Source organism: Thamnophis elegans, chromosome 3, assembly GCF_009769535.1.
Source record: "Thamnophis elegans isolate rThaEle1 chromosome 3, rThaEle1.pri, whole genome shotgun sequence".
Taxonomy (NCBI): domain Eukaryota; kingdom Metazoa; phylum Chordata; class Lepidosauria; order Squamata; family Colubridae; genus Thamnophis; species Thamnophis elegans.
This window is the reverse complement of record NC_045543.1, coordinates 148,187,193-148,259,281: the sequence shown is the minus strand read 5'-3', so window position 1 is coordinate 148,259,281 and position 72,089 is coordinate 148,187,193. Positions and strand designations below refer to the sequence as shown.

Here is a 72,089-nt window from a genome sequence, read left to right as displayed (position 1 = left end):
TTTTCTAAATAGGCGCAATTCCCTTACCGGATCCCTCGCTCACTCAAACACACACACACACACACACACACACACACACACTCATGCACACACTCACGCATGCACAAAACCATTTTTCTCCATTCCAATTCGGATCCTACAAATCAATTGCTCTGTGAAACATCTGTGAAAAAAAATTCAGGTGCTCAGGCATGAAAATGTGCCGCTCAAACACTATACTTTTCCGCACACACTGAAAAAAAACATTAGAGGGAAGATTGGTTATGGGTACTCTAACACTTGAAGTTTTCAATGATAGCTTTCAACCATTTGACCTGGATGGTATGCGGTCTCCTGCTTTCACAGGGGTTGGACTAGAAGATCCCTAAGTCCCTTTCTCTTCTCTTCTCTTCTCTTCTCTTCTCTTCTCTTCTCTTCTCTTCTCTTCTCTTCTCTTCTCTTCTCTTCTCTTCTCTTCTTTCTAATTATCTTCTCTTCTACTCTACTCTACTCTACTCTACTCTACTCTACTCTACTCTTCTATTCTATTCTATTCTATTCTATTCTATTCTATTCTATTCTATTCTATTCTATTCTATTCTATTCTATTCTATTCTATTCTATTCTATTCTTTTTATTGTTTTTTTTGGTGTTCAAAAAGTTTTATTTCTTTTAAGACAAACATTTCATCATTCCTCAATCAGTGAGACATCGAAGTACAATTTTTTGTATGTCAAAATAATTCTAGTTTACCACCAAATTCTTGTCTAGCCTAATATGCATTAAGCTTTGATCTCTTATTTGTTTAAACAGATTATCCTCAACTTGAATAAAACCATTTTTTAAAAATCTATTTTCCACCTAGCCTGTAATTGCCCATACTGGAACCATGTTTGAACTACCTTCTCCTCTTTTAATACCTCTAAAGATTTTAATTGTAGTACCCCCCTTTCCAAGATAAGAAGCTGTCTGTAGGTAATTCTATCCTGTTTTTGTGCTATATTCATATTTTCAATTGCGTGTCTAGGAATTGCCCACATGGGTATCTTATCATTTAATTTATATTGGTATTTTTTCCAGACCCGCAGTAAAGCATTTCTTAAAATATGACTTTTAAAATTCTTGTCCAGTTTTTTGTTGAATAACAGGTAAGCATGCCAACCATATACCAGATCGTGTCCCTCAATATTCAATATTCTATCATTAGTTAAATGAGTCCAATCACTAATTACAGATAGTGCCACTGCATCATAATATAGTTTTAAGTTTCAAAACTATTCTATTCTCCTATTCTTTTCTCGTCTTTCTAATTCTACTCTTCTCTTCTCTTCTTCTTATGCTCATTCTCAACAGTTCAAGATCTAAAATAATTAACCTATGCCAAACCCTAATGATGTTAGTAGCAGACACACAACAGTCAGAATTTGCTTAAAGTTATTCTTGCTAATTGCTTTGGTGGCTTAGCGTGTGTGTGACCTCACCCGGCTTGCTTTATTGAGTTGTCAAGGTCTAACGCAAATCCAGAAAATGGATTAATTCAGCAAACATGTTCAGGAGTTGTGCAAACACTCCTCTGGAGAACTTACTCTTTGAACACAACCGTCCTTCGGGTTCCCTTCTTGGGAGAATTCCAGGCGCTCAAAGTAAGACGTGGAAGCCTAGATGGGTTTTGTTCTCCTTTCCCAGGTGTGCTTGTGTTACCCTTTCCTGGAACACCTCAATCCGTTGATCTCCAGCAGAATAATACAACAATAGAGTTGGAAGAGACCTTGGAGGTCTTCTAGTCCAGCTCAAGCAGGAAACCCTCTACCATTTCTGACAAATGGATGTCCAATCTCTTCTTGAAAACCTCCAGTGATGGAGCACCCACAACTTCTGGAGGCAAGTCGTTCCACTGGTTAATTGTTACTATCAGAAAACTTCTATTTAGTTTTAGGTGACATCTCGAATAGTTTCCAACGTGGCTCCATGCTATTCAACCCACAGAACCTTCAGCTGTGGTAGCTATGGGCTACTATAGAACATAGAATCAGAGGCTTAGAAGGGACCTTGGAGGTCTTCTAGTCCAAGTTTTTATTAGAAAATTTATATGTCTGCTTAACTGCATTCAGTTTTGGTGGCCACGAGGCTAAAACATATGAAGAACAGTTGCAGGAACCGGGTATGTCTAGTATGATGAAAAGAAGGACCAGGGGAGACATGATAGCAGTCTTCCGATATGTCAGGGATTGCCACAAAGAAGAGGGAGTCAAGTTATTCTCCAAAGCATCTGAGGGCAGGACAAGAATCAATGGATGGAAACTAATCAAGGAGAGAAGCAACTTAGAACTGAGGAAAAATTTCCTGATAATTACAACACTTAACCAGTGGAACAACTTGCCTCCAGAAGTTGTGAATGCTCCCACACTGGAAGTTTTTAAGATGATGTTGGATAACTATTTGTCTGAAGTGGTGTAGGATTTCCTGCCTGAGCAGGGGGTTGGGCTAGAAGACCTCCAAGGTCCCTTCCAAATCTGTTATTCTATTCTGTTCTGTTCTGTTCTGTTCTGTTATACTCTACTCCATTCCATTCCATTATCTTCCATTCCATTCCATTCAATCTTATTATTCTATTCTATTCTATTCTATTCTATTTTACTCTACTCTACTCTACTCTACTCTACTCTACTCTACTCTACTCTACTCTACTCTATTCCTGTTCCATTCCTGTTCCATTCCTATTCTATTCTATTCTATTCTATTCTATTCTATTCTATTCTATTCTATTTCTTTCCTTTCCTTTCCTTTCCTTTCCTTTCCTTTCCATTCCATTCCATTCCCTTCCATTCCATCTCACTCAAGGTGACTCCGGATGGCTTACAGCAATAAAAAGTCAATAAATTGATCAATAAACTCCATTCCTCTGGTGACAACCATCAAACCAACCCCTGGATGTGCTCCATCTGGGATCTCCAGGCCTCCTATAACTTCAGGGGCTTTTAGTGAATTAGGGGAGAGGGGTCAGTCATAGATATGCAGGGATGATATTCCACAGGGAGGGAGCTACTACGGAGAAATCCCTTCTTCTTGGTCCCACTTCCTTAAGAGAGGAGATCGGGAGTGAGGAGGAGCCACGTCATGATGTCACAATGTGCGGTCTCAATACTCCGAGACTGCCGTTGATACTTTTGCCCCTGGATGGTCCATTGAGACCTAAACCATCCCGTAGAGATGGTGATCAGGAAGACAAAGACTTGCTCGTCTCAGGGACACCACAAAGTCCCTGATCGACCCAAGGGAAGTGCTTCAAGCTGGCAGTAAACAGGCAGCCCCCAGGCTGATGAAATTGGAATGCTCTGGCAGGAAGGAAGTGAAAAGAGAAAGTGAGTCCATCTGGTGAAGTATTTTTTCTATTTTGCTAAAGACTGCCCAAATTTTTTTTCTTTAAAGCCAAATTAGATCCTTAAGCAAAAGAACTAAGCGGTGAAAATAACCCTAATTGGATTGCTGTGGAAAGTTTTTTTTCTTTACAACTATTCTTTGTGGATTGAAGTGCTCGCAATGTTTTTCATTTCTCCTCTTAAAGTGAACGGATTGATTTTTTCTAACGCTTTTTGTTGCTTTATTTTTAGACTTCTGGATTATAACCTTCCTTCTTATTTTAATAATTCTTCCTATTACTTATTATCTCACTAAAAGAAACCTAAAGAACTTTGTTTCCTATAAGCCAGAGATAAATATTAGAAGGTGAAAAGTTAGCACACTGCCACTTGGAGGTCAGAGGCTGGGGTTTTTGAAACAATGTATCTCTTTCCTTTTCTTATTTGACTTCACTAACTTTGTAGCTGAAGGGTTTGCAACTTGTTTACAGAAACTGATAAAGAGCCAAGGGCACAAATTGTTTTCACAGGTGCCTCTGAGAACTATTTTGGCAGGAGAAAAAAAAGGGGGGGGAACAGAACCCTTCTCCTTTGAAGAGCATAAAAGAACTTGTGTTCAAATCAATCTAAAATAAAAAATAAAAGAAGGCTGGAAGGCTAGAGTGGCACTGGCTGTTAGTTTTTTTTCCTTTTTTTTCTTCTGTTTTGGAAACATGGATCAATATTCAGATGAGGAAACCTTAAACTTCCAAAATATCTTGGCTGGAATTCAAAATCTATTGGAAGGATATGGGAGAATTGAGAAGAAGTTGGAAAGACTAGTCTTCCTCACAGCAAAAGATGACGGGGTTGGAGCCCCAAAAATTAAAGGGGAGAATGAAGATATAGAAGATAAAGATAAGACAATAGATGAATTTATTAATGGAGCAAATGTGGGTGAAAGTGGAAAGAAGGGAATATGGAAAAGGGAATTCGACGAATTGGAGCTCTACCCCAGATTCCAGGACACAGAAGAAAAAAATACTAATGATGATAGACATAAGAATAATTTTTTTCAGAAACAAGATTGACAACCAAAGACAAGCTAATTTTAGTAGCAACTGGTGGGCAACAAGATTATCTGAGAGACCCTTCAAGCAACAAAGTGTGGAGAGAAGTCTATAAAAACCTTATAAAGGAGATAAAAAGAAGACTGACACCACAATTGGCAAGAGAGATAAGATTGTTTTGTTACTGGAAAGATACAGGTTGACAATGAAAGTTGATAATAAAAAAATAATTGATTTTGGTGATCAATAAGTAGGAATTTTGTAACTCTTGGATTGTTTAAGATTGTTATCAAATGTTTATTTGCTAACAATTAATTAACCATAATAATAATAATAATGAAACAATAATGGATACAGTGTAATGTTATATACATGTATTGGCAATCTAGTAAAAGAAATTTGGATATAAATTGTAAACTGTGACTTGGGAAAAAGACCTATACATTTTATTAACAAATTTTTATTTAGATCTTGTTATAAAGGTGTAAGGTTTTTTGGGGGGGGGCTCTGATGAGAGGAGATGGGGCATAAGTGGTAAATGATTTTTAGCCAATTATAATAACCACAAGGAAATGTCAATGGACATTGTTTAACAATATATACATGCTATGGTATTGGCAAAAGTAACTAAACAGTGAGTTCAAAGTGCGAAGAGAAGTCTATAAAAACCTTATAAAGGAGATAAAAAGAAGACTGACACCACAATTGGCAAGAGAGATAAGATTGTTTTGTTACTGGAAAGATACAGGTTGACAATGAAAGTTGATAATAAAAAAATAATTGATTTTGGTGATCAATAAGTAGGAATTTTGTAACTCTTGGATTGTTTAAGATTGTTATCAAATGTTTATTTGCTAACAATTAATTAACCATAATAATAATAATAATGAAACAATAATGGATACAGTGTAATGTTATATACATGTATTGGCAATCTAGTAAAAGAAATTTGGATATAAATTGTAAACTGTGACTTGGGAAAAAGACCTATACATTTTATTAACAAATTTTTATTTAGATCTTGTTATAAAGGTGTAAGGTTTTTTTGGGGGGGGGCTCTGATGAGAGGAGATGGGGCATAAGTGGTAAATGATTTTTAGCCAATTATAATAACCACAAGGAAATGTCAATGGACATTGTTTAACAATATATACATGCTATGGTATTGGCAAAAGTAACTAAACAGTGAGTTCAAAGTGCGAAGAGAAGTCTATAAAAACCTTATAAAGGAGATAAAAGGAAGATTGAGATCACAATTGGCAAGAGAGATAAGACTGTTTTGTTACTGGAAAAATACAGGTTGACAATGAAAGTTGATAATAAAAAATTAGTTGATTTTGGTGATTAATAAGTAGGAATTTTGTAACTCTTAGATTGTTTTAGATTGTTAGCAAATGTTTATTCGCTAACAATTAATTAAACATAATGACAATAAAGAAATGATAATGGATACAACTTAATGATATATACATGTATGGTAATCTAGTAAAAGAAATTTGGATATAAATTGCAAATTGTGACTTGGGAAAAAGACCTATAAAATTTTATTAACAATTTTTTATTTAGATCTTGTTATGAAGGTGTAAGGTTTTTTCTTTTTTGTGGGGGTCTGACAAGAGGAGATGGGACATAAATAGTAAATGATTTTTAGCCAATTATAATAATAACAAGGAAATGTTAATGGTCATTATTTAAAAATATATACATGCTATGGTATTGGCAAAAGTAACTTGGATATAAATTCTAAACAGTGAGTTGGGAAAAAAAGAGGGGGGAAAGGTTTAGAAACTTTACTAAATGACTCTTATTTAAAAGATGTCATAAAGGTGTAATGTTATTGGAGGATTTTTTGAAATAGATAATGAATGCCACCATGTGGTTGTGTCTTTAAGTATGAATGATTTGAGGTAAAAGCGTTTTCAAATAATTGTAGTCAAATGACAATTGTGGTACATTAATAGTAAGATATACAAAGATTTTTGATTTAAAGTGTATAATCTAATATGAACTATAAGTAATGACTGTGGAAGAAAGGCACAAAAGTTATCTGTAGCCAATCGACACGCTTTCTACAAAATGTAATGAAGGATGATTCTTTTTATTTTATTTAAAATAAAATAAAAAATTCAAAAAAAAAGAAGATCCATAACATCGGCTGCCCCTTCTCTCCCCGGTTCCACCACAAAACCGTGTTCGACTAAAGCGCGCTCGACGAAACCGCGTAGCTGATGTCATCACAGGGCGACAACAGTGCGGAGACAGAAGCACGCTGTAAACGCTAAACCTAAAATTAACCCCTAAACCTAAACCTAACCCCCCTAAATGTAATCCTAAACCTAACCCTAAACCTAACCCTAACCCTAACGCTTAACCTAACCCTAACCCTAAACCTAACCCTTAACCTAACCCTTACCTTAAGTTGAATCGGCTTGCTTTCAAAGCGCTATTTAAAGCGCCCTTCTTTCTCCGCGCTCGCTGTTGTCGCCCTGTTGATGACGTCAGTGACGCGGTTTAATCGGGCGCACTTTAGTCGAGCGCGGTTTTGTCGTGCCACGTCTCAAACGCGTTCAACTAAAGCGCGCTTGACGAAACCGCGTAGCTGATGTCATCACAGGGCGACAACAGCGCAGAGACCTTGGTTGCCATCTATAAGTCATCTTCTTACTTTTGCAGAGAAGGTCTGTGACTGTAAATCCTCCCTCGAAGGACTTTGCTGGAGGTGAAGGAGCAGAATTCACAGTCAATTAATAAAAGAGGGTTTTGTCGGGACCAGGAGTTTGCTTCATCCTCTTGGGAAGCTTCGGTCAGCACAATAACCTCTTGTGGGAGGGAGTTCCACAGACAGCATTCCTGCTCTATAGGTAGTCCTCAACTTAAAGTTGAGCCCCAAATTCCTGTCGCTAAGTGGGTTAAGTGAATTTCACAACCTGTCTTTCCACAGTGGTTCAGTGAGTCACAGCAGTTCTTAAGGTAGTCACACAGTCATTAAGCGAATCCAGCTTCCCCGTTGATTTTGCTTGTCCGAAGGTCGTAAAAGGGGATCGCAGGACTCTGGGACACTGCAACCGTCATAAATATGAGTCGTTTGCCAAGCCTCTGAATTTTAATTACGTAACCTTGGGAATGAGACAACGGTTGTAAGTGTGGAAAACGGTCATAAGTCACTTTTTGCAGTGCGGTCATAGCTTTGAATGATCACCAAGCAAATTGTTGCAGGCCAAGGACTCCCTCTATTTTCTCCTGGCTTTGGAGATGGACGAATTTGGAAAGGACCCAGGTTATTATTATTTTTGATTCTCTGGCTTCTCCAGTTTTGGGAACACAACTCACTCTCTCTCTCCCTCTCCCTCCCCCACTCTCTCTGTTTCTCTCTCTCTCTGTTTATCTCTCTGTTTATCTCTCTATTTTCCTCTCTCTCTCTATTTCTCTCTCTCTCTCTCTCTCTATTTCTCTCTCTCTCTCTCTATTTCTCTCTCTCTATTTCTTTCTATTTCTCTCTCTCTCTCTCTGTTTCTCTCTCTCTATTTCTCTCTTTCTCTCTGTTTCTCTCTCTCTGTTTTTCTCTCTCTATTTCTCCCTCTCTCTGTTTCTCCCTCTCTGTTTCTCTCTCTCTCTGTGTGTTTCTCTCTCTCTATTTCTCTCTCTCTCTGTTTCTCTCTGTTTATCTCTCTATTTTCCTTTCTCTCTATTTCTCCCTCTCTCTGTTTCTCTCTTTCTATTTCTCTCTCTCTTTGTTTATCTCTCTATTTCCCCCCTCTCTCTATTTCTCTCTCTCTGTTTCTCTCTCTCTATTTCTCTCTTTCTCTCTGTTTCTCTCCCTCTCTATTTCTCCCTCTCTCTGTTTCTCCCTCTCTATTTCCCCCCCTCTCTATTTCTCTCTCTCTGTGTTTCTCTCTCTCTGTTTTTTTTTCTCTCCCTCTATTTCTCTCTCTCTCTCTCTCTCTCTCTCTGTTTCTCCCTCTCCATCTCTCCCCCCCTTTCTCTCATTCTTTACTTTTCACTCCAGGGCTGTTCCCATGATAAATTCTTTGTCAATTCTTCCGGCAAGATAAGATTTGTGAGTTTATGGTGCTTTAATTTCCCTTTTTGCAAATGACGAGAGTCAGATCTCTTGAGATTCAAAGCACAGGATGGGAGTTACTTATGGACGTGGGTGCCAGGGAAATCTGGGTACCAAGCCAAGATTGGCAGAGTCTAGGGAGGAAAGCCAAATGCTTGAGGTATGGATGGGTTCCTGCACACCAAAACGGAGACGTTGTCTCGACTTATGACCAACAACGGAGCCCCAAAGTGAGACCTTTGTTAAGTGAATTTTGCTCCATTTTATGACCTTTCTCGACGCAGTGAATCACTGCAGTTAAGTTCATCACACGGTTGTTATGTGAATCCAGTTTCCCTGCTGAAGGTCGTAAAAGGGGATCACATGACCCCGGGATATTGCAACTGTCATAAATACGAGTCACTGGCCAACCCGACCTCGGAAAGATGGAAGGCTGAGTTCAGCTTGAAGCAGTCAGGATCGGACTGCTGGCAGTTAGCAGAATTAGCCTGCAATACTGCATTCTAACCACTGCACCACCATGAGTCAGAGATAGATAGATAGATAGATAGATAGATAGATAGATAGATAGATAGATAGATAGATGATAAATGATAGATGAGATAGATGATAGATGATAGATGAGATAGATAGATGATAGATGATAGATTAGATGAGATAGATGATAGATGATAGATGAGATAAATAGATGATAGATGAGATAGATAGATAGATAGATAGATAGATAGATAGATAGATAGATAGATAGATAGATAGATAGATGATAGATAGAATGATAGATAAATGGATGGAGGGATGATACACAGACTGAACTTAACAGTAGTCCTTAGACATACATACCACTTTACAGTGCTTTATGGAACCTCTCTAAGCAGTTTACAGAGTCAAGCCTTTTGCCCCAACAATCTGGGCCCTCATTTTAGATAGATAGATAGATAGATAGATAGATAGATAGATAGATAGATAGATAGATAGATAGATAAGGTAGGTAGGTAGGTAGGTAGGTAGGTAGATAGATAGATAGATAGATAGATAGATAGATAGATAGATAGATAGATAGATAGATAGAGATAGATAGATGATAGATAGATGATAGATAGATAGATAGATGATAAATAATAGATGATAGATAGAGATAGATGATAGATAGATAGATGATAGATAGATAGATAGATAGATAGATAGATGATAGATAGATAGATAGATAGATAGATAGATAGATAGATAGATAGATAGATAGAGATAGATAGATGATAGATAGATGATAGATAGATAGATAGATAGATAGATAGATAGATGATAAATAATAGATGAGAGATAGATGATAGATGATAGATAGATAGATGATAGATAGATAGATAGATAGATAGATGATAGATAGATAGATAGATAGAGATAGATAGATGATAGATAGATGATAGATAGATAGATAGATAGATAGATAGATAGATAGATAGATGATAAATAATAGATGAGAGATAGATGATAGATAGATAGATAGATAGATGATAGATAGATAGATAGATAGATAGATAGATAGATAGATAGATAGATAGATAGATAGAGTCAACCTTGAGCCTGGTAAGATTCGAACCGCGAAATTGCAGGCAGCCAGCAGTCAGTGGAAATAGCCTGCAGTACTTCATTTTAACCACTGTCCGCTGTGTGAAAACTAGTCCTAACTCACTTTTTTTCAGTGCTGTTGTAACTTTGAACATTTATTAAAAGAATAGCTGAGGACTAGCGGTAAACCGCTTTGAATTGACAGTGATGGGGAGCAGTTTAAGAGACAAAGTCAAAGAATACTGTATATATTGGGAAACTGCAAAATTGCGAAATCGAATTCTGATTTTTCTTTTATTTTGTTTACGGAACTTGTCTGAGGGAAGACTCGGAAGATGATGTGCTGCCACCATCTGCTGGAAGAATGTGGAAAGTCTTGGCAGAAAGTGGATAATGAAAACGAAACCCAGGCCCAGCCGGTAGTCCTCAACTTACAACAGTTCATTTAGTAAATGTGGCACTAAAAATGTCCAGCAAGTGAAGGGCAGCTCAAATCTCTGGAGGAACCGCAGATGCCTTGGATCTGAGTGGAGAATTCCACTCAGTTCAAAGTTTATTCTGATTAAGACAATAGCTGTGACTCATGATAACAGCAGATAATTGTGTTCAGCGAGAGCATTGAAGATATCCATTTTTAATAGGGTATTTCTCTAACAAAAGCTGGGACTCTGAATGTAACAGCATCTCATATTGTTGTTTAACATATTATCTTTTATTTCGTGCATGAAGTCTTTCCCAGTAATGAAACTGTTTTTGTCCAATCCAGGAAACGTCCAGCAAGTGAAGGGCAGCTCAAATCTCTGGAGAAACCGCAGATGCCTTGATATGCCCTGTAACCCCGTAAGAAAGAAGGAATTGTTAGGTGCAGAACTGATTCCAGGGAGATCTGAAGCCACAAAGGTCGTTCAAAGCGGAAGAGGACAAGAAACTCCGAAATGGAAAAGCTGCTGGTGTCTAAAGCCACTGAAGCAAACTCCGCTCATCATGCACCATGTAAGAATAAAGTGGATCAGCCATAATCCTGGTTGGGGTCTTTGGAGATCCAGCAGGTGAAGAGCCTCCCTCCCTCCCTCCCATTGGGTCATTCCGTAGGAGACCCCTGGCTTTGCTCCCCATGATATGGCCAATGTGATCAAGGGGACCCTCCATATCCCACCCCCGTCACCTGGGGGAGTGGGAGGCCCCTGGGGTCATGGCCTCAGCTGTCCCCACGAGGACATAAAGGATGCTGTGATGTCATGGCCCCTGAGGGCAGACCAAAGAGGCCCAAGGGAGGAGAGGAGAGTGGTGGAGCCTTGAGTTAAGCAGCTCTGCTTTCTCTCTGCTGCCTGTCGCTCGCTCTCCGTCTTCTCTCTCTAGAGGAATTTTAGTTTGGTTGAGGTGCCAAACCAGACAGTTGTAGAGGTACAAAGGACAAGAATTCCTCTGTAGAATCCGTGACCCGTCAAAACCGCGGTCCACAAAAGTGCGATCGACGAAAGCGCGCATTTGACGTCATCACAGCGCGACGAAAAAATTAAAAATTGAAATAACAATAAAATTAAAGCAAGCCGATTCACATAAAGGTAAGGGTTAGGTTTAGGGTTAGGTTAAGGGTTAGGGTTAGGTTTAGAGCGTTAGGGTTACGTTAAATTTTACGTTAAAGGTTAGCGTTAGGTTTAGCGTTAGGTTAAGGGTTAGGTTTAGGGTTAGATTTAGGCTTAGGTTAAGGGTTAGGTTTAGGGTTAGGTTTGGGGGGGTTAGGGTAAGGTTTTCGCTTTATTTTTACATTTTTCCATCACAGCGCAATGTTTTCGTCGCGCTGTGATGATGTCAAATGCGCGATTTCGTCGATTTTGTCGTCCGCGGTTTTGTGGTGGAACCGTAGAATCAGCAGCTCCTTGGGCAGCCTGAGCGTTCTGAGTTGACCCAGGAAGAACATGGGATAGGTAGATAGGTAGATAGGTAGATAGGTAGATAGGTAGGTAGGTAGGTAGGTAGGTAAGTAGGTAGGTAGGTAGGTAGGTAGATAGATAGATAGATAGATAGATAGATAGATAGATAGATAGATAGATAGATAGAGACAGACAGACAGACAGACAGACAGACAGACAGACAGACAGACAGACAGAGGTAGATAGATGATAAATGATAGATAGATAGATAGATAGATAGATAGATAGATAGATAGATGGATGGATGGATGGATGGATGGATGGATGGATGGATGGATGGATGGATGGATGGATGAATGGATGGATGGATGGATAGATAGATAGATATAGACAGACAGACAGATAGATAGAGGTAGATAGATGATAAATGATAGATAGATAGATAGATAGATAGATAGATAGATGGATGGATGGATGGATGGATGAATGGATGGATGGATGGATAGATAGATAGATATAGACAGACAGACAGATAGATAGAGGTAGATAGATGATAAATGATAGATGATGATAGATAGATATAGACAGACAGAGATAGATAAATAGACAGACAGACAGACAGACAGACAGACAGACAGACAGATAGATAGAGGTAGATAGATGATAAATGATAGATGATAGATGATGATAGATAGATGGGTAGATGGATAGATGGGTAGATGGATGATGGATGATAGATAATAGATGATAGACAGACAGACAGACAGGACCACCAATGACCCCTCTGGAGTAACAAACCTTCTCCTTTGTTGATAGGATCTGCTTCCAGGTCTAGCAGCCGTTCTTCACGGCAGGATGTCTCACATGCTGAAAAAGTTGCCCTTCCTGAAGGACAGCCAGGAAGCCCATCCACAGATGACTAACAATGACCTGCAGCGGTGGGACAACCAGGAAGCCCAATTCTCCGGCTCCCACCCATCCACTTCCTCAGCTGCTCAGCGAGCCATGCAAGTCCTGCCTCTGCTGGTGAAGTCTTCTCCAGCTCCCATGGAGTTCAGGAGGAAGAGTCAGCTTCCGGTGCTAGGGCTGCCCGATTTGGCCCAGAGAGGAACTGTCAAGCCCCCTCTGAGGGCTGCTCAGATGGAGATGAAACATGGCCAGAAGGAGCCTCCTCCCCTGCCAAGGGGGCCCGAGAGGGAAAAGAGGGGCAGCCTCGACCAGGGGAGAAAACGCTCCCAAGATGCCATCCTATCTTTATATCCAGGTATCTATGCTGCAGGGCTGGGCTACCTCTGGAACCAGCCATTCTCCTATCACATCAGCCCATCCCACCCTATCAATCAATCCATCTATCAGAACAGAGCCAGGAGGGACCTTGAAGGTCTTCTAGTCCAACCTCCTGCTCAAGCGGGAGTCCCTATACCATATCAGATTTCTGGTGGCAAGCTGTTCCAATGGTTGGTTGTCCTCACTGTTAGGAAGTTTCTCCTTAATTCCAGGTTCCTTCTCTCCCTTGATTAGTTTCCATCCATTGCTCCTTCTTCTGCCTTCAGGTGCTTTGGAAAATATGTGGACTCCCTCCTCTTTGTGCCAGCCCCTCAAATACTGGAAGACTCGTCTCATGTCTCACACACACAGACACACAGACACACAGACACACAGACACACAGACACACAGACACACAGACACACAGACACACAGACACACAGACACACAGACACACACACACACACACACACACACACACTGCCCTTCTTTTCTCTAAACGAGCGAAACCCAAATCCTGCCACTGTCCTTCATCAGGCAGGATCTCGAGGCTTGTGACACGTTTGACTCCTCCCTCAGGGCTCAGCCTGGCTCTCCCCTACACACCCCTTTCCCCTCTTCCCTTCGAGAAGGCTCCTCCCGCCCAATTGCCCCTCGATCTCATCCTGTCTCTTCTTCCCAGAACTCTCGGATGAACACTTCCGGTACTTGTGGGAGAGCAAGAGGTCGCTCAAAGGCAAATCGGTAAAAGAAATCTTGGACTCGATGGAGGACACAGAAATATTGGATACCATCTTGGAACATCTTCATCCTCCCCAGGTAAGCAGCTGGGTTTGTGTCGCTGCGGGCCCGGAGGTCCTTCGTGGAGAGGTTGCGGAAGCCACTGCTGTCACGATGGAGATAATTGACCCCCAAAGTAGACAAAGGTGGTTCTGGAGAAGTGGCTGGACGATGGGGCCCTTGGTGGGAGGAGCATGGAAGGACCATGGAATGATCGCCTGAACCATTTAGGACTCCGCCTGAACATCAGGACAATGTGGTCCTTAGAATCTGTCACCAGCCCTGGAATGCTTCCAATCCATGGAGAAAACCCCAAAAAGGTGGAGATTTGGGGGTATCTGGGATCCCACCTCCAAGGCAAAGGTCTTCTGACCCAGGCTTCCTTAAAAAGCAGGAAGCAAAATCTGGGTCCCAGCAAAACCTCTTTTACTGACACGACTGTGAATTCCTTTCATTCAAGGTCAGCCAGGCTTGGCAAACAAATTTTCAGAGGAATATTTATCTACACGAACCTTATCTCGCTCGGAGAACTGCCAGATAATTAGTTTCCAAACACAGGGCAAGGCAACACTTGGCACAGCGTCTCTCTCTTTTTATTCATTTTTTTATTTTTTAGACATAAAAGACAACATAAAAAATTCCCATCCATTACATACAGCATGTCGTTTGGTTACAAGCGTTTGTGCATCCATATTTTCAATTACGTATACAATCACAAAATTTCCGTCTCATATAACTGGGTACCTCACTTTCATTGTACATCATATATTCAATTACCATTAATATTTCTTTCTTTTCAGCGAACCTAATTCCCTTGCATTCTTGATTGTCTATTTAATAACAATATGCCTTTATGTAATCACTTATCTCATTCTGATTATTTTTACAGTGTAAAAGAATTTACCAACTGTTTATGTTTATACATCACTACTTTCAATTATGCATAATCCCGCCAATCATCCATCGAGTATGCTTATGTTCATTGTTGTCCTTGTACATCATACATTCAAGCAAAAACGTTATTCCTTCATTTTAAACAAAGTATTCTAAATACTCACTTCATACATATGCCAATCTTTCATTACTTCCTTATTAAACTATTTATCAACAACAAGATATCTTTAGAATATACACCATTACGTAGAGTTATGCAGATGACCAATCATCTATCAAATGTACATAGATTCATTATTATCCTTATCCTTCATTTTAAAATCAAATATTCTAAATTATTCAATTCATATATAGGTCAGTCTTTCATTGTATCGTTATTAATCTATTTAACAACATAATTGTATTATCACTTATCTCCTTCAATTAAAACATATATAAAACATTTTTCATTTCTAGGTTTTTTTTGTCCAGCCACTGATAAAACAAATCCCATATCCTATAAAATTGCTCATCTCCTTGTTCTCTAAATTCAAATGTCAATTTGAAATTCAGCACACTCCATTATCTTTCGAATAACTTCCTCCTGTTTTGGTATTGTTTCATTTTTCCATTTTTTAGCAAATATGATTCTAGCTGCTGTTAAAACATTTACAATCAGCTATTTCAAGTCTTTATTGTAAATTTCTGGTATGATTCCGAATAAAATAATCCCTGGTTTAAGGTCTATATGTTTGTGTATCATTTTCTCCAACCACATGTGAATTTTAGTCCAGTATCTTTTGGCTTCAATGCAAGTCTACCACATGTGGTAATATGAGCCCGGATTACATTTCCAACACTTTTCTGACTTATTCTTGGACATTCTTGCAATTCTCGTTGAGGGTAGATGACACCTGTAAAAAATCTTATACAAATTTTCTCTATATGCAGTTGACATTGTCATTTTATAATTTTGAGACCACAATTTCTGCCATTTCTCTAAATCAATCCCATGTCCAAATCCCCCCCCCAAGCTATCATAGTTTCCTTAACTTGTTCCTCTTGTAGTTTGACCTCTAATAAATTTCCATATCGTTTTTAATTACTTTTTCATCAGTACCTGTTAAAATTTGGTCTTTTCTATTTTCTTTAAAGAGAAAGGCCAGTTCTTTTTCCATTTTCTATACAAAGTCTTTTACTTTCAATATGATATTATTTAGTCTCCATCTATTCCATCTTGTCCTTTGGCCTTTTCATTTGATTGTAATTAGATTATGGTCCACCCAAGTGCTTGTTTCAATCTCAATTTCTTGTACATTACAAATCAGTTCCGTTGAGGCCCATATCACATCAATTCTGGAAAATGATGAATGTCTATTTGAATAAAAAGTACATTGTTCTTTTGTAGGATTTTGTTTCTCCAAAGATCTTTTAGATTTGTTTCACCTATCATCCCGAAAAAGGATTTTGGAAGCAATTTTCTATTTAACTTTGTTGTTTTGTGTGTTTTGTAGTCCATGTTCTGGTTTACAATGCCATTAAAATCTCTCATCATACAAATATCAACATAGTCCAAATCAGAATTTTTTTTTGTGGAGTTTTTTGTAAAATTCATTTTGTTTTTCATTAGGTGCATAAATTGCGATTAAGAGTATTTTTTTTAATATTATCCATAATTTCCACCATCAAGATTCTTCCCCCTTCCATCTGCATAGATTAATTTCGCTGGAATATTATCTTTAATATAGAAGATCACTCCTCTTTTCTTACAATTCGCCAGTGTAGTAAACATTTTTCCAACCTTTGGTTGTGCTAGTAGGTATTCATGTCTCTTTTGAATATGAACTTCTTGTAGGCAGATTATGTCAAGTTTTAGCTTTTCTAATTTGTGAAATATCTTCCTTCTTTTTTTTTTTAAACTTGAATCAAAGATTCTTTTATTACATTTTCATTTTCATTTTAAAAATCTCGGGCTTCGCAAACAGAATTGAGACGATATTTTTGGTTCTCAAATGTGACCGTGATACCAGATGGCACTTCCCATTTATATTGTATCTGAGAATCTCTGAGTTTTTCAGTTAAGAAAGTGTAGTCTCTCCTTGCTCTTAATATTTGAGATGGTATTTCTTTAAAAACAATCATGTCCTGTCCATCGATTCGCAGCCTGTTATTGTAGAACTTCTGTATTATCGCATTTCTGGATTCTCTTGTGGTGAAATATATAATTATGTCCCTCGGAAGCTGTCGTTGTTTTGCTACACACGAGTTCTGGCGATAAATTTTTTGAATCTGCCAATCAAAGTTAAATCCCGGACTTCCCACCGAACGTCTGAAAGCTTCAAAAAAGGTCTGTTTCAAATTCTCCTGTTCCTTTTCACGCAATCCTCTGACTCTTATTGCAAACGCAGTCTTATTGTAATTTATCATAACGAGTTGTTTTTGAGCATTTTCAACTTCCTGTTGTAACGTTTGAATTTTAGATGTCAAATTAGAATTAGTTTTTTCCAAAATATCTTCCTTCTTTTAATTGCTGAGTTAAGCCCGTTTATATTGATTGTGACCATTTTCCCCCTCCATGTTTATACTTTATATACAGGATTTATGGCTCTAGTTGATCTGGGTTCTTGTTGTTCTCTCGCCACCCACCATGCCTTCTTCTTTATCAATTCCACCTACAGCACCTTCTATTTTTTCAATCTCACTTATGGGTGCCTCCAGTAATTGTACGATTAGTTCTTCTTTTCCAGTTTTCTCAGCCATTTCTCTGAAGGGTTCTACATTGAAGGCTTCTGCCTTATCGATTGTATTTATTCTGTATCTTTGTCCATGCCATGCAAATAATGGACCTTCTGTTATAAGCCATCTATAATTAACACCTTTTTAAATCAGAACCTTAGTCAAAAATTGATATTCTCTTCTCTTCTCTCTCACTGGAATTTATTTCAGAACTGCAATCTCCTTGCATTTATATTCTAATTTCCTATGTCTCATTTTCTGTAATATTTGTAGATTAGTTGCTTTCTTAGTAAATCTTACGTGGACCTCCCTTGGGAGGGCATTTCTCATTGCATATCTTGTATGTACTTGGAATTCTTCATCTATGCCATCTATCATCTTCTCTGGGGATATCTCTAATAGATTTGTCAATATCTCAGATATTATCTGTACTAGGTTCTCTCTTTTTCTTCTATGTTTTGAAATCTTAGGAAAAATTCAGACCTATCCATCTCCCATCCTAATATTCCACTGCTCTCCCTTTCCACATCACTCAATTTGCACACATTTCATGACCCAACTACATTATCAGTGCTGGTGAGTGTGATGTTTGCTCTCTGCTTATTTGGGACAAGCTCCTGTGTATAAACAGAGAGCAAACTTCACTCCCTTCTAGCACTGATGATGTTCCCTAGTTGGACCATGAAATGTCTGCAAGAAAACAACCAAGGTCAGAGAGCATCAAGGACCACATAGTCCTCATCATCATCCCCCTACCCTCTTCTTTCCTCTCCCTCCCTCCCTCCTTGCTCCTCCCCTCTCTTTCTTCTCCTCCACTCTGAAAACCTTTCATTTCCCCCCTTTATCCACCAGAGTGAGGGTGGGGCTTTGCTAGCAGTGGTAGCCCTTCCTTCCCCAAGGAACGGCCCATAGATTTCCACTGCTCTCCTCTCCTCTGCCTTCTGGGCATCCACACGTCAGGCACTGTGCCCATCTGTTCCTCCTCTTCCTCATTAGCTGCCTCCAGATCTGGGGGTTATTGACCCTCCATCTGAAGGCTGATGGATGGCCCAGGCTCCATCTTTTTCTTTTTCTCTCTCTCTGCCAGCTCCATTCCCTCTTTCCTTCAGAGCTCCCAGGTTGCCTTGATGCTGACCCTGACTCCCATACCACCATCTCCTCCTCCTCCTCCTCCTCCTCCTCCTCCTCCTCCTCCTCCTCCTCCTCCTCCTCCTCTTCCCCCTCTGATTTGGGAGGGGAGGGAGACCAACCTTCCTTGGAAACACAGAAAAACATCTTCCTTCCTCTGCTCCTTCACTTCCTCACACTTCTTTTTTGTTGTCCTTGTTGTCCAAGCAGATTCCTGCAGACCACAAAGTCCCCAGGGGGAAAATCAATGAATTGCAGCCCATCAACCAGAAGATTTCAATGCAACAAAGCGCTTCCCACTTCGTGTCTAAAGATAAGGTAAATATGCTGAGCGTTTCCCCTTTTAGGGTGGCAGTTGTCTTAGACAAAGGTCAGAAGAGGACAACTTGCTGTGGTCAACTCCCCACTGTCCACGAATCACGTCCGACTTAAAACGGCTTAATTTAACAATTTCATTCTTTCCAATAATGTTAAAATCATTTTAACATTTGTCGTTTCATTGTCTCTCCTTTGGCATCCTTTCTTTGGTGCTTATTTCCACATTTCTTTGATATTAGACAGAGAAATGAATTTTAGAATTACAGACTTGGAAGGGGGCCTTGGAGATCTTCTAGTCCAACCCCTTGCTCAAGCAGAAAACCCTTTACCATTTCAGGCAAATGGTTGTCCAATCTCAACTTAAAAGCCTCAAGTGATGCAGCACCTACAACCTCTGGAGCCAAACTGTTCTACTGGTTAATTGTTCTCACTGTTAGAAAGTTCCTCCTTAGTTCTAGGTTGGTTCTCTCCTTGATTAGTCACAGACTAACATAATAAGAGAGTTGGAAGGGACCTCGGAGGTCTTCTAGTCCAACTGTCTGCTCAAGGAGGAAACCCTCTACCCTTTAAGGCAAATGGTTGTCCAATCTTTTCTTAAAAATCTCTAGTGAAGAAGCATCCACAACTTCTGGAGGCAAACTGTTCCAGTGGTTAATTGTCTTCATTGTTAGGAAGTTGCTCCTTAGTTCTCCTTGATTAGTCACAGAATAACATAATAAGAGAGTTGGAAGGGACCTCGGAGATCTTCTACTAAGATCTTCTACTAAGAAGTTTCTACTTAGTTCTAGGTTGGTTCTCTCCTTGATAAGTTTCCATCCGTTGCTTCTCGTCCTGACTTCTGGTCCCTTGGAGAATAGGTTGACTCCCTCTTCTTTGGGGCCACCCCTGAGATATTGGAACACTGCTATTAGTGCAACTCTTGTTCCCTGCTGAGTGGGCCATGGCGAGTAAGCCATGCTTAGTTGGAAATGGCTCTGTGCTTGACCACACTTGCTCCTTTTCTGATCAACCTTTGTCCTGTGCTTCCTTTTCCTGGATGATGGGTGGAGCTCCCTCAGACTCACAAACTCTTTTTCCAACCTTCAGTTAAACCTGTACAAATACTATGGCTTAAAATTGAAGAATACCAAGCAGAAGGACCTTGTGAAAGATCACCTCCAAAAGCTTCTGGCAATCACACTTGCGGACGAGACAGACAGAGAGGTGAGTGGGAGTGGGCTGCCTGTGGGGGCTGAGACCTCCAATGTGAGGTCCTTGGTGCTCTCTGAGCTTGGTTATAAGAAATGTAGACCTTTTGCGACCCAACTAGGTCATTTCATCAGTTCTAGAAGGGAACAGGTTTTGAAGAGGGGAGGTGAAGGGAGGAGAAGGAAATAGGAGAGAGAGGAGGAGGAGGAGGAGGGAGGAGGAGGGTGGGAGGAGAGGAAGAAGAGGAAGGAGGGGAGGAGGAGGAGAACTGTGGGGATTTGGAGGAGGAGAAAGAGGAAGATTAAAAAAAGAAAATGTGCAAATATTGTAATTCACAAGCATCACTTTGCCTAGGGAGTCTCGGAGACCATCCACCTGGCTGCATTCCATCATCTTCCAGAAGTTCTTTTGGTCCTCAAGGAGGTCGGTAACATCATGCAGCCCAAGAGACCATCTCTCTCGGAAGGCTCCCATGAGGTAAGACCAGGGATGGGGTTCCAAGGTCCAAAACTCAGTAGAGAAGAAGGCTGGGGGATTCTGGGAGGGAAAGTCCTAGATGTTTAGAAGGACGGATGTTCCAAGCCATCTGCTCTCTTCAGACTGGTCATATATTTCAAAGACCTGAGACCAGCGCTGAGATTGTAAGTGGGGCTGGAAATTCTCCACCTCCATCTCCTGGAGGACCATTTTATAAGTCTAGAGAAGATCATGAGTTGCCCAACAAACATCTCAAGTAGACTCAAAGGTGCTTTTTCAAAGGGATTGGACTTAGTTTGTCCTTGAAGACATTTCGCTTCTCATGCAGGAAGCTTCTTCTATTTTGACCAAAGTCAGAACTGAAGAAGCCTCTTGGATGAGAAGCGAAACCCTTTCAAGGAAAAAATCAAGTCCAGTTGCCTTTGGAAAAAGCCCCTTTGGGACAACCATGACCTGGATGACTAAGAATCTCCATCTGCTTCCATCCATGACTTCTTGTCTTGTCTTCTGGTGCTTTGGAAGAGAGTTTGACCCCCTCGTCTTTGTCCTGGCAGGACACACAATATCTGTCTGACAGAAGGATTAGGACAACATTAATCCTCTGCTATGGACAAGCAGCCCAGGGAGCCTCCCCTGAAGACCTGGGTGTTTACATCCAGCCCATCGTGTCCGAAATTCTGGTCCAGTACTCCACCATGAACAAGGTAGGCTGGTTTCCACCCTCGTGTCAGTGCTGGCAGAACTGTTGCTTTCCTCTTGGTAGTTCCTTGATCTGTTGTTTACTGCTGCCTTGTTTGTCTGGGGTTAATCCCTGCTTATCTGGATTTCAGTTGCTGGTGGAAAAATATAAGAAACGTCTGTAAAAAAACGAACCAAGCTCAGGGGGCGCCAAGGGCTCCACAGTTCAACCCTGAGCTAAAAATATCCCCTTTTGGTGAACAAGGACAACCTGACTGCAGCTCTTAGAGGTTGCTGGGGAGAATCTGGGTTCAACAGGTGACCTCCAGCCCCCAGTTATGCCTCCCATTCAGATCTGCTTCCTGTTCCAATTGAGATGATGAAATGCTAGTGGTTTCTTTATTTATGGTCACGCTGCATTTATTACACTCAAGGCTGTGCATTATCCTCTTTCTTCCTTTTCACACAACTACCTGTAACGTGTGTTGGATTGAGAGAGAAGAACTGGGCCAGATGTGGACTCACCCATCTGGCTCTCATGCTGAAGGCGGAACTAGAACTCACAGTCTCCTGCTGATTGGCTCAGACAGTTTGAAAGTCAACTGACTTTCATGGCTATAGTGGGACTAGAACTCTCCATCTCTTGGTGATTGGCCCAAAGTTTCTCAACTGCTTCTCCTGCCTAAGGCGGGACTAGACTCTCCATCTCTTGGTGATTGGCCCAAAGTCTCTCAGCTGGCTCTCATGCCTAAGGCGGGACTAGAACTCACTATCTCTTGGTGATTGGCCCAAAGACTCTCAGCTGCCTCTCATGCCTAAGGCGGGACTAGAACTCTCCATCTCTTGGTGATTGGCCCAAAGTCTCTCAGATGCCTCTCATGCCTAAGGCGGGACTAGAACCCAGAATGTCCAGGGGGCATTTTGATTGGGAGTCCCCCGGAGTTCAAGAAAAGACGGTCGGCTACGTAAAGGTTGAAATAAATAGATGCCCCCTCTTCCTCCTGGTGTCTTCTCACCTCACCCTCTTCCCACTTGGGTTTCCCAGGACGAAGGTCTGAAGAAAGCCTTCATGAAGTCCATCATCATGGTCACCAAGGCAGCTGCCCTCAGCAGGAGGCAAGACCTCCATCTACCCCAGAAACAGGAATTGGTCACCAAGATCATTGTAAGTGGGGAGGGGGGGGCAGGTGCTCCTGGGTGCATTGAAAGAGAATTTGAACTGAATTGAGTTCCAATCAATTGGGCCCCAAATGATTCTGTTGCTAAGTGGGACGGCTGTTAAGTGAATTCTGCCCCATTGTATGACTTCTCTTTCCACCGTTGTTTGCTGAATCACTGTCGTTAAATTAGTCGCACGGTTGCTTCATGAAACTGGCTTCCCCATTGTTTTTATTATTAGTTTTTATTTTTATATCTAGAGACAGACAAACAGACAGGAAAATAGATGATAGATGGATAGATGGATAGATGGATAGATGGATAGATGGATAGATGGATAGATGGATAGATGGATAGATGGATAGATGGATAGATGGATAGATCAGTGTTTCTCAACCTTGGCAACTTGAAGATGTCCGGACTTCAATTCCCAGAATTCCCCAGCCAGCATTCGCTGGCTGGGGAATTCTGGGAGTTGAAGTCCAGACATCTTCAAGTTGCCAAGGTTGAGAAACACTGGGATAGATGGATAGATGGACAGATGGATAGATGGATAGATGGATAGATGGATAGATGGATAGATGGATAGATGGATAGATGGATAGATGGATAGATGGATAGATGGATAGATGGATAGATGGATAGATGGATAGATGGATAGATGGATAGATGGATAGATGGATAGATGGATAGATGATGGATAGATGGATAGATGGATAGATGGATAGATGGATAGATGGATAGATGGATAGATGGATAGATGGATAGATGGATAGATGGATAGATAGGGATGTATGAATGTATGGATGGATAGTGAGAGAGAGAGAGAGAAAGAGAGAGACAGACAGACAAATATTTAATATATAAACTAGAATGAAAAATAGAAATGGGAAATTAAGGGAAGAAAGAAGAAAAAAAAGGCATTGAAACTTTCTAGAAGAAACTACACAGCCAATATCCAGAATGGCAGAGGGCGGAATTGTATAACGTTAAAAGCGGTGGATTCAACTTCCAGAATTCTCCAGCCTTAAAGGATTCTGGGAGTTGAAGTTCACAGGTCATAGTGAGGCCCTCGTTACCCATCCCTCACTTAAACCATGGTCAGGAAACACTGCAAACTGCCATCAATGCAGGCTGGTTGCCAAGCGACCAAAATATGATCCTCTGATCCCTGAGGAAGAAGAGCCTCTCAGAACTTCAAATCTGGGTCATAAGTAGTCCTTGGGTGTTAGAATTAGAAGAACAAAGTTGGAAGGGACCTTGGAGGTCCTCTAGTCCAGCCAGGAAACCCTACACCACTTCAGACAAGTGGCTATTTGGAAATGGAAATTTCCCCTTAGTTCTAAGAGGGATCCTGGAGAGATCCATCATAACTTTAAATGGTGGCTAAGCGAGCAGTTGTAAGTTGAGGACTTCCCGTGTCAACCAGAAAAGGCATAGGGATGCGAATAGTGCCAGCTGGATGGTGGCCACATCTCAGGAGCTTCCTTACATGTCTTTCCTTCTTTCAGGAAGTCATTGAAGATGAGCCCGCGAGACCCCTGTCCGTCGTAATTCTCCATCAAGCCATCGTCACCATCATCTGCATGAGGTACGTACCTGCACCACACTCATCTTCCCACCAGCTGGAGAGGAACTTGGAGTTGGACCAAGTGATGGGATTTCCATGCCAAGTCCCTGTGCTCTAGAACGTGTGTGTGTGTCAAACTCCATTTCACTGAGGGACACATCAGGGCTGTGGTAGGTGGGTGGATAGATGGATGGAGAGAGAGAGAGGGAGGGAAGGAGGGAGGGAGGGATGGATGGATGGATGGATAGATAGATAGATAGATAGATAGATAGATAGATAGATAGATAAATGGATAGATAGATCCAGGAGAGCAGGAGTTCAAACTCCATTTCATTGAGGGACACATAAAGGCTGTGGTGGGATGGATGGATGGATAGATGGATGGAGATTTGGATGGAGAGATGGATGGAGTGAGAGAGTCAGAGAAAGAGTGAGAGTGAGAGAGTGAGAGAGCGAGAGAGAGAGAGAGAGAGAGAGAGAGAGAGAGAGAGAGAGAGAGAGAGAGAGAGAGAGAGAGATCCAGAACCTTGTAACTTTAATAAAATTTGTATGCCGCCCATTCCCAGGGGACCTAGAAGACATTTCCTTACACTGAGAACAATCAATCAGTGGAAGGGTTTGCCTCCAAAAGTTGTGGGCTCTCCATTACTCAAGGTTTTCATGAAAAGAGAGGACATCCATATGACTGGGATGGTTTAAGGACCATCAAGCAAGAGTTGGAGTAGAAGACCTCCAAGGTCCCTTTTAGCCCCCTGAGTCTAGGATCTCCTCACACCTCCCTCCCCTTTTCTTGTCTTTCATCAGCCGTATGAAGCCCTCCTTGCCCTCTGAGGTGAGGTCTGAAGTGGTCAACCAAAGCATCCGGAAGGTGTTTTCATTGCCAGCTATCAAGGTGTCCACAGTCAAAACAGATAGCCAACCCCCATCATCTCACTCTCAGGTGAGCAGTCCAGATGGAGTAAAGCAATAGGGGATCCACCTAGAAACAAGGATGCAGTGAACAGGATTCCTGATCTCCTCAACAGCCCTGGATCCATCCCTCGAGCCAAATGTCCCCCTGGGCCTGTCCCTTCCTCTTTGGTCTTGAAAGTCTGCTTCCCCTTCTCGTTCTACGTTTCTGGATCCCAGGAGTCCCTATTTTGAATCCCTAAACATCTCCAGGGGGTTTTCATCCCCATCTTTTCTCTCTTCCTCCACTTTTATCTTCTGGTTGAAGGATCTTCTCAAGACCAATTCTCATCTCCTCCCTTTGCCCCCCAACAAAAGAAGGGCCATGGTGGGGCAGAGCAACCATGGTCTGCAGGCACTAGCTATGATTCCTAGGCAGTCTCAGATAATCCTCAGAATTCAGATGCTTAGCAACCTGCTCAGATTTATTTATTTTTTTAAACAATTTTTATTTATTTTATTTTATTTTTATTTATTTTTGAAGAGAACATAAAAATAAAAAAGCCATCTTCCGTTACAAATTGTAGAAAGTGTGTCAGTTGGTAACAGCATTTCCAAGCATCTCTTCCATAGTCATCACCTACTTTTCATATCAAATAGCATATTTTAAGTTCACCTATATTCATGTATATCACGATTATTATAGCTCAACCTTAATTTGACTATAATAGTTTTTATATCCTTTTATATATAATATTCAAAATCTAGAATAGGATTATATGATAACATTCTATTAAATCATCCTAAAATCATCCAATCACAATACATCTTTATAACATATTCTGGATAACGCTTTTAAACCTCCTCTCATATTGTCCATGTGTTGTTTATATAAAATTTCACATTATCAAACTAATATATCTATATGTATTGCTATCATTATTAATCATTATTTAACTATAGCTATTGTCGCTTCATTTTATACATACAACTAGTAAACTAAATTTACTTTAATTTTTATTATACATTTTCATTGCATCAACCTGTATCCCTCCAGCAATAGTACGGTCTTATATCTCTTGCCATTTGTGGCATTAATGTTCTAGTTACTTTCTTAATAAATCTTGTAGAAAACTCCCTCGGCAACATGCTGTTCCTTTCGTATCTCACAAAAGCTTGAAACCCAACACCTGCTCTTTCCATCAGCTTATCTTTGGTTATCACTGGTACTTCTATCAAGATTTCTCTCCTTATCTCCGTCAATTTTTCTCTCTTTTCTTCTTCTGTGCTTTGAAGTCTGGGGTAGAGTTCCAATTCATCCATCTTCCCTTTCCATATTCCGCTCTTGCCATTACCAACCATGCTCACTTTGTTGTCTGTATCCACAGTTTTTTTTCTCTTTGCTCATTTTTTTTCTCCATCTTTTGAACTCTGTCCTCCACTTTCTTCATTTGGTAAACTTCCTCAGTTTCTCCATCAGATTTTTCTGTTTTGTATTTCATATTCTCCAATCTCTTTTCAATTCTCTCTGTCACAACTAATAGATTTTGAATTTCAAACATAATCATTTGCAATATTAGTTTCTTTTTCCTGCTGCACCGTTCTTCCAATTTTGCAGGCACTGCCACTATAGGATTCAAGGCTATTTTAATAAACTTCAAACAGATTCATTTATTATCTTTCAAGTCAAAATGTTGTCTTTTCTCCAATAGCTAGTGATAGAACTATCAAAAGGCATCTGTATAAACAACTTGTGCTCTTCCTAGTTTCATTAAATGAACTGGAAGAACCTTGAATCTCAAGTGATCAAAGAGAAAGAAGAAAAAACAATGTATCCAGTCTCCAGCCTCTTAAGTGGCAGCGTAACTGCTTTTCCTCCTGTTGTTACAACCCTCTTTATAATCCTTCTTATTATCTTCTTTATATTCCAAACTTAAGAAAGAAAAAAAACCCTTAAATAGAGATCAAAAACAATCCATTCAATCCAATCAAGCATTATAAAAAAAGAAGGAAAATTTTAATCCATAGGTGTAAGCAAAAGTGAAAAAAGAAGAAAAAAAATTAATCCATTCAGTTTAAAAAACAGGGAGCCTTTGCCAAAATTCCATCCATGAAAAAAAATAGAAACAGGATAACACACTAAGTTTAATGTAGATTAATTTCGCTGCTTACAGTCTTCTATCTTCAATTTTAATTTAATTTTTTTGGGGGGTAGTCTCTTTTTCTAATAATAAAATTTTCTCACCAATTCGACACACTTTCTCTTTTTGCTTTCTTCCCATTCCGGAGCTGTCCCAACTACAACAGCTTCATTAGCTGCGTTTCTGTCACTGGAAAGAAAGGCTATTCCTGGATCTTTCATGGACTTTGTGGTGTTCCCTGAGATCAGCAGGAAGTGCCCTTCTCACTGTCTCTGCAGGACAGTTTAGGTCCGAATGGACTGTCCAACAGCAGAAATATTGACTCCGATCTTGGAGCACCAAGATCACACATCGTGCCGTCGTGACGTCAGCCCCTTTTTTCTGCAACAGGTTCAGATTTATGATAGTTGCAGCATTCTGGGGTGACATGACCCCCCCTTCTGTGACCTTCCAACCAGTTAATAGGGAAGCTGGATTCACTTAACAACCGTGTGACCAACTTAACAACCAAAGTGATTCACTTAATCACTGTGGCAAGAAAGGTCACTTAGCGATGGAAATTTTGGGCTCAATTGTGGTCATAAGATGAGGACTGCCTGTATTTGAATCTCCTAGAACTGTTAAGGAAGACATTCAACTTTTTAGTCATTCTGTTCTGAACTCAAAAAGGAAGGAAGTCCTTTTGTTCCTCAAGTTCAGCAGAGAAAGCATTTCTTCCCCCTCTGGAAGAAAGACCGGCCCTGCAAGGTTGGCCACTCTGTTTACTGTAGACTTCTGGACTTCAACTCCCAGAATTCCATGGAGGGCTCAGGAAGGTTGGGAGCTGCATTGCCCCAGTCAGAAAAGGGCCATCAGTTCCCCACCCCTGGATTTCTGCCTCTTCCAGGGGCTGTTCCTTCCTTGACGCCCCTCCTTCCTTCTGACATTTTCTCCTTTTTTTAGGATTTCTATCATCAGACAGCCACTGCCTGCAACAATATGTTGACCGGATTGCTGTCCGAGGCTCCCAATTTGGATGCCCTGCAGGAGATCCTGACGGTAAAGAGAGATCCTTTCTTGGGGTGGGTCACCCAGTCAGCCAGATGTTCAGGCTGGATTTGGCCCTTCTGTCCCCCTGTGGAGTCTGTGGGTCTTCCAACTGGGAATGACCCATTCCTCCTTTCCTCCTTCTCCTTCGTTTCCCCTGGCAGCACACAAATCCATGGATCAATTCTCCTAAGAGCCACGAGAGAGAGAGGGCCCTCAAGACCATCAAGCACCTCCTCAAGTTCGTTTCGGACAATGTCAATTTCGACGTAAGTCTCCCTTTGGGTTGAGAAGCAAAATGTTTTCAAAGAAAGGAAAACCCCCAAGAAAGTCCAGCTGCCTTTTGGGAAAAGAACCTTTGGGATGTGACCAGGAGGATACAAGGAGTCCTGCTTGAGCAGAGGGTTGGAGGAGAAGACCTCCACAGTCCCTTCCAGCAACTGCGGTTCTGTCATGCTGTGATACTGAGATTCTGTAATTCTCAGGATCTGTGATTCAAAGATTTTGAGATTCTATAATTCTCAGATTCTGTGATTCAAAGATTCTGAGATTCTGTAATTCTCAGATTCTGTGATTTAAAGATTTTGAGATTCTGTAATTCTCAGAGTCTGTGATTCAAAGATTCTGAGATTCTATAATTCTCAGGATCTGTGATTCAAAGATTTTGAGATTCTGTAATTCTCAGATTCTGTGATTCAAAGATTCTGAGATTCTACAATTCTCAGGATCTGTGATTCAAAGATATTGAGATTCTGTAATTCTCAGATTCTGTGATTCAAAGATTTTGAGATTCTGTAATTCTCAGAGTCTGTGATTCAAAGATTCTGAGATTCTATAATTCTCAGGATCTGTGATTCAAAGATTTTGAGATTCTGTAATTCTCAGATTCTGTGATTCAAAGATTCTGAGATTCTATAATTCTCAGATTCTGTGATTCAAAGATTCTGAGATTCTATAATTCTCAGATTCTGTGATTCAAAGATTCTGAGATTCTATAATTCTCAGGATCTGTGATTCAAAGATTCTGAGATTCTGTAATTCTCACATTCTGTGATTCAAAGATTCTGAGATTCTGTAATTCTCCAGTTCTGTGATTCAAAGATTCTGAGATTCTGCAATTCTCAGGTTCCGTGATTCTAAGGTTCTGAGAATCTGAAATTCTCAGGTTCTAGGAATCAAAGATTCTGAGATTCTGAAATACTCGGATTCTGTGATTCAAAGATTCTGAGATTCTGAAATTCTCGGGTTCTATGAATCAAAGATTCTGAGATTCTGTAATTCTCCCGTTCTCTAATTCAAAGATTCTAAGATTCAAATATTTGATGATTCTATGATTCTAACATTCTGTGTATCTAAGATTCTGTGGTTCCGTGGTTCTTATTCCCTGATTTCAGCTGGCTGAAAGCTTCATGAGCCCCCTCCCCTTCTCTCTCCTCTTTCCCCTCCTTTCCCCTTCCTTTCTTTAGACGACAGCTGATTTCTCTTTGCTGGGGCAGCTGGTGGCTTTGCTGGCCCTGCACATTGGCGACACCAGCCCAGTAGTTGGCCAGACGTCCGCAGAGGCTGCCTACCACCTGCACCACCTCCTAATGAGCAAAATGGGTGAGAACTTTGGATTCCAAGGGTTGACTTGCTGCAAGAAGACCAGGGATGCCCCCTGCCCAGGAGAGCATTGGGTGGCACAGCCTGTGGCTTAGCCAAGATGGGTCATTGGGCTTGGCAGAGATACCTGGAATTGGCAGTTGATATTGGCATTTTTCAGGGCCAGGGGTCCTTTTAAGAAGGAGATTCTCACGTTAAGTGAGTCAGTTAGGGATTAGGAGGAGGAGAAGGAACGATGAAGAGGGGGAGCAAGGAGGGGGAGGAGAGGGAGAAAGGAAGACAGGGAGGAGGAGGAGGAGGAGGAAGAGGAGGAGGAAGAGAGAGAGAGAAGGAACGATGAAGAGAGGGGCAGGGAGCAAGGAGGGGGAGGAGAGGGAGAAAGGAAGACAGGTTGGAGAAGGAGGAGGAAGAGGAGCAGCAAGTGGAGGAGGAGATGAGAAGGGAGGGAAGAGAGAGGAAGAGAGGGAGAGGAAGATGAGGGGGAAAGGAGGTGGAGGTAATGAGAAAGTAGGGAAGAGAGAGGGAAAAGAGTTAGAGGAGGAGGAAGAGGAGGAGAAGGACTGTGGGGCCCTTGGTGCTCTCTGAGCTTGGTGGTTTTCTTCTTGACATTTCCTGACCCAACTAGGTAACGTCATCAGTACTTGAAAGGGGGATCTTTTCTCTGTGCTTCCATAATTATTGATGGTCATCGCCCCTGATGACGTTCCCTAGTTGGGCAATGAAACACCTGCAAGGAAACCCCCCAGGTCAGAGAGCACCAGGGACCCCTCTGGTCGACCCTGAGCTCCAGATCTTCTCTTCTCTTGCAATGACTAAATGGGCCGTCAGATGAAGGAAGTTCCCAGGTTCCGAAGGCCAAAATCTGACCTTGTGGTTTTTTTCCCCTCCCTCCCAAGCGAAAGAAATGGACAAGAAACAGAAGAACAAAAAGGGGAACATCGTACATTGGCTGAGGGAGGATTTTTTTGTTTCGGGCTCTGGGATCTTCCACAACAACATCTCCAAAATGGCGAAGGTATGTTTTGGATCAGCCTTTGGCCTGGCTTCCTTTTGCTCCTCCTCCTGACCTGGAGAGCCTCAAAGGAGTCAATCTCACAGTGGGGACGGCATCCTCCCAAGGTTGGGCTTTGGGTACCCCTTCCCCCAATGCCTTGGAGGAAGAAAGGGCAGCTACCATATTGGCTTCTTTGACCCCCATCCGAATCCCACCTGATGGAGGACATGGAATAAGGCTGCATCTCTACACGGTGTGCCGTCCCCCAATCTGGGTCAAAGTCTGAAGGGAAGGGCGTCAAAGCTCTAAGGCATCTCTGCATGGTCTCCTTTCCTTCTCTCCGATAGGCCTTTGGGGAGCACCTCAGCCCGTTGCAGCTAACAAAGCTGATCTTGGAAGCCCTGGAGAATCTGACGCACGTGGACAAGAACATCTCTCAGTCCGCGGGGCTGCTCCTCAACTCCATCCTGGAGGAGTGTGGCATGGATATAGAGGAAGTAAGAACATTGCAGGGTTTGGTGCAAAAGGGACGTAGGAGATTTTGTAGAAAACAAAGATGAGAATGGCTGAGACCTTGTTGGCTCAGTGGTGACACTTCTGCTGGTTTTAAGAAGGCTAAGGCTGGATGGGAGGCCACTGAGTGATCTTAGGGCTGTTGAGAAAGTTGTCCAAACCTCCCAGAAGAAGGTAAGGGCAAAGCAAAGGAGCCATATTGTTTTCATGAGAAATAACCTTTGATGAGCCAGTGTGGCAGTGGTGAAGGCTCCAGATGTTTTTATGGCTTTGTCAGCTGCCTTCAGTCGCCATGTGCGAATAGGCGGCAATATAAATCTCCTAAAATAAGCCAATAAATAAAATATCACAGGCAGCTGGACAAATCAGGAGTTTTTAAAATATGTAGGGCAAATGTTGACATTGTGGGGGCCAATTTATTTCCCCCAATGGGTGGGAGTTATCGTCTCTACTGCATCTCCAATGGAGACCAACCCTGGATCTCATCCCTCCAATCTCTCTTTTGCCATAGCTACCCATGATCTTGAAGGAGATCTACCACCGTCTCCCGAATATTGCCCACACAGCAACGAAAGACCTCACCCTCAAGACCGTATGTCACCTGGCCTCCAAGAGGGTCAACCGAGTTGTGGACATATTGCTGGAATCCTCTGTTGGCTGTGATGGGTAAGAAGAACCTCAAGGAGATGGGGATCCTGTTGTCTTGGATTCCTCAGAGTCCTTTGCGATGGGGCGAATCCCTGTAGCTCAGGTGGAGGAAGAGGGTGGAAGTTGATTCTCTGAGCTTCTGTGTTGGTTTGCAAATATTTTGTTAACAGGCAAGGTAGCATCTTCAGTGGAGTTTAAGGGACTCCAGTGCTGGTGATCTTCTGCCTGTAAGGGCTTGGTATGGTCAGTAGGTCTTGTGATGGGGAGATCACCTCAGATTGAGGGTCCTGTCAGGTGAGAATATTGTGATGGGTCTTGTGATGGACCAGGTGAGGGTCACCTCAGATTGAGGGTCATGTCAGGTGGGGGTCTTGTGATGCATCTTGTGATGGACCAGGTGAGGGTCATATCAAGTGAGGGCCTTGTTATGGGAGATCACCTCAGATTGAGGATAATGATCCGTGGGGATCTTGTGATGGGTCTTGTGATGTGGAGGTCACCTCAGATTGAGGGTCATGTCAGGTAGGGATCTTGTGATGGGTCTTGGGATGTGGAGGTCACCTGGCCTCCAAGAGGGTCAACTGAGTTGTGGACATATTGCTGGAATCCTCCGTTGGCTGTGATGGGTAAGAAGAACTTCAAGGAGATGGACCTCCTGTTGTCTTGGATTACTCAATCCAGATAAGACCGAGTGGCTGGTGTGTTTCCCTCCTACTAATTGGCCAAGTTTTCCATCTCTCAGGCTGGGGGGGTCAAACAGTACGCCCCTCAGACAGGGTTCGCAATTTGGGAGTCCTCCTGGACCCACAGCTGACTTTCGAACACCATCTGTCGGCTGTGACCAGGGGGGCATTTGCCCAGGTTCGCCTGGTGCGCCAGTTGCGTCCCTACCTGAACCGGGAGGCCCTCACAACAGTCACTCGTGCCCTTGTGACCTCTAGACTGGACTACTGCAACGTGCTCTACATGGGGCAGCCCTTGAAGAGCATTCGGAGACTTCAGCTTGTCGAGAATGCAGCCGCGCAAGTGATCGTGGGTGCACCTCGGTTCACCCACGTAACACCTATCCTCCGCGAGCTGCACTGGCTGCCTATTGGTCTTCGGATACGCTTCAAGGCGCTACTCGTCACTTATAAAGCCCTTCATGGTATTGGACCTGGGTACTTGAGAGACCGCCTGCTGCCAATCACCTCCAATAGACCGATCAGATCCCACAGATTAGGCCTCCTCTGAATTCCATCCGCCGGCCAATGCCGACTGGCGACCACCCGGAGGAGAGCCTTCTCTGTGGCTGCTCCGACCCTCTGGAACGAACTCCCCGTGGAGATTCGAACCCTCACCACCCTCCATGCCTTCCGCAAAGCCCTTAAAACCTGGCTATTCCGCCAGGCCTGGGGCTAAAGAACTTCTGCCCCCCCTTCTCGAATGGTATGGTTGTTGTGTGTTTTAAATTGTGTATTGTTTGTTTGTCTTTTTTATCCCCTGTTTGTACCTCCTTTCCCTTGACTGAGTTGTGAGCCGCCCTGAGTCCCCTTTGGGGAAAAGGGTGGCATATAAATGAAACAAATCCTAATCCTAATCCTCAGAGACTCTCAATCCTTTGCGATGGGGCGAATCCCTGTAGCTCAGGTGGAGGAAGAGGGTGGAGGTTGGTTCTCTAAGCTTCTGCATTGGTTTCCAAGTGTTTTGTTACCAGGCAAGGTAACATCTTCAATGGAGTTTAAGGAAGGCCAGTGCTGGTGATCTTCTGCCTGTAAGGGCTTGGTGTGGTCAGTAGGTCTTGTGATGGAGTGGTGTGGGTTATGTCAGGTGGGGATCTTGTGATGGGTGTTCTGATGGACCAGGTGAGGGTCATAACAAGTGAGGGTCTTGTGATGGGGAGGTCATGTCAGCTGTGGATCATATCAAGTGAGGATCTTGTGATGGGTCTTGTGATGGACCAGGTGAGAGTCATATCAAGTGACAGTCTTGTGATGGGGAGGTTACCTCAGATTGAGGGTCATGTCAGGTGAGGATCTTGTGATGGGTCTTGTGATGGACCAGGTGAGGGTCATATCAAGTGAGGGTCTTGTGATGGGGAGGTCACCTCAGATTGAGGGTCGTGTCAGGTGGAGATCTTGTGATGGGTCTTGTGATGGACCAGGTGAGGGTCATATCAAGTGAGGGTCTTGTGATGGGGAGGTCACCTCAGATTGAGGGTTATGTCAAGTGGGGATCTTGTCATGGGTCTTGTGATGTGGAGTTCATGTCAGCTGTGGATCATATCAAGTGATGATCTTGTGATGGGTCTTGTGATGGACCAGGTGAGAGTCATATCAAGTGAGGGTCTTGTGATGAGGAGGTCAGTAAAGGTCGTGTCAGGTGAGGGTCCTTGATGGAGGTTCTGATGGGCCATGGGTGTGTTATAGATGAAGTCTTCTAGTGGGAGGTCACGTCAGATGAGGGTCGAGATGGGAATGAACTTTGAAACATATTTTACGACTTTTCTTGTCACAATCGTTAAGTGAATCACTGCAGTTGTCAAGAGGGAAACATGGTCGTTAAGTGAATCTGGCTTCCCCATTGAATGTACTTGTTAGAAGGTCACAAAATGTGATCGCTTGACTTTGGGATGGTCATAAATCTGAACCAGTTGTCCAGGAGTCTGAATTTTTGTCAGATGATCCTGAAGATGCTGGAAAGTGTGAAAACTGGGAATAAGTCGCTTTTTCAATGCCGTTGTTCCTTTGAATGGCTCCTGGAGAAAAGGTCGTAAGTCGAGAACTACCTGTGTATATAGAGATATTTTTCTGGCATGAGAGCCGTTCATTTGGGCCTTCGGTTTTCCAATCCTTCCTTCTGTTGGGGGGTTCAACTCTCTGGACTGGCCGTCTCTTCCGAAATGGGGAAAGGATCTGATTCCCCCCAATCTATTTCTCCCCCTTCGTAGAAGCGCCAAGGAGATTTGGGGGGCGCTGGCTGCAGACCCTTATGCCAACCTCAAGATCATGAAGCCTCTCTTGAAAAGGCTTCAGGACCAAGACCCCGGAACCGAAGTCCTCTCAAGGAGGAACAGCAAGTCCCTCATGCCCATTGCGGTAAGGGGGGGAGGGAGGCAATGGGCAAACTACTGGGGCTAAAATTGGAGCATCATTTGGCGTAACCCCCCCCCCCTTTAGGTGGAGGCAGATTTTTCTCTCCCTGGGCGCAATGAGAATGTATCTGCCGAACAAAACTCCTCATTGGCAACAGGAAGGGCATCTGGCCAGTAAACCCTCAGCTCCATTCAGTTGGCCAGACTCCACCCCACAAGGGATTCTGGGGAAGAGGAAGTAGGGGATGAATCTAAGTAACCTGGGGAGCCCAAGTTGACTCTCCCTTCATCCCGTTACTAGGCCACCAACGCCCTCTGTTTCCTCCTGTCCCTCCCGAACGCTGCTGAGCTCCTCCACAACAAATTCTCCAACCTGCTCCTCGCCCTGGTCACGCAGCTGTACTTCCTCCTGGGAGCCAGCAAGAGTGGAGCCAGGAGGTCCAGCAGAGTCATAGACCTTTCAGAACAGGTCAACCTCTTGGGGTAAGGAATCTCCTGGGACCAATCTGGATCCTACTGGATATCACTGGAGGGGGAAGAAATAAAGGGAGGCTGATTTGCTGTTGTGTTTTGTGGTTGCTGCACAAGCCGCCAAGTGAAAGCTGGAGCTCTCCTGAAGGGCGGCGGGAGGCTGGTGGGCGCCAGGGGAAGCCTGGCCTTTGTAGGGGGCATCGGCCGAAGCATTGGCACCAACTCTTCTCCCTTCCTTTGATTTAGCACGGCAGTGCAGGCGATCAAAAATCTCATCCTGGCTGCCAGATATGAAGAGGAATACAAAGAGTTGGGGACGCTGGGATGCTGGGAGATGCTCTTGAGCCCAGATAGTCTCTTTGAGGCCATTTTCCACCTGGTCCGGTAAGAACTTCAGAGTCCAAAGAACTTGGCTACAAGTGGCAATGGGTGAGGGGGGGAGGGCAGAGCGAGAGAAAGTGAGAGAGAGGGGGAAGAGGGAGGGAAGAGGGGAGGAAGAGAGAGAGAGAGGAAAAGGGAGGATGAAAGAGGGAAGGGGAGAGCAAAGGGAGAGGAGGAAGAAGAGGCAGAGAGAGAGAAAGTGAGGGTGGGGAGGGAGAGGGAGGGAAGAGGGGAGGGAGAGAGAAAGAGAGGAATAGGGAAGGTGAGAGAGGAAGGGGAGGACAGAGGGAGAGGAGGAAGAAGGGGCAGAGTGAGAGAAAGTGAGGGAGATGGGGATGAGGGAGGGAGAGGTTAGGGAGAGGGAAAGAGAGAAAGAGGGAGGGAGAGAGAGAGGAAGAGGGAGGGTGATAGAGGGAAGGGGAGGACAGAGGGAGAGGAAGACGAAGAGGCAGAGAGAGAGAAAGTGAGGGTGTGGAGGGAGAGGGAGGGAAGAGAGGGAGAGGGAAAGAGAAAATAGGGAAGGTGAGAGAGGGAGGGGAGGGCTGAGGGAGAAGAGGAAGAAGAGGCAGAGAGAGAGAGAAAATGAGGGAGAGGGGGAAGAGGGATGGAAGAGGGAAGGGAGAGAGAAAGAGAGGAAGAGGGAGGGTTAGATAGAGGAAAAGGAGAGAGGGAGGGAGAAAGAGAGCGAAGGAGAGAGGGAGGGAGGGCAGAATGAGAGGAAGAAGAAGAGGCACAGAGAGAAAGAGAAAGAAAGGGAGAGTGAGAGGGAGGAAAGAGAGAGAGGGGGAAGGGGAGATAGAGGAGAGGGAGGGAAGGGAAAGAGAGAGAGGGAGGCAGAGGGGGAGAGAGAGGGAGACAGAAAAGGAGAGAGAGAATGAGAGGGAGACAAAGAAAGGAGAGGGAGAGAGGAAGAGGAGGGAGGGAGAAAAAGACAGAGAAAGAAAGGGAGTGTCCGAGGGAGACAAAAGGAGAGAGAGAATGAGATGTAGAGGGAGGGAGGGAAGGAGAGGGAGGAGGAGGGAGAGAAAGATAGAGAAATAGAGGGAGGGTGAGAAATTCTCTAAATGGACCAATTCATTGAGTAATTCATTTATCCATAATTCAGATAATGATTTCTCTAGCTTGGTGATTTTCTCCTCACTCACCAGCAGATCTTATCTGATTTCTCCCTATTTGATCTTTAGGAAACTCTTCAACTACTCTAAAGTGGAGCTGAAGGTGATGTTCAGGCAGGCCAACATCTACCTGCACCGTCCTGACTTAAGGGAGAAGACAATTGGCATGGTGTTCTTCTCGGAGGTGAGGAGACATTGTGATGCACCACAACATTGTGGAGCTCCAGGAAAGTTGTGCAGGGTTCACAAGGACTTCATGGTTAGGAACTCGAAGTTGTGGGAGCTCCATCACTGGAGGCCTTGAAGAAGAGACTGGACAGCCGTTTGCCTGACATAGTAGATGGTCTCCTGCTTGGTCAAGAGGTTGGATTAGAAGACCTCCAAAGTCTCCTCTTATTCTGTTAATCGGTGGATTTGGAGGGAGGGAGGGAGGAAGGAAGATTCAATGACCCCAAATTCCATTTCCTCTTTGCATTATAAGCAGTTTTGTGTTCTTACAACTATCATTTGCACTACCTTCTGGCATATTGTAGTCCTCGACATATGACTTGGCTTATTAGACAGTCACAAAACGGATCACGTAACTTCTAAACACTGCAACGGTCATAAATACGGACCGTCAAGTACCCAATTTTTGATCAGGTGACTGTGATCAATGGTCCTGAGTCTGAAAAATGGAGTTGTCCCTTTTGTCAGTGCCGTGGTGACTTTCCGCAGTCACTATATGAGGACTGTCTTTTCTTTTCCTCTCCCCGTAATGGCTGAATGTGGCATCTCTTCATAGAGGCTCTGAGGAAAGTTCCCTTCCTTCGCTTTGCTAATGCTCCGTCTCTCCACTCTTCTCCCCCAGCTTCTCTATCACCAAGAGGTCGGACACTTCTTCGTCATGAAGGACATCCTCAATGTCCTCCAAGACTGGATGGCTCAGCCATATCCCCTCATCCAAATATTTGCTATTCGTGGTCTGGGGTATCTTCTCCAGCACCCCTTCGAGGTAAGAGATGGGGGGCAGGAAGTGAGGGACTTCCAAGGGAGCAGCAGGTGTGACCTCACTCTCTAGGAAGTCTACAAGGCTAGGAAGGGTAGAAGGAGGAGAAGAAGGCAACCACCAGAAAGAGGAGGATGCCCTCAGCTACAGTGGCCTCTCTTCTACAAGGATGGGGGCATCCCTGGAAGATCTGAAGGATCAGTTTGGAGACAGATCCTCTTGGGGGACATCTAAAGCAGAACAAGAAGCAACGGATGGAAACCAATGAAGGAGAGAAGCAACCTAGAACCAAGGAGAATTTCCCCGACAATAAGGACAATTAACCAGTGGAACGACTTGCCTCCAGAGGTTGTGGGTGCTCCAACACTGGAGGCTATTAAAAAGAGGTTGGAGAGCCATTGTTACTGGTTTCCCTAGTAGTAGAGACCTTGGCGGTCTTCTAGTCCAGCCTCCTGCTCATGCAGGAGAACCTAAGCTAATTCAGATAAGTGACTGTCTACTCTCTTCTTAAGAACCTCCAGTGATGGAGTCCTTTGCGTCAAACCCCTGGGATGAGGAAGACCCTGAGTTGACCTAACAATCATCCAGCTTCTTCACCTCCAGCTATTTTCCCAAGATCTTCCCTTGCAGGATTGGAGATCGCGGGGAACGTCGACCTGGGATGCTGGGTGTCGAGGTTTTCTCCGTTTATACATCACATCCAGTTTTCTCATAATTGCAACCCAAGAGCATGCAAAGAACGCTTACAGGAACTGGGAATGTCCAGTCTAATGAAAAGAAGGACCAGGAGAGACAGGATGGCACCTGTTCCAATGTTTGAGGGGCTCCTACAAAGACCAGGCGGTCAAACTGTTCTCCGAAACACCAAAAGAAAGAATGAGGAGAGAGAATGGATGGAAACTAATAGCAATAGCAGTTAGACTTATATACCGCTTCATAGGGCTTCCAGCCCTCTCTAAGCGGTTTACAGAGTCAGCATATCGCCCCCACAATCTGGGTCCTCATTTTACCCACCTCAGAAGGATGGAAGGCTGAGTCAACCCTGAGCCGGTGAGATTTGAACCGTTGAACTGCTGAACTAGCAGTCAGCTGAAGTGGCCTGCAGTACTGAACTCTACCCACTGCGCCACTTCGGCTCTAACCAAGAAGAGAGGCAGCCTGGAATTAAGGAGACATTTTCCTAATGGTGAGGGCTATCAACCAACGGAAGGACTTATCTCCAGAACTTGTGGGTTTCTCAAAAGAGACTGGAAAACCATTCATGGTATGGAATCTTCTGCTCGAGCAGGGGTTGGACTAGAAGACCCCTAAGGTCCCTTCTGACTCTTACTATGCCATGTTGTATGTTCTAAGTGCACATGTTTATGTGCTTGAAATGGGGCATATTAGGGTAGGTTTAACTGTGAAAGCTGAAGTGTGGAGCTGAGGCAAAACATAGGATGAAGAATTGGGGAACTAGGTAGTTTTAGTCTAACAGCAAAAAGTGGGGCTGGGATGAGATGAGACTTTTAATATTTGAAGGGCTTCCACAAAGAAATGGGGAGGAACTGATTCTCCGAAGCCCCTGAAAGGAGAACAAGAAGCAATGGATGGGAACTAATGAAGGAGAGAAGCAACCTAGAACTAAGGAGAAATTCCCTGACAATAAGGACAATTAACCAGTGGAACGACTGGCCTCCAGAAGTTGTGGGTGCTCCAACACTGGAGGTTTTCAAGAAGAGACTGGACAACCATTGATTTGAAACGGTATAAGGTCTCTGCTTGAGCAGGGGATTGGACTAGATGACCCCCAAGTTCCTTTTCAACCCTGTTACTCTATGTTCCGTGGGCTTCTCTGTGTTTGCCATTCGTAGACTCAGAGAATGCCAGTATGTGCTCTACACGGGGCTGCCCTTGAAGAGTATTCGGCGACTTCAGCTAGTCCAGAATGCGGCCGCGCGAGCGATTGTGGGTGCACCTCGCTTCACCCACATAACACCTATCCTCCGCGAGCTGCACTGGCTACCTGTCGATCTCCGGGTACGCTTCAAGGTGCTACTTGTCACCCATAAAGCCCTTCATGGTAGTGGATCTGGGTACTTGAGAGACCGCCTCCTGCCAATCACTTCCACTCGACCTATTAGATCCCATAGATTAGGCCTCCTCCGAGTCCCATCTGCCGGTCAATGTCGACTGGCAACCACGCGGAGGAGAGCCTTCTCGGTGGCAGCTCCGACCCTATGGAACGATCTCCCCGTGGAGATTCCCTCACCACCCTCCAGACCTTCCACACAGCCCTCAAAATCTGGCTATCCCGTCAGGCCTGGGGCTAAAGACTGTAACCCACCCGAATGGTATGAATGTTGTGTTTTTTAATTATGTATTGTTCTCACATATTAAATGTTTGTTCCCCCCCCCCTTTTCGAGTTGTAAGCCGCCCTGAGTCCCCCCAGGGAAAAGGGCGGCATATAAATAAACTTCTCAAATCTCAAATCTCTCAAACCATGTTTAATCGCCCCCTTCTTTCCCTCCTTCCTCCAGAATAAGATGTTAGAGCCGGTGATAGTCCCTGTGGTCAACTGTGCTTGTCACCCAGACAAATTTGTGGCAAAGGAATCACTGCGGACCCTTCAGTTCCTTTTCCGGTATCTGAATGCTCAAACCTATGGATGGAAAGCTGTCAATCTTATTCCGGTCCTGGGGAAGTATTTTGCTGAAGTACGTCAACCAAATCACATCAAACTAATCCACACACACCCTCTCTCTTCCTCTCCCTCGCTCCCTCCCTTCTCTCTTTTTCTCCCATAAAGATCGCCTGGGTACCATCTGAAGAATTCTAATCTTATCGAAAAGTCTTAGAAATAGTTCAGCAACAACTGTGTTGTTCTCATCTAAAAGAGTGTGTGAGCTTGCAGATGATCATTGAGCCCTTCCAGAGAGCTGGAGAAGTGCCAGATGAGGTGGAAGAGAATGAAGGTTGCCACTCTCTTCAGCTTCACCAAATCACCATCAATCGCTCTCCATATTTATTAAAAATCCAGATTGGTGTTGCTTGATCTCAGACACTTGAAGGTGTGTGGATTTCAACTCTGCCGGCCTGAGAACTCCAGAGGTTGAAGTCCCCACATCTGAAAGCTGCTGAGATTGGGAAACTCTGGTCTCCATCAGTATTTCTCCCTCTTGGCAACTTGAAGAGGTGAGGACTTCAACTCCCAGAACTCTCCAGCTATCATACTGGAGTTGGAGTCCTCACATCTGAAGGCTGCTAAGATGGGAAAACAACCCCCTCGATCACACCATAGAGGTTGGTCTGCAAGCCTTTTACACCCATGGCCAACCTTTGGCCAACCATTGGCATGGCCTTGTTTAGAGCAGTGTTTCTCAACCTTGGCAACTTGAAGATGTCCGGACTTCAACTCCCAGAATTCCCCAGCCAGCATTCGCTGGCTGGGGAATTCTGGGAGTTGAAGTCCGGATATCTTCAAGTTGCCAAGGTTGAGAAACACTGGTCTAGAGAAACAGTTGCCAGACTCCCCTTCCTTTGTCTCGTGAGTGGGAAACTGAGGCAGATCAGATGAAGAGGATGGGAGTTATGAAGCCTTTTATTGTAGGTTTAGTGGATCCCTCCCTGCCTTTCTCTTTAAGGAAACAAAGGAGAATCAAATGTGAGATGTTTTCTCACCTGAAATTTCTGCTCTCAGATTTTGCTCAGCTGACTGTTGTGTGTGTTGCAGTTTGTACTTCTAGGTTCTCACAACACCTCCCACTTCCTAAATGCTATTGGAGGGACTGACACGTTTCTCTTCCTTCGTAGGAGGACATCGAGTTGCGCAACACCTCCATCATCCTTTTTGGCCTGATCTTAAAAGGGCTCAAGGAGACAGAGGGGAATCTGACCGAATCCATCCTGCACAGCCTGATTCCTCTTGTCATCCAGTTGGCTAATAATCGGACCCAAGAGGTGAGTTGAAGGGCAGGATCAACTAAGCTCCTGCTCTCTTCATGCTCCCTTCTCCATGAGACCACGCTGTACCCCCATCTTCACTCAGAGCAACGTGGTTGCATCATATGGACCCTCTGGAGAAGGCAAAGAGATTCTGGATAATCCTCAAGTTGTGAGGTCCTTGCAGGCATTTCCTGACCCAACTAGGTGACAGCATCAGTAGGTTGGAGGGGAGGGTTAGATCTCTGCTTAATGCTCGATCATTTTGATGTGGGTGTAGGTTTTCTGTTGGGTCGTTCTTGGATTAGGGGGTTGTTTTCTTCTTGATGGTACCAATAGAATAGAATCAGGGTTGAATTGTGGGGAATTCTGGCCTTCAGGGGCCCCCTTGCCCTGCCATAGCTTCCTCCCGGGGTGGCTCATCCCCCTTCCCACCCCTGAGCAAGGAGAAGGCTGATTTTCTCTGTAGAAGATGGACAACCTCAGAACCGGCTCCTCTGACGCCTCCTTTCTTCCCTCCGCCCAGATCTCCCGGAACACCCTGACCTCCTGCGTCTCCTTTATGAAGTGGGAGGAAGTTCCAGATAATTTGTTTGACTACGAGATTTACACCAGTCTCCAGAGCATGTATTCCAGTATCTGCTCGGAGGTGGTAAGTAGGAGCCTAGCTGGTTCCTTTTCTTCCGGATTAGAGTATAATATATTTTCTTTTTCTCCTGCCTTTCTTCTTTTGATAAATCATTCAAGATGGTGGACATCCCTAATGCTTCTCCTCCCCCTCCTCCGATTTCCTTCCCAACAACCCTGTGAGGTGGGCTGCCCTGAGGGAGAGGGACTGGACCAAAGTCACTCAGCCAGCTTTCATGCCTAAGGGCAGGACTAGAACTCCCCAAGTCACCCAGGAGCTTTCATGCGAAAGGTGGGACTAGAACTCACAGGCTCCTGGTTTGTTTATCTGATGCCTTAACCACTAGACTAAACTGACTAGAGGGATTCTTCTTGGGTTGTTGCTCCCTCGGGAACACCAGAGGTTCCATGCCACCATGAGGACTAGAAACCTTGCTGATTTGTGGGTTTGAGGATTAGAAATGGCTGTTTGTAGAAAAGGGAAATTATGATGTAGAGGGGGGCAAAATATAAATGTATTTATAAGATCAGAAGCCATTTCCTTATCATCTTTCTTTCCCTTTTCTTTTTCTATTCTTTTTTCTACTATCCACTATTTTTCTTTATTTTCCCCTATGGTTTTAACTTGGATAAAACTGTCTTTAATAACATAAATGTGTATGTGTGTATATAATGCAATATATTTCATTACATATAATATTACATATTAAGGAACCGAGGTGGCGCAGTGGTTAAATGCAGCACTGCAGGTTTCTTCCGCTGACTGCAGTTCTGCAGTTCGGCTGTTCAAATCTCACCAGCTCAGGGTTGACTCAGCCTTCCATCCTTCCGAGGTGGGTAAAATGAGGACCCGGATTGTTGTTGGGGGCAATATGCTGACTCTGTAAACAGCTTAGAGAGGGCTGAAAGCCCTATGAAGCGGTATATAAGTCTAACTGCTATTGCTATTGCTACACTATATAATGTAATAATATTATATTGTATTGCATTGTATAATAGTCCAGTCCAGTCACATCCAGGGTAGCATAATAATATTGTTTAGTATAATAAAATATAGTAATAATATAGTTTAGTAGAGTAGGATACAATCCAATATGTAAGATATTGTTACTGAGGACATGAGGACTAGAAACCTTAGAAAGAAAAAAAGAGGAAGCTACATAGCTCATTGCCTTGTTTGTGGCCTTGTGTTCCCCAGATCGTTCGATGCAAGGAAAACCTGCCGGAAATGTTGGAGCAGATGCTGGAATTCCTGAAGAGCCGGAATTCTTTCTCCCGAGAGGCAGCTGCCATCTTAATTGGTAACCTCAAATGCAAACTCTGGAAGGAAGGGAGGAAAAACCAGGGCAGGCGGGCGGCCTAAGGCCAGGCATGCTGACCATTATTATACACACACACACACACACACACACAACCACACACACACGGCCCCCTTTCTTAAGGGCATAACTGCGGTTGTTAAGTGAGTCGTGTGGTTGTTAAGTGAATCTGGCTTCCTTCCGGAGTTTGCTCGCCCAACGGTTGCAAAAAGTGATCAGGTGACCCCGCCCCACAAGACTCTGCAACCATCATAAATAGGAGTAAGTTTGCCAAGCGTCCGAATTTTTTTTAACTATATATTTTTTTTATTTTCAAAACAAACATACAAATCCTCCTTCTTTACATACTGTAGAAAGTGTATCAGTTGATTACAAAAGGCTTTTGTGCATCTCTTCCACCGTCATCAAGTATAATTCACTTTAACTCTAGTATCTTAACTCAGATGTTTATTCATATTACCATAATGGTAATGATACCATTATCATACCTCCACTTTTATTTGACTATTATTGTTTAAAAGTCCTCCATCATAAGATATACCAACATTTAATAGGTAACCACATACTGGCATTTCATTTACTTACTTATAAAATCCTCCATTAACACTAAATCCTCATATCCTATTCTAGCTAAATATCCATAATATTTAATAACAAAATTTTCTAACCCTCCTTTCCAAATCCCTGTTTACAATTTACATCCAGTTCCTTATATTATACATACATACATACATACATACATACATACATACATACATACATACACACACACACACACACACACACATACATACACACACACACACAAAAATTATTAGCATTATCCTTTATTTATTTGACTATTTCCTATACCATAACATTTTCCCCCTAATAATCAAAACTTAACTGTGTCTAATTTTAGATCTTTTTATTGTTATTATTATTAATCTTTATATATAGTCCAAAAGGATTTCTAGCCTCCCCTTCACGGGTATCATTCAATATTCATATCCAATTATTGCTTATCATAACACTACACATTGTATACATTACTATCATTATCATTTTTTTATTTAACTGTACCTATTGTCACTAAATTTAACTAGGTTTAGCTAGTTTTAAATTATACTCTTCCATCTAACAACCTGTATCTTTCCAGTACCAAAACAATCTAATATCTTCTGCCATTTGTGGAACCAGTACTCCAAACATCCTCTTAATCAAATCTGTATGGACTCCTCTTAGCAACTCCTTGCTTGTAAGATCTCTCATGTACTCTTGATGCCCTCTTTCTGTTTCCTTGTTCAGCTTGTCTTGTGTTATCAAATATTTTGCAGATAGGATTTCATAGTCCATAAATTCTTTAATTATTTCTTCTTCTTCTATATCTTGCCCTTTGAAATAAATTTCCCCTCTATTTAATTCCTTTTTCAATATTCCATTCTTTCTTTTTTCAGAAATAAACCAATTGCCATAAATATCAACAAGTTTAATCTCTTTATATTCATCTTCCATTTCGGGTTTTTGAGTTTCAATCGCCTCATTTTGCATTTGAAATCCATCCTCAGTTTTTTCATCATATTTTATTGTTAAATGCTCCAAGTATTCCAATTTTCTCTCAATTCTTTTCCTCTGTATTTAATAATTTTTGCAGTTCTGAAAATATTCCTTGCAAGTTCAGAGCCCCTACGTTGTCTGCCATATTCATACACAGTTGCTTTCGCTTAGAAGGTCAACAAGATTAAAACATACATTCACAAAGACCGCTGTTTTTCGCAAAGAATGCTGCTCTCAGCTCTCTGTGAACAAAAACAAACTTCAAAGGGACAACTGTGGGCTCTTATCTGATTGTATCCAAACAACCAAGCAGTAAACCTTGCAATGCCGAAGTCAAAGCAATCCGTGAGAGAGAGAATAAGAATGTTCCGTCTTTGAATACACAAAAACTCCGATCAGCCTCTGAGGTCAGGATTTTTTTTGTATCTCTTTTGTATATCAAATTAAACATTTCTTTTTAAATGACTTTAAAAAGAAATACCCACAACGATAAAAGAGGAAAAAATTAATCTGTAGCTTACAGAAAGTCACAAAGAAAGATTAGAAGAAGAAAACTTAATCCATCCATTTGAAAAAGGTTTGCTTAGATTCAATCCATGTAAATAACATTTAAAAAGTAAGATAACTACTGTCCAAAACCATTTCAAAATTCAAATTTGCCGCTAAGTTCTTCTATTATTTGATTTAAATTGGTTTTTAAGTTTTATAGGCAGTCCCTTTTTTTTTTTTAGAACAATAAAAATTCCTAACCAGCTGTAAACACTTTCTTTTTCCACATCATTTTGGAGCCGCCCTGACTTTGTTAGCCTTTTGACTGGATTTTTTGTCACTGGCTTGAAGATCTTTTCTTGCTTCCTTTGGAGATTTTGCGATATCCCCGAGATCAACAAGACATAATCTTCCTATTCACCATCTCTTCGGGATAGTTTAGGTCCGTTGGGACCCCCCAGTGACAAAAGTGTCGACTGTGATCTCAGAGCATTGAGATCGCACGTTGTCTCATAGCGACTTCGGCCCCTCCTCTCCCCAAGGGCCAAATTTTGATCCTGTGGTTGTTTGATGGAATGAAATATTGGATGACTGTCAGCCTTCGTCCTTCTTTCCATCCGATCTCTAGACAGACCCTGTCCTGTAAAGTCCCAAAGCGACTCTTCCAAGTATAAGCAAAAGAATTCTGTATTTTCTTTCTTGAATCAGTTGATCTAGCTGTTTCTGCCAACTCTACCAACCTTTTCTTTGCATGTGTCTAGGCTGCTGCGCAGAATACATGACACGGGATGTGGTGACTTCTAAACAAATCGAAGAAGTTTTCCTGGGTGAGTTTCAAAGTTCCCTCGCTTGAAGCGGAGACTTTCTCTCCAGAAGCTCTGTTGCTGATCAGAGTTGGTTCTCAAGGTGGATCCCAAGAATCATTTCTTTTCTGGATTCCTTCCAGGTCTCCGGGATCTGCAAGAGGATCGTGAAGCCTCCGTGGCTCAGGCTGCAGCTGAGTCCATGGAAGTAATCTTCCGGCAGTGCGGCCATCGAATCAACCCGGATCTCATTAGCAGCCAGCTCCTCTCCAAAGTCATCCGGAGCATCTCAGTGACCAAACTATCATAGTTAAATAGTTTAATCCTTTACTTTATTTTCTTGGCACCCCGTACAACAAAGTTGTGCCTTCTTCAGCATATATTATACATTAAAAATAAAACTATACAATTGTATAGAACTGTACATTCTATACAATGAAATTGAAAACTCCTGATATTGCGTTTCTGTTGCCCTCTACAGTAGAATTCAGGATAGCAATAGCAATAGCAGTAGACTTATATACCGCTTCATAGGGCTTTCAGCCCTCTCTAAGCGGTTTACAGAGAGTCAGCATATTGCCCCCAACAATCTGGGTCCTCATTTTACCCACCTCGGAAGGATGGAAGGCTGAGTCAACCCTGAGCCGGTGGGATTTGAACCGCTGAACTGCTGATCTAGCAGTAGCCTGCACTGCTGCATTTAACCACTGCGCCACCTCGGCTCTTAGTTACTGCTCTGGGATGGAAGCTCTTTTTCAGTCCACTTGTCCTTCTTTTTATTGTCCTGTACCGTCTGCCAGATGGTAATAGTTCCAAAAAAATGGGTGCCCAGGAGGAGATGGATTTTTAAGGGTGTTTGGAACTTTCTTAAGGCAGCAGGAGCTATAAAGCTCTTCCAAAGAGGGGAGGGGGCAACCAATGACCCTCTGGGCATCTCAGCTGGTCTTTTGGGAAAGGGAGGAAGCGTGAAGATAATTCCTATGTAGTGAAAGACCATGAAGGAACGTCATGGAAACAGGACTTGGCAGGGAGATTAGTAACTCATAGGTACCTGATTGGCTGTTGACTGACGAGGGGCCCCTTTCCTGGGCTTCAATCATTTCCCTGGTTGTTTTTGTACCTGTTCGGCCAACAATGTTAGTTGCTGCGAAATTGAATGCATGTCCTTCTTCATTGCAATGTGAGGCTACCAATGAGTTTAGAAAATGTCGATTGGTTTCTATTTAACCACAACCTTAACACGGAATGTAGCTTTCGAGATGCTTCTGAGAGCATGTAGCTAATTCTTACATTGTGAAGGATCACGAAGGAGCATTGTGGAAACGGGACCTGGCAGGGAGATTTTGGAAACAGAGAAAGCTAGGACAATTTTATTTCAGAGAGAGGAAGCTACGAGAAGGTCCCAGAGCCACAGGTGCCAATGGAGAAGGGTGGTGGCCACCATCAACCACCAATGATGTCTGGGACATCTCCACGCTTGGTTGTCTTCCAGCAGAAATTGGAGCACATAGAGTAGGGCAGATGCCGAGAGCTGAACACTCCCCTGGGGGCAGATCTAGCAGCCTCCAAAAAGATTCTCCTTATTATCCACATAGATGGAGCATTGAATCAAAGCCTCCAGGAAAACCTCTGGATCCCACATGGCCTCTTCCCATGGGCCGTGATCGCCTTTGGAAAGGATGTGACGTTTGTCAACTTAGTTGGTTAAGCCAGAAAGGGAGCTTAGCCCCGATCCCCTCCTCATATCAGTTACAGGGAGGCCTCTCAACGTTCAGCTGTGAATGAGCCCAGTGTTACAGGTGGTAAGTTGCGTCGGTCATAAACCAGGTCACCCTGAGTCCCTGATCGATTTTATGACCTTTGAATGAATTAAGGGAGTTGTTCAAAAATAAACATTGTAAATAATGACATATTCATGTGACTCTCATAGGCGAAATAGAATACAAGAAGAAATCTAGAGTAGAGCTGGAAGGAACCCCGGAGGTCTTCTAGTCCAGTCCCTGCTCAAGTAGGAGAACCTATCATATTTTTTGGAGTATAAGACACACCTTTTTTCCTCAAAAAAGAGGCTGAAAATCTGGGTGTGTCTTATACACCGAATACAGCATTTTTTGCCTCCCGAAGCCCCGCCCCTTCACCAAAATGGCCCTGCATACCCTTATGGAGGCTTTCAGAGAGCTCCTGGGGGCTGGGAAGGGCAGAAATGAGCAAAAAACATGCTGCTTTTTGCCCCCCCAGCCCCCAGCAGCACTCTATAAGCCTTCATAAGGCTATCCATACAATTTGTTTGACAAAAAACAGGCCCGTTTTTGGCTTGCTTTTGCCTCCCCCCCCCAGAAGCACTCTGCAAGCCCCACCCCTCAAGACTATTCATGCTTTTTTTGGGGGGGGGGAAACAGGCTTGTTTTTGTGAGATTTGCAGAATGCAAAAACTTTTCTTTTCTTTTTGGAAAGCTCTAACTGATCGATGAGAATTACATTGATCAAGTGCTGTGCCAGCAGAAACACCTGCCTATCTACTGTATTTCTCTCTATCTCTATTTCTCTCACTTTCTATCCCTCTACCTACCTACCTACCTACCTACACACACACACACACACACACACACACACACTCTCCCTACCTTTCTACTGTATTTCTCTCTCTTTCTCTCTCTCTATCCTCTACCTACCTACACACACTCTCTCTCCTTCCTTACCTACTGTATTTCTCACTCTCTCTCTCTCCCTTTACCTAACTAACTAACTACTCTCTCTCTCCCTACTTATCTACTGTATTTCTCTCTATTTCACTCTCTCTATCCCTCTACTTACCTACCAACCTATCTACTCTCTCTCTCTCCCTACCTATCTATTATATTTCTCTCTATCTCTATTTCTCTCTCTCTATCCCACTATCTACCTACCTACCTACAAACACACACTCTCTCTATTTCTCTCTCCCTCTCTATCCCACTATCTACCCACCTACTTTTTTAAAATTTGCCTCTTCGAAACCTTGGTGCGTCTTATACTCTGGTGCGTCTTATACTCCGAAAAATATGGTATATCATTTCAGACAAATAGCTGCCCAGTCTCTTCTCTTTTTTTGGCCATTTTTTTATTTTTTATTCGCTTACATACCATTGTAAGTATACTTTCAAATAATTGTTATTCTTTTTTATATTTGTCATTCTTATACATTATGCTATTTAATAGGTTATAATATATAGTTTGGGTTGCTTTATTTACCATCCCTTCCACCTCTTGTAACACCACCTTATTTGCCCTTTCTTTTCTCCCTCCCTCCCTTCTCTACTTCCTTCCTTCCTTCTCTCCTTCCCCTTCCTTCTTCCCTTACCTCTCCCCTACTCCTACTCTTCCCCTTCCCCTTCCTACGCTCTCTCCTTCTCTTTCTCTCCCTTCCACCTTTCTCTCCTTACCTCTTTCTTCTGTCCCTCCTCTTCCTCTCCTCCTCTGTGCCGACTGGTGACTACGCGGAGGAGAGCCTTCTCAGTAGCAGCTCCGACCCTTTGGAACGATCTCCCTGTAGAGATTCGCACCCTCACCACAGTCCAGAGCTTCCGCACAGCCCTTAAGATCTGGCTATCCCGTCAGGCCTGGGGATAAGATTTGCATACACCCCACCCGAATGTTGAATGAATGTTGTGTTTTATTGCTATTATTATTTGTATTCACATATTATTTTACGTTTTGTCTTGCACCCCCTTCCCATGAGTTGTAAGCTGCCCTGAGTCCCCTCAGGGAAAAGGGCGGCCTATAAGTGACAATAAAATACTAAATACTAAAAATACTAAAATACTCTCTCCCTTTCTTTTTCTGTTGTTGTAGGTATCTCTTTCAAATCTCAGTTTATGTTTCCTTGGGATGGTATTTCCGCAAACCCAAATATAATTTGGTATCATTTCTTATTCCCTTACCTTCGCTAATCTATCCTGACTATGTTTTTCCCCTTTATATCTTGCTCTTGAATATATACTTGTATATTTAATATTTTCTTTTCTGTTTTCCCCATCTTCCCCCCCTTTTCATTTAATAGTGCATTGCCTGGGTTCTGTATCTTCTCCTTACTTTCTTTTCTAGCTCATTCATTTACATACATACATACATACATACATACATACATACATACCAATATCATATTGAGGTTGTCAATTGCCATAAAAGGTAGTACTGACATGTTAGAAATGCTGAAACATTGTTTTGTTTTGATTGTTGACAAGTAGTTTTGAAAAAACATTGGGTTGCTATTGTTTGTGAAATGGAAGGCTGTGACAGGTTCTCAAGCATGCTTTAAGCAACATGCCATGACTGAATTTTTGAGTGCTGAAGTCGCTTCAACTGAAATTCACTGCTGAAAGCAGCTTCTTTATGGTGATGATTATGTTGCCATAAGTATAATTATTGCTGGGCCAAAAATATAAATATGGTGAACCAGAAAGAGCTGATTTGTATGATCAAAAATGAAGTGAATGTTGCAATAACATCATCAAGCTGATGAATTAATTCAGGGCAATTAAATCACTCAAAGGGAGATGCTGCCAATCTTGGTATTTCACAGGAATATGTGAGACATAGTATTCTTCAATATCAGCAGTACAGTTGTGTGCACAGTGACAAAGTATTCTTACTGACAATGACAAACTGCTTTATGATGTCATTTTATGATTTTGAAACATTTTGTACATTTTTCTGTGTACAACAATAATATTTATACATTTGTTTTTAAAAGGGTCCTGTTAGGAGGGCTATGTCATTAATTTTGGAGGATGACTTGCTTTTAAATACTTCAAAATAATCTTGTGTCTTTCATTTGTAAATATTTAAAATTTCTATACAAGTCCCTCCACCAAAATATGTATTTTATATTCTAATGAGATACAAGTAACAAATCTAGTATTAATGTTTGCCATACCATGGGAATTAAATATGTATTGTCTGATGAGATTAATTTCACATTACTTGTCACTTTAAATAAACAAAAATAAAAACATAATGTAGTATTTATAGTGAACAGAAGCGTAACAGAACCATTTAAAATCGCGAAAGGTGCAAGACAGGGTTGCCCCCTAAGACCATTATTGTTTATTATAACCTTGGAATTATTGTTGAATAAAATACGGAGATCAGATGATTTACAGGGAATCAAGATTAGGCATCAAGAATATAGACTACGTGTATTTGCGGATGACTTGATTATAACTTTAATCCAACCAGAGAAATCTATCAAGGTTTTAATGAATATGATTAATCAATATGGCCAAGTATCTGGGTTCAAAATAAACCTAGGAAAAACAAAGATGCTAGTTAAAAATATGAACATTAATCAAAGGGAAGACTTAGAAAAAATAACAGGATGTGAAATAGTTAAAAAGGCTAAATATCTAGGAGTTTACATCTCAACCTCAAACGGAAAATTATGTAAGTATAATTATGAGCCACTATAGCATAGTATACAGGCAGAGATGAAAAATTGGGAAAAACTACAATTATCTTTGTTGGGAAGAATAGCAGCAGTGAAAATGAATGTCTTGCCTAAGTTCCTATTTCTTTTTCAAATGATACCAATACTTAAAAAGATGCAAATTTGCTTGAATGGCAGAAGGGTATTAGTAAATTTGTATGAACAGGGAAAAAGCTGAGAATAAAACTTAAAATAATGCAAGATGTACGTGAGAGAGGAGGCTTGAAAATGCCAAATTTAAAACTATACTACGAAGCAGTAGTTTTATCAATAATCAGTGACTGGATCAACTCAACAGAGGATAGGATACTTAACATCGAAGGGCATGATTTGGTATACGGTTGGCATGCTTATCTGATATATGACAAGAAGTTGGATAAGAATTTTAAAAATCCTGTTTTAAGGAATGCTCTATTGCGTGTCTGGAAAAAATATCAACATAAACTAAATGATAAGATACCTATGTGGGCAATTCCCAGACATGCAATAGAGAACATAAGTATAGCACAAAAACAGGATGTAACTACATATAGACAGCTTCTTACTATATAGAAAGAGGTGTATTACAGCTAAAACCCTTGAATGTACTAAAAGAGGAAAAGGTAATCCAAACATGGTTTCAGTATGGACAGTTACAGGCCAGATGGGAAAAAGGTCAGAAAATTGGTATTACACAAAATGAGGACAACCTACTAAAACAAATTAAGGATCAAAGTCAATTGCACATAAAAAGGTTACATAATATATTGATAGAAATGGATTCTGAAACAGAATTAGTTAAAGACCGTATGACAAAGTGGGCACAAAATTTTGAAGAACCAATAATGCTGGATACATGGGAAATGATATGGGTAAGAAATGTAAAATTCACACAAGCCCAAAATCTGAGAGAGAACTTTTATAAGATGTTTTAAAGATGGCATTTAGATCCTAAAAAACTGGCTAGCATGTATCCAAATTTACAACCTAAACGCTGGAGATGTGATTGTGTTGATGCTACATATTACCATATATGGTGGACTTGTAAAAAGGTTAAAACATTCTGGATAAAAATATGGTGGATTATGCAAAATATTTTTAAAAAGAGGATAAAGTTTACCCCTCAATTATTATTCTTAGGTATAACTACTGATTGTACTGTTATAGAGAATAACTTGATTTTGTACCTAACAACGGCAGCAAGACTGTTGGTGGCGCAATACTGGAAGAAGGAAGATTTGCCTACTATTCAAGAATGGACATTAAAAGTAACAAACTTAGCAGAGATGGCTAAAATATCAGCATATCTTAAGGATCACTCAGATGAGAAATATAAACTGGAGTGGAGAAGATGGATTGACTATATTCAAAATAAATACGGGACTAAGAAATTCCAGATAGTTTATGACTGAAAAAGCGAGGAATGATGTAATCTGTATAGAGTTAGCCTAACAAAAGAGGAGTTAAAGCACAAATGAAAGACGATACTAACTTTCTTTTAGTTTATTTTAGAATATGATTGTTGAACAATATGATTGTTATACCCTGTATTTGCTCAGGGAAGTCGGGGGGGGGGGGAAGGTTGGGTGGGGGTTGGGTGGGGAGGGGGGGGACAGGAGGTAAATATTTGTAAAAGCTTTTTAAAAATTTTCAATAAAAAAAATAACATTGATAAAAAAAGATTTTGGAAGAGTCTTTCTATTCAGTTTTTGTGTGTGTGTTTTATAGTCCATATTGTGATGTGCAATTCCATTAAAATCTCCCATCATACAAATATTAATATAATCAAATTCAATTTTCATGTGTGATTTTCTATAAAATTCATCTTGGTTGTCATCAGGAGCATAAATTACTACTAAAAGTATTTTCTTATTATTGTCCATAATTTCCACCATCAAAATTCTTCCATCATCATCTGTGTAGATTTGTTCCGCTGGGATTGTATCTTTGATATACGAAACCACTCCTCTTTTCTTACATCTTGGCAACGCAGTAAATATTTTCCCTAATTTTGGCTGCACCAGTATTTGTTCATGTTGCTTTTTAATATGTACTTCTTGTAGGCAGATTATGTCCAATTTTAATTTCTCTAATTTATGAAATGTTTTCCTTCTTTTAATAGCCAAATTAAGTCCATTTATATTAATTGTAATCAATTTTTTCTCTTCCATATTTATACTTTATAAGAAGGATTTACTGCTCTAGTAGATCTCGGTTCTTCTTGTTCTCTAAGGTCAATGCTGCCTACCGCACCTTCTTCTTTCTGTACTCCTCTTGGAATACAATTAGTGGATTTTCTTTTCCTGTCTCCTCATCTTTCCCTCTCAAATGTTCTGCATAGAATAGTTCTGCTTTCACAGTTGAATCTATTCTGTATCTTTGTCCTTGCCATACAAACATGAGACCTTCTGATATCAGCCATCTATAATTAACACCTTTTTAAAGTAAAATTTTAGTCACAAATTGGTATTCTTTTCTCTTTCACTCTTCTTGGTACTTGTTTCAAAACCGCAATCTCCTTATTTTTATATTCCAGTCTTTTGTCTCTTGCCTTCTGTAATATTTGTGTCTTAATTGCTTTCTTAGTAAATCTTATATGAACTTCTCTTGGGAGATTGTTTCTCGCTGCATATCTTATATAGACTAAAAAAAATTTGTCTATACCATCCATCATCTTCTCTTTGGTTATCTCCAAGATGTCTGCCAGAATTTCTATCATTATTTCTGCCAGATTTTCTCCCTTTTCTTCTAAATCTGAAATAAAATCTGAAATCTGAGATAAAATTCTGATCTATTGATCTCCCATCCCAGTATTCCACTGTTATCTTTTTCAACCACACTGAATCTGGTATCAATATCTCCAATTTTCTTATCTCTTTGCTCATCTTTTTCTTCAAATTTTTTGAAGTCTGTCCTCATATTTCATCATCATTTGGTGAATATTCTCAATTTTTCCATCTGCTTTCCCTGTTTTTTGTTTGATGTTTTCTGTTCTTTGTTCTATATTTTCTATTCTCTTTTCAATGTTATCTGTTCTCTTTTCTATATTCTCTGTTCTTACTTGTATTTTTTGTATTCCTTGCATAATCATCTGCAGTATCACTTCGTTGTCTTTTTCATGTTGCAACATTGTGTGTATTGATCTTTGTCCTCCAGATGATGAAGAAGAGGAAGCTGGTATTGCAGAGCCAGCGGTCGTTATCTTTTTACTCATTTCAAAACAGTTGATATACTATATGGTAGTTGAGAAATACAAAGTCTTCAGGTTCTTCTATACCTTAATCCACTTATATAGAGGACAGTTATAATCCCAAGTGGCCCTAATAAGAAGAAAGAGAAAAAAGGAAATGGAAAAAAGGAAAAAAGGGGGGAAAGGAAAAAAAGGAAAAAATCTTCAGGCTCTTGTTTGTCGTAATCCAATTGGTTCCAGTTGTTTAAAAGAAAAAAAAGAAAAAAAGAAATAAATAAAAGGAACAATAATAAAAGTCTTCAGGTTCTTCTTTATCTTAATTAAGTTCAGTGGAATAAAATAACAAAATCCAGCAGGAAAAGGGGAAAATATATGTCTATATATGTATCCCCAAAAATAGACAAGAAAAACAGAAAAGAAGCAGACACCTTCTTTAAGAAAAAAAGAGGGAAGCCAAACTTCTTCTGCAGAAGGCCTCAGACCAGCTGGCAGTGGTTAAGTGAGAAGGAGAGTACAAAGAGAGAGAGAAAAAGGGAGAGATAAACACTGCCACTGTAAAATCCATTCTTTCAAGTCCAAACTCCATGCACTGATAGTATCCCAGAAGAGCACATGCATTAACTATCTCCCATGCTCATCCCACTATCATTTCATAAACCGGCTTAAAGTTCTTGAAATGTAACATCAGGGCTTAACTTTTTTTTAACTTTTCTCTAAACACTCAAACAAACAAAAAAAGAAAACAATGTTTCCAGGCCTCTAGATGGCAGTGTTATTTATTCTCTTCCACTTCCCTTATTTTCCTTATACTCAAAAAAGAAACAGATTCAAAAAGGAAATACATTTAGAGCCTTGGAAAGAGAAAAAAAAGTAGGGAGGAGAAAGTCTTAGACAGCAAAAATTATTATGCAAATATTTAAGAAAGAAAAGACAAAAAACCCCTGTTCAGTTTAAAAAGTAAAAGACATTTGTAAAATCCCAGCCAAATTCCAACAATAAAAAGGAAGAAAAAAACCCACTCAACTTGACTCTGGCTTAATCTCGCCGCTTAGCCTCTTCAGTCTTCAATTTTAAATTAACTTTTAGTCTTTTAGAGCAGTGGTCCCCAACCCCCGGTCCGCGGACCGGTGCCGGGCCGCGGAGTACCTGGCACCGGGCCGCGCAGCGGCCGGGGGCCATGATCGCTCTTTTAAATCCGCTCCTCTTAAATGCATTTCTCTCCCCCCCCTTTGGTCCCACCCTCGGCTCTCTCTCCCTCCCTCCCTCGCCGTCTCCTCCCTTCTCTCTCCCCCCCTCCCGCACCGATCCATTGCCAGGGAAAGAGAGAGTGAGAGAGTGAGAGAGGAGAGAGAGAGGGAGAGAGGGAGGGAGTCAAGAAAACTGTTCCGGCCGCCGCTGAAATGACTCAGTAACTTTTGCACTTGGATCTGCTTTTTCAAACCTCCCCCAATCATCATCGCCACCCTCTTCCTCCTCCTCCACCACCACCGTTTGTTCCGCTAAAGCTCCTAAAGCTCTCTCCTCAGCTTTTCCTGCTTTCTCCCTGTCACCCAGATGCATGCTGTGGTTCGCGAGTGCGGCTCGGTTTTATGTGTCCGCTTCTCTCCCTTTCTCTCCACACACACCCCACCTCCATTTAATTATTATTTTTTAAAGAAAGAAAATCATAGTTCTGCCAATTGCAAAAAAAAAAGTGTGTGTGCGTGCATATCTGCCGGCGGGTGTGTGTTTGTGTGGGGTGTGTGTGTGTGTGTATGCGCGCGTGGAGAGAGACTGGTTGGAAAGGAAGGACAGGACTGGCGGTGTGTGTTTCTGCAGCCCCTCCGTTGGAGGCTGCACTAGCCGTCAGATCTGGTGTTTTTTTTTTCCCCCTCTCCTTTTTCTGGCAGGTCGTTTTAATCCTTGCTAATTACTTTCTGTTCTTCGCTTGCCAGCTTCCTTCCCACCCTCCTTCCTCCTCCTCCCCCCCCCCTGCTGGGTGCGCCTCCCCGCTTTTACTCCCAAACAGTTATATATTTATATATATATTTATTTTCTCTCTCTCCACGGCATTCGCGCGCGCGCGATCTGTTCTTTGCCCGCGGAATGTGGTGGGGAGGGGGAGGGCGGGCAGAAAGGTTGGTCCGGGTTGAGGGTTCAGGATGGTCTTTGAGGAACATAAGTCTGTCCGGGTGGGGGGGGCATATTAAAGCACTTTATATTTATGTAATTGTATTTTATTTTGTAAGGCATGTTTAAATACAATAAAATAAAAGTTGTTTAATCAAAACAATCTGATATATAAACAATCAATGTGTCGTCGTGAACAACGCCCCCCCACCCCTGCGCGCGCTCAGCGGGCCACGGTAAAATTATCAAAGGCTGACTGGTCCGCGGCGATAAAAAGGTTGGGGACCACTGTTTTAGAGTGTTCTCTTGAATAATAATAATGAAAAGTCCTCTCACCAGATCAACACACTTTCTCTTTCTTCTGTACTGGAGCTTTGATGGCTGCCTCACAGCTGCTGGAAAAAAGGCTTCTCCTGGATCAACCAGGGACTTTGAAATGTCCCTGGGATCAGTAGGATATGCCTTTCCCTGTCACTGTCTCTACGGGACGGTTTAGGTCAGAGATATTTCTGGAGCTGCAAGATCACCCATCGTACCGCCGCGACATCATCCCCCTCTCACATTCTATTTCCATTTCCATTTTTATTCTTATTCTATACTATTATTTCTATTTCTATCTCTATTATTTCTATTTCTATTTCTATCTCTATTATTTCTATTTCTATTTCTATTTCTATTTCTATTTCTATTTCTATTTCTATTTCTATTTCTATTTCTATTTCTATTTCTATTTCTATTTCTATTTCTATTTCTATTTCTATATTTCTATTTCTACTTCTATTTCTATTTCTATTTTTATTCTATTTCTATTTCTGTTCTGTTCTATATTTTTCTATTCTATTGTATTCTAATTTCTTCTATTCTATTCTATTCTATTCTATTCTATTCTATTCTATCCTATATTTTCTATTCTATTTCTATGCTATGCTAATTCTATTCTATTCCATTCCTTTTCTGTTTCTATTCTTATTCTTATTCTTATTCTATTTCTATTTCCGTTCATTCTGTTCCATTCCATTCCATTCTTTGTTTCTTGTCCTGCCTTCAGATGCTTTGAAAAATAGCTTGACTTCCTCTTCTTTGTGGCAACCCCTGAGATATTGGACCACTGCTATCGTGTCTCCCCTAGTTCTTCTTTTCATTAGACAAGAAATACCCAGTTCTTGCAACCATTCTTCATATATTTTAGCCTCCAATCCTCTAATCCTCTTGGTTGCTCTTCCCTGCACTCTTTCTAGAGTCTCCACATCTTTTCTACATCGTGGCAACCAAAACTAGAACTGTGGTGGCTTTTTTGGCTGCTGCATAACATGCTACCTCATATTTAAGTGGCTATCCAATAATGTCCCTAGATACTTTGAATGTCCTAATTGAACATAATTAACAGAATAACAGAATATCTGTTGTTACCACCATCCACATCTTAATTTGAAATTGAGCATTTTAAAAGCCACATTCCGTGTTAAGGTTGTGGTTAAATAGAAACCAATCAACATTTCCCAAACTCATTGGTAGCCTCACATTGCAATGAAGAACATGCATTCAATTTCGCAGCTACTAAGATTGTTGGCCGAGCAGGTACAAAAACAGCCAGGGAAATGTTTGAAGCCAGGAAACGGGCCCCTCATCAGTCAACAGCCAATCAGGTACCTATGAGTTACTAATCTCTCTGCCATGTCCTGTTTCCATGATGTTCCTTCGTGGTCTTTCATAACATAGGAATTATCTTCACGCTTCCTCCCTTTTCCCAAAGACCAGCTGAAAGGGAGATGCCCAGAGGGTTCTTCGTTGCCCCCTCCCATTTTGGAAGAGCTTTATAGCTCCTGCTGCCTTAAGAAAATTCCAAACATCCTTAAAAATCCATCTCCTCCTGGGCATCCATTTTTTGGAACTATTACCATCTGGCAGACGGTACAGGACAATAAAAACAAGGACAAGTAGACTGAAAAAGAGCTTCCATCCCAGAGCAGTGACTATCTTGGATTCTACTGTAGAGGGCAACACAAATGCAATATTAGGAGTTTCCAATTGCATTGTATAGAATGTACAGTTGTATACAATTGTATAGTTTTATTTTTCATATATAATATACATTGAAGAAGGCACAACTTTGTTGTATGGGGTGCCAAGACAATAAAGTAAAGGATTAAACTATTTAACTATGACAGTTTGGTCACGGAGAAATTCCGTATGGCTTTGGAGAGGAGCTCGGTACTAATGAGATCAGGGTTGATCCGATGGCCGCACTGCCAGAAGATTACTTCCATGGACTCAGCTGCAGCCTGAGCCACGGAGGCTTCGCGATCCTCTTGCAGATCCCGGAGACCTAGAAGGAATCCAGAAAAGAAATGATTTCCAGGATCCACCTTGAGAACCAACTCTGATCAGCGACAGAGCTTCTGGAGAGAAAGTCTCCGCTTCAAGCGAGGGAACTTTGAAACTCACCCAGGAAAACTTCTTCGATTTGTTTGGAAGTCACCACATCCCGTTTCATGTATTGTGCGCAGCAGCCTAGACACATGCAAAGAAAAGGTTGGTGGAGTTGGCAGAAACGGCTAGATCAACTGATTCAAGAAAGAAAATGCAGAATTCTTTTGTTTATATTTGGAAGAGTCGCTACAGGATAGTCCCAGGAATTGGGTCTGTCTAGAGATCGGATGGAAAGAATTTCATACGACTCATATTTATGATGGTTGTAGAGTCTTGGGGGGGTCACCTGATCACTTTTTGCAACCTTCGGGCGAGCAAACTCCAGAAGGAAGCCCAATTCACTTAACAACCACGTGACTCACTTAACAACCACAGTGATACCCTTAAGAAACGGGGCCGTGTGTGTGTGTGAGAGAGAGATAATGGTCAGCATGCTTGGCCTTGGGGCCGCCCTTCTGCCCTGTTTTTTCCTCCCCTCCTTCCAGAGTTTGCATTTGGGGTTACCAATTAAGATGGCAGCTGCCTCTCGGGACAAAGAATTCCAGCTCTTCAGGAATTCCAGCATCTGCTCCAACATTTCCGGCAGGTTTTCCTTGCATCGATTGATCTGGGGAACACAAGGCCACAAACAAGGCAATGAACTCTATAGCTTCCTCTTTTCTTTCTTTCTAAGGTTTCTAGTCCTCATGTCCTCAACAAGGTCTTCCATAACATATTAAATTTTATTATACTGTATCGTATCGTATTGTACTTTAAACTATACTATATTTTATTATACTAAACAATATTATTATACTATATTGGATTTTGTTAGGCATATAATCTAATGGTTGGATTGGCAATATATAAATCATGTAACAATGCTGTACTTGTTTCTTTAAACAATGCTGTAAATGTGATTGGTTGCTGTTTCCTCAAGCGGCCATAAGATGGAGCCAGAATCACTGTTAGATGCTGATCTGATCTGAGTATTTGGAAGCTGGCTGTTAGAAGTGTCGTATAGTGATCAGCGTGAGCTATTGTAAGTTTTGCAACTGGGGGGCTTACCTAACAGACTTGACTGGACTGGACTAGACTGGATTATTATACAATACAATACAATATAATATTACATTATATAGTATAATATATTAAAAGTATTAGTATAATACAGTTTTATATTGTATTATATTACACACACACACACACACACACACACACACACACATTTATGTTATTAAAGACAGTTTTATCCAAGTTAAAATCATAAAGGAAAATAAAGCAAAATAGTAGATAGTGAAAAAAGAATAGAAAAAGAAAAGGGAAAGAAAGATGATAAGGAAATGGCTTCTGATCTTATAAATGCATTTATGTTTTGCCCTCTTGACATCGTAATTTCCCTTTCCCACAAACTACCATTTCTGATCCTCAAACCCACAAATCAGCAAGGTTTCTAGTCCTCATGGTGTCATGGAACCTCTGGTGTTCCCGAGGGAGCAACAACCCAAGAAGAATCCCTCTAGTCAGTTTAGTCTAGTGGTTAAGGCATCAGACAAACAAACCAGGAGCCTGTGAGTTCTAGTCCCACCTTTCTCATGAAAGCTCCTGGGTGACTTGGGGAGTTCTAGTCATGCCTTAGGTATGAAAGCTGGCTGAGTGACTTTGGTCCAGTCCCTCTCCCTCAGGGCAGCCCACCTCACAGGGTTGTTGGGAAGGAAATCAGAGGAGGGGGAGGAGAAGCATTAGGGATGTCCACCATCTTGAATGATTTATCAAAAGGAGAAAGGCAGGAGAAAAAGAAAATATATTATACTCTAATCCGGAAGAAAAGGAACCAGCTAGGATCCTACTTACCACCTCCGAGCAGATGCTGGAATACATGCTCTGGAGACTGGTGTAAATCTCGTAGTCAAACAAATTATCTGGAACTTCCTCCCACTTCATAAAGGAGACGCAGCAGGTCAGGGTGTTCCTGGAGATCTGGGCGGAGGGAGGAAAGGAGGCGTCAGAGGATCCGGTTCTGAGGTTGTCCATCTTCTGCAGAGAAAACCCAGCCTTCTCCTTGCTCAGGGGTGGGAAAGGGGATGAGCCACTCCAGGAGGAAGCTATGGCAGGGCAAGGGGGCCCCTGAAGGCCAGAATTCCCCACAATTTAACCCTGATTCTCTTTTATTGGTACCAGGCAAACTATCAAGCAGAAAACAGTCCCCTAATCCAAGAACGACCCAACAGAAAACCTACACCAAACATCAAAATGATCGAGCATTAAGCAGAGATCAAACCCTCCCCTCCAACCTACTGATGCTGTCACCTAGGTCCGGAAAGGCCTGCAAGAAAACAACCAGGTTCAGAGAGCACTAAGGACCTCACAACTTGAGGATTATCCAGAATCTCTTTGCCTTCTCCAGAGGGTCCACATGATGCAACCACGTTGCTCTAAGTGAAGATGGAGGTACAGTGTGGTCTCATGGAGAAGGGAGCATGAAGAGAGCAGGAACTTAGTTGACCCCGCCCTTCAACTCACCTCTTGGGTCCTATTATTAGCCAACTGGATTATGAGAGGAATCAGGTTGCGCAGGATGGATTCGGTCAGATTCCCCTCTGCCTCCTTGACCCCTTTTAAGACCAGGCCAAAAAGGGTGATGGAGGTGTTGCGCAACTCGATGTCCTCCTACGAAGGAAGAGAAACAGGTCAGTCCCTCCAATAGCATTTAGGAAGTGGGAAGTGTTGTGAGAACCTAGAAGTACAAACTGCAACACACACAACAGCTGAGCAAAATCTGAGAGCAGAAATTTCAGGTGAGAAAACATCTCACATTTTAATCTACTTTGTTTCCTTAAAGAGAAAGGCAGGGAGGGATCCACTAAACCTACAATAAAAGCCTTCATAACTCCCATCCTCTTCATCTGATCTGCCTCAGTTTCCCACTCACGAGACAAAGGAAGGGGAGTCTGGCAACTGTTTCTCTAGACAAGGCCATGCCAATGGTTGGCCAATGGTTGGCCATGGGTGTAAAAGGCTTGCAGACCAACCTCAATGGTGTGATCGAGGGGGTTGTTTTCCCATCTTAGCAGCCTTCAGATGTGAGGACTCCAACTCCAGTATGCTGGCTGGAGAGTTCTGGGAGCTGAAGTCCTCACCTCTTCAAGTTGCCAAGAGGGAGAAATACTGATGGAGACCAGAGTTTCCCAATCTCAGCAGCTTTCAGATGTGGGGACTTCAACCTCTGGAGTTCTCAGGCCAGCAGAGTTGAAATCCACACACCTTAAAGTGTCTGAGATCAAGCAACACCAATTTGGATTTTTAATAAATATGGAGAGTGATTGATGGTGATTTGGTGAAGCTGAAGAGAGTGGCAACCTTCATTCTCTTCCACCTCGTCTGGCACTTCTCCAGCTCTCTGGAAGGGCTCAATGATCATCTGCAAGCTCACACACTCTTTTAGATGAGAACAACACAGTTGTTGCTGAACTGTTTCTAAGACTTTTTGATAAGATTAGAATTCTTCAGATTGTACCCAGGCGATCTTTATGGGAGAAAAAGAGAGAAGGGAGGGAGGGTGGGAGAGGAAGAGAGAGGGGGGTGGTGGATTAGTTTGATGTGATTTGGTTGACGTACATCAGCAAAATACTTCCCCAGGACCGGAATAAGATTGACAGCTTTCCATCCATAGGTTTGAGCATTCAGATACCGGAAAAGGAACTGAAGGGTCCGCAATGATTCCTTTGCCACAGATTTGTCTGGGTGACAAGCACAGTTGACCACAGGGACTATCACCGGCTCTAACACTGTATTCTGGAGGAAGGAGGGAAAGAAGGGAGCGATTGAACATTGTCACTGGCGTTCTCTGAGTCTACGAATGACAAAAATATAGAAGCCCACAGAATCTAGAATAACAGGGTTGAAAAGGAACTTGGGGGTCATCTAGTCCAACCCCCTGCTCAGCAGGAGACCCTACAATATTCTGGACAAATGGTTGTCCAGTCTCTTCTTGAAAGCCTCCAGTGTTGGAGCACCCACAACCTCTGGAGGCAAGTCGTTCCAGTGGTTAATTGTTCTCAGTGTCAGGAAATTTCTCCTGAGATCTAGGTTGCTTATCTCCTTGATTAGTTTCCAACCATTGCTTCTTGTTCTGCTTTAGATGTCCTCCAAGAGGATCTGTCTCCAAATTGATCCTTCAGATCTTTCAGGGATGCCCCCATCTTTGTAGAAAAGACTCCACTGTAGCTCAGGGCATCCTCTTTCTGGTGGTTGCCTTCTTCTCCTCCTTCTACCCTTCCTAACCTTGTAGAATTCCTAGAGAGTGAGGTCACACCTGCTGCTCCCTTGAAAGTCCCTCACTTCCTGCCCCCCCATCTCTTACCTCGAAGGGGTGCTGGAGAAGATACCCCAGACCACGAACAGCAAATATTTGGATGAGGGGATATGGCTGAGCCATCCGTTCTTGGAGGACATTGAGGATGTCCTGTATGATGAAGAAGTGCCCGACCTCTTGGTGATAGAGAAGCTGGGGAAGAAGAGTGGAGTGACAGATTATTAACCAAGCAAAGGAAGGGAACTTTCCTCAGAGCCTCTATGAAGAGGTGCCACATTCAGCCATTACGGGGACAGGAAAAGAAAAGACAGTCCTCATATAGTGACTGCGGAAAGTCACCATGGCACTGACAAAAGGGACAACTCCATTTTTCAGACTCATGACCATTGATCACAGTCACCTGATCAAAAATTGGGTACTTGACGGTCCGTATTTATAACGGTCACAGTGTTTCTTTCTTTCTTTTTTTATTTTTAAACAAACAAAATAAACAAACATATAACATAAAAACCATCCTCCAGTTACATACAGTATGTCAATTGGTCACAAAACACCTGTGCCTCCTCACCATAGTCTTCACTTACAATTTATATAGAATCTCATATTATCAATCTAATGTACATGTATACAATTATTATCATTATTTAACATTTATTTGACTATAATTATTATTACTTCCCTTTATGTGAGATATTCTAAATTTAGAATAGATTTATATTATGACCTCATTACATCATCCTAAAACCATCCAGTAATATTACATCTTTACACTGTATTCTATATAAAATTATTTATCTTTGGTTACAAAACTTTCATGCATCCTCTCCGTAGTCCTCACTTACAATTTATATAGAATTTCATTATTAATCATTTATTTGACTATAACTATTATTCATTTTATGCGTAATATTCTAACTAAATTTAAATTAGTTTTTATTATAGCACTTCAATACAGCATCCTGTGTCCTTCCAATAGTTGTGAAATCTTATATCTCTTGCCATTTATAGTATTTTGTGTTCTAATTGCTTTCTTGGTAGATCTTATATGGACTTATATGGACTTCTCTTGGCAATTTGTTTTTCTTTGCATATCTTGTAAAGACTTGAAACCCCTCGTCTGTTCCTTCCATCAACTTCTCTTTGGTTATTACCAATGCTTCTGCCAAAATTTCTAACATAAGAGCTGCCCAATATTTTTCCTTTTTTTTCTTCTATATTCTGCAATTCTGGAATTCTGATCCCTCAATCTCCCATAACAATATTCCACTCTTGTCTTTTCCAACCTCAATCTCCTGTCAATATCACCAATTTTCTTATCTCTGATCAAAGTGTAGATAGATTTTTGTTGGAATATAAGCTAGAGGAGGAACATGTCAAAGAAACTATAGTCGCCTGGGCGAAAAATTTCGGTTATAATGTGGAATTGGCTAAGTGGGAAAAACTTTGGATACAATCAGAAACTAACAATGGCTACAGCTTATAAAGAAAATCTTTATAAGATGTTCTACAGATGGCATCTCCCCCCCCCCCCCAGCATGGCTCTCCAAAATGTTTAAAAATCTGGTCCCAAATTGTTGGAAGTGTAAAAAAAAAAAACCACCAGGCACTTTTTATCATATGTTGTGGACGTGCAATGAGGCAAAAAAAAATATTGGAAAATGATTCAATCATGGTTAGAACAAATGGTGGGAGACCAAATCTTGTGTAAACCAGAAATTTTTCTCCTAGGTATAATACGGGAGGGGTTTAAGAAAGATACACTCTATCTAATTTACATGTACTAACTGCGGCATGCATAACTTATGCACAATATTGGAAAAAAGAAAATACACCATCAGAGCTAAATATAATCAGAAAAGTGTTGGCCTCAAGATAGGCTCACTCTTGAACTTAAAAATAAAGGGGAATCAGAATATTTTGAAGTCTGGAACAGATTTTATAATTGGTATAAGACAAGGTGACAAGACTGGAACAAACTGTATATTTTGTGATTGGACAGAAGGATACACAATGTATTAAGTAGGCTAATTGTTAATGGTTGAGACTAGCTGTATATAATGTGAATGTATGGTCACTTCGACTTTGCGGTACTGCATTGTTTTAAAGGTAAAAATAATAAAAATATATTAAAAAAAGATTAAAGAACACACTAAATTTGACTCAGGCTTAATTTAGGATTTTTAGGATTTTATTTATGATTTATAGGCCGCCCTTTTCCCTGAGGGGACTCAGGGCGGCTTACAATACATGGGAAGGGGGGTGCAACACAAAAAACATAAGACAGTGCATAAATAAAAAATAAAACAATAAAATGCAACTTTCATTCAACATTCGGGTGGGGAGAATCAGAATCTTATCCCCAGGCCTGACGGGATAGCCAGATCCTAAGGGCTGTGCGGAAGGTCTGGACGGTGGTGAGGGTACGAATCTCCACGGGGAGGTCGTTCCAAAGGGTCGGAGCTGCTACTGAGAAGGCTCTCCTCCGCGTAGTCGCCAGTCAGCACTGACTGGCAGATGGAACTCGGAGAAGGCCTAATCTGTGCGATCTAATCGGTCGAAGGGAGGTAATCGGCAGGAGGCGGTCTCTCAAGTACTCAGATCCACTACCATGGAGAGATTTATGGATGGTAAGTAGCACCTTGAAGCGCACCCGGAGATCAACAGCTTAACCTCTTCTGTCTTCAATTTTAACTTTTCTTTTCATCTTTTTGGGTGTTCTCTAATAATAAAAATTTTCTCACTAATTCGACACACTTTCTCTCCTGCTTTCCTTCTGTTCTGGAGCTCTCCCAACTTTCAGCAGCTTCAATAGCTGCTTCTCTGTGGTCGGAAAAAAGGGTTCCTGGATCTGCCAGGAACTTTGCGATGTCTCTGGGATCAGCAGGATGTGCCCGTCTCTATCACCGTCTCTATGGGACGGTTTAGGTCCAAAAGGACCGTCCGGTGGCAGACATATTGACTGCGGAATTGCACATCGTATCGTCACGATGTCAGCTTCACATGCTAACGGTTGCAGTGTTTCCAGGTTACGTGATCCAATTTGTGACTGCCTGATAAGCCAAGTCAATGGGGAAACCAGATTCACTTAACAACCGTGTGACTTAACAACTGCAGCAATTCACTTAACAACTGTGGCAAAGGAGGTGGTAAAATGGGACAAAACTTGCTTAGGGACTGTTTCACTGAGCAACAGAAATTTGTGGCTCAGTTGTGGTCATAAGTCGAGGACAACCTATAGAAGAAAATCAGTGAAATATCTGGTTTATCCTAAGTGTATGACCACGGCATTGGCTTAAGGGCTTCTGCAATCACTTAGTGGCCACTGGAGGTTCTATGACGGTCTTATGTCGAGGACTACAGAATGGCAATACAAAACTGTCTATAGACAGCAAAGAGGAAACGGAATTTGGGGTCATTGAATCTTCCTTCCTCCCTCCCTCCCTCCAATTCCACCGATTAACAGAATAAGAGGATACCTTGGAGGTCTTCTAGTCTAACCCCTTGACCAAGCAGGAGATCATCTACTATGTCAGACAAATTTCTGTCCAGTGTCTCCTTCAAGGCCTCTAGTGATGGAGCCCCCACAACTTCGAGTTCCTAACCATAAAGTCCTCGTGAACCCTGCACAACTTTCCTGGAGCTCCACAATGTTGTGGTGCATCACAATGTCTCCTCACCTCCGAGAAGAAGACCATGCCAATTGTCTTCTCTCTTAAGTCGGGACGGTGCAGGTAGGTGTTGGCCTGCCTGAACATCACCTTCAGCTCCACTTTAGAGTAGTTGAAGAGTTTCCTAAAGATCAAATAGGGAGAAATCAGATAAGATCTGCTGGTGAGTGAGGAGAAAATCACCAAGCTAGAGAAATGATTATCTGAATTATGGATAAATGAATTACTCAATGAATTAGTCCATTTAGAGAATTTCTCACCCTCCCTCTCTTTCTCTATCTTTCTCTCCCTCCTCCTCCCTCTCTTTCCCTCCCTCCCTCTACATCTCATTCTCTCTCCTTTTGTCTCCCTCTGACACTCCCTCTCTTTCTCTGTCTTTTTCTCTCTCCTCTTCCTCTCTCCCTCTCCTTTCTTTGTCTCCCCCTCATTCTCTCTCTCCTTTTCTGTCTCCCTCTCTCTCCCCCTCCCCCTCATATCTTTCGCTCTCTCCCTTCCCTCCCTCTCCTCTCTATCTCCCCTTCCCCCACTTTCTCTTTCCTCCCTCTCAACCCCCTTTCTTTCTCTTTCTCTCTGTGCCTCTTCTCCTTCCTCTCCTTCTGCCCTCTCTTCCTCTCTCTTTCACTCTCTTTTTCCCTTCCATTTCTCCTTTTCCTCTATCTAACCCTCCCTCTTCCTCTCTTTCTCTCTCCCTCCCCCTTCCCTCCCTCTCCCTCCTCTCCCTCACTTTCTCTCTCTCTGCCTCTTCGTCTTCCTCTCCCTCTGTCCTCCCCTTCCCTCTATCACCCTCCCTCTTCCTCTCTCTCTCCCTCCCTCTTTCTCTCTTTCCCTCTCCCTACCCTCTCCCTCCCTCATCCCCATCTCCCTCACTTTCTCTCACTCTGCCCCTTCTTCCTCCTCTCCCTCTGTCCTCCCCTTCCTCTCTCACCTTCCCTATTCCTCTCTTTCTCTCTCCCTCCCCTCTTCCCTCCCTCTCCCTCCCCACCCTCACTTTCTCTCTTTCTGCCTCTTCTTCCTCCTCTCCCTTTGCTCTCCCCTTCCCTCTTTCACCCTCCCTTTTCCTCTCTCTCTCTCTTCCTCCCCTCTTCCCTCCCTCTTCCCCCTCTCTCTCACTTTCTCTCGCTCTGCCCTCCCCCCCTCACCCATTGCCACTTGTAGCCAAGTTCTTTGGACTCTGAAGTTCTTACCGGACCAGGTGGAAAATGGCCTCAAAGAGACTATCTGGGCTCAAGAGCATCTCCCAGCATCCCAGCGTCCCCAACTCTTTGTATTCCTCTTCATATCCGGCAGCCAGGATGAGATTTTTAATCGCCTGCACTGCCATGCTAAATCAAAGGAAGGGAGAAGAGTTGGTGCCAATGCTTCGGCTGATGCCCCCTGCAAAGGCCAGGCTTCTCCTGACGCCAACCGGCCTCCCGCCGCCCTTCAGGAGAGCTCCAGCTTTCACTTGGCGGCTTGTGCAGCAACCACAAAACACAACAGCAAATCAGCCTCCCTTTATTTCTTCCCCCTCCAGTGATATCCAGTAGGATCCAGATTGGTCCCAGGAGATTCCTTACCTCAAGAGGTTGGTCTGTTGTGAAAAGTCTATGACTCTGCTGGACCTCCTGGATCCACTCTTGCTGGCTCCCAGGAGGAAGTACAGCTGCGTGACCAGGGCGAGGAGCAGGTTGGAGAATTTGTGGTCGAGGAGCTCAGCAGCGTTCGGGAGGGACAGGAGGAAACAGAGGGCGTTGGTGGCCTAGAAACGGGATGAAGGGAGAGTCAACTTGGGCTCCCCAGGTTACTTAGATTCATCACCTTCTTCCTCTTCCCCAGAATCCCTTGCGGGGTGGAGTCTGTTCCAACTGAACGGAGCTGAGGGTTTACTGGCCAGATGCCCTTCCTGTTGCCAATGAGGAGTTTTGTTCGGCAGATACATTCTCATTGAGCCCAGGAAGAGAAACATCTGCCTCCACCTAAAAAGAAGGGGGGGCTTATGCCAAATGATGCTCCAATTTTAGCCCCAGCAATTTCCCCACTGCCTCCCTCTCCCCTTCCCTTAGGTGTTCCCCACCTCTAGATCCAAGGGAAAGAGAGCCACCAGTGGAGGGCTTACCGCAATGGGCATGAAGGACTTGCTGTTCCTCCTTGCGAGGGCTTCGGTGCTGGGGTCTTGGTCCTGAAGCCTTTTCATGAGGGGCTTCATGATCTTGAGGTTGGCATAAGGGTCTGCAGCCAGCGCCCCCCAAATCTCCCTGGCACTTCTGCGGAGGGGGAGAAACAGATTGGGAGGGAATCAGATCCTTTCCCCATTTCGGAAGAGACAGCCAATCCAGAGAGTTGAACCCCCCAACAGAAGGAAGGATTGGAAAACCAAAGGCCAAATGAACAGCTGTCATGCCAGAAAAAAATCTCTATATACACAGGTAGTTCTCGACTGCCATTCAAAGGAACAATGGCATTGAAAAAAGTGACTTATTCCCAGTTTTCAAACTTTCCAGCATCTTCAGGATTATCTGACCAAAATTCAGACTCCTGGACAACTGGTTCAGATTTATGACTATCCCAAAGTCAAGTGATCACATTTTGTGACCTTCTAACAAGCACATTCAATAGGGAAGTCAGATTCACTTAACGACCATGTTTCCCTCTTGACAACTGCAGTGATTCACTTAACAAATATGACAAGAAAAGTCATAAAATATATTTCAAAGTTCATTCCCATCTCGACCCTCATCTGATGTGACCTCCCCACTAGAAGACTTCATCTGTGACGCACCCATGGCCCATCAAAACATCCATCAAGACCCTTACCTGACACGACCTTTACTGATCTCCCCATAACAAGACCCATCACAAGATCCTCACCTGACACGACCCTCAATCTGAGGTGATCTCCCCATCACAAGACCCTCACTTGATATGATCCAACCTGACATGACCTCTCCATCACAAGACCCTCACTTGATATGACCCTCACTTGGTCCATCAGAAGACCCATCACAAGATCCTCACTTGATATGGTCCACACCTGACATGACCTCCACATCACAAGACCCATCCCAAGCTCCTCACCTGACATAACCCTCAATCTGAGGTGACCTCCCCATCACAAGACCCTCACTTGATATGACTCTCACCTGGTCCATCAGAAGACCCATCACAAGATCCTCACTGACAAGACCCTCAATATGAGGTGATCTCCCCATCACAAGGCCCTCACTTGATATGACTCTCACCTGAGAGAACCCACACTTGATGTGACCTTTCCATCACAAGACCTACTGACCACACCAAGCCCTTACAGGCAGAAGATCACCAGCACTAGCGTTCCTTAAACTCCATTGAAGATGTTACCTTGCCTGGTAACAAAACATTTGGAAACCAAAGCAGAAGCTTAGAGAACCAACCTCCACCCTCTTCCTCCACCTGAGCTGCAGAGATTTGCCCCATCACAAAGGAGTGAGAGTCTCTGAGGAATCCAAGACAACAGGAGGTCCATCTCCTTGAAGTTCTTCTTACCCATCACAGCCAATGGAGGATTCCAGCAATATGTCCACAACTCGGTTGACCCTCTTGGAGGCCAAGTGACATACAGACTTGAGGGTGAGGTCTTTCGTTTCTGGGTGGGTAATCTTCGGGAGACGGTGGTAGATCTCCTTTAATATCATGGATAGCTATGGCAAAAGAGAGATTGGAGGATGAGATCCAGTGTTGGTCTCCATTGGAGATGCAGTAGGGATGATAACTCCCACTCATTGGGTAAAATAAATTGGCCCCCACAATATCAACGTTTGCCCTACATTTTTTTTAAAAAAACTCCTGATTTGTCCAGCTCCCTGTGATATTTTATTTATTGGTTTATTTTAGGAGATTTATATTGCTGCCTATTCGCACATGGCGACTGAAGGCAGCTGACAAAGCCATAAAAACATCTGGAGCCTTCACCACTGCCACACTGGCTCATCAAAGGTTATTTCTCATGAAAACAATATGGCTCCTTTGCTTTGCCCTTACCTTCTTCTGGGAGGTTTGGACAACTTTCTCAACAACCCTAAGATCGCTCAGTGGCCTCCCATCCAGCCTTAGCCTTCTTAAAACCAGCAGAAGTGTCACCACTGAGCCAACAAGGTCTCAGCCATTCTTGTCTTTGTTTTCTACAAAATCTCCTACGTCCCTTTTGCTCCAAACCCTGCAATGTTCTTACTTCCTCCATATCCATGCCACACTCCTCCAGGATGGCGTTGAGGAGCAACCCTGCGGACTGAGAGATGTTCTTGTCCACGTGCGTCAAATTCTCCAGGGCTTCCAAGATCAGCTTTGTTAGCTGCAACGGGCTGAGGTGCTCCCCAAAGGCCTATCGGAGAGAAGGAAAGGAGACCA

The 72,089-nt window shown here is 42.6% G+C and overlaps 1 protein-coding gene across 1 annotated transcript; it reads left to right on the top strand.

The window, feature by feature from the left end:
- The first annotated feature begins 12,739 nt into the window (after positions 1–12,739).
- On the top strand, positions 12,740–46,903 carry LOC116506266 (maestro heat-like repeat family member 5). The gene is made up of 27 exons (XM_032213913.1): positions 12,740–13,148; positions 13,834–13,970; positions 18,879–18,986; positions 20,073–20,189; positions 20,529–20,651; positions 21,206–21,355; positions 22,375–22,494; positions 23,999–24,078; positions 24,862–24,997; positions 28,029–28,124; positions 28,277–28,381; positions 29,579–29,714; positions 30,611–30,729; positions 31,056–31,205; positions 31,733–31,887; positions 34,799–34,946; positions 35,244–35,425; positions 35,660–35,797; positions 36,979–37,093; positions 37,760–37,903; positions 40,418–40,594; positions 41,691–41,837; positions 41,926–41,991; positions 42,346–42,471; positions 43,645–43,747; positions 46,552–46,617; positions 46,737–46,903. The coding sequence occupies exons 1-27, from the start codon at positions 12,740–12,742 to the stop codon at positions 46,901–46,903; spliced, it is 3,720 nt and encodes a 1,239-aa protein (XP_032069804.1).
- Positions 46,904–72,089: the final 25,186 nt, after the last annotated feature.

What these genes read in the sequence shown, in the direction of transcription:
- LOC116506266 (XM_032213913.1), top strand. Translation starts at nt 12,740, where the DNA reads ATGTCTCACATGCTGAAAAAGTTGCCCTTCCTGAAGGACAGCCAGGAA. An exon ending in CGGACGAGACAGACAGAGAG is followed by an intron (nt 20,190 to 20,528) that starts GTGAGTGGGAGT and finishes CACTTTGCCTAG; the next exon opens with GGAGTCTCGGAGACCATCCA. An exon ending in ACATCTCCAAAATGGCGAAG is followed by an intron (nt 30,730 to 31,055) that starts GTATGTTTTGGA and finishes TCTCTCCGATAG; the next exon opens with GCCTTTGGGGAGCACCTCAG.